The sequence below is a fragment of the Aulostomus chinensis genome, chromosome 11 (genome assembly GCF_037954235.1).
Source record: "Aulostomus chinensis isolate RoL2024-O1b breed Wild chromosome 11, RoL_Achi_v1.0, whole genome shotgun sequence".
In the NCBI taxonomy this organism is placed as follows: domain Eukaryota; kingdom Metazoa; phylum Chordata; class Actinopteri; order Syngnathiformes; family Aulostomidae; genus Aulostomus; species Aulostomus chinensis.
Window position 1 is genome coordinate 29,338,673 of NC_141330.1, and position 72,089 is coordinate 29,410,761.

A 72,089-nucleotide genomic window follows, 5' to 3' on the forward strand; every position below is an offset into this window, starting at 1 on the left:
ATGCAACACCAGTAGATATGTGCTGGCAGCACATAGGGGCAGTTGAATCAAACCTCAGGCTTCCTCTCCTCCTTTCTTTATTCGCTTGCATCTAAATACAACCCATGTAACCAGTATGTGCTATGATCATTTGTGTGATGGCCATTATTTTCTGCCCACTCTGGAAAAGTTCAGCTGTCCCAGCTGATCACTTTTTATCCAAACGCACACTGCCTCTGTCTCAGCAGCCAATTGCATCACCGCTGTCTTTTTGACAATGTCTCTTTCTGCCCAGTCTTGGTTTGCAGCTGTCATGCAGTCGTCTCTCAAAGTGCATCAGCTCAGCCTTTGATATTTGGAGTGTCAAATTTATCATTGAAGGTATGATGCATGCGGTACTGGAATTCTCGTCATAAAGCCCATGGTATTTCTCCAACTTTGGGTCTGAACATTGGCAGCTTCACAAGTAGAAGTGATGTGAAATGGTGAAACATCTCAACCTGTTGCTGGTTTATTCTGTCCAGACGTTCAGGCCATCCATCGTTCATCCATCCATTCCTCCATCCACCCATCCATCATCCCTCCATCCCTCCATGTTCTCCCTCTCCTCCTGTTCAGGGTGGTGGGGGTGGAGCCTATCCCAGCAGCCTTCCCCCTGGACAGGTCACCAGTCCATCAGGGCCAACACATAGAGACAGACAACCATTGGCTCTCCCAGCCACGCCTACGGTCAATTTAGAGTCTGGATTAACCTGGTCCCTCTTGATGTCTTTGGACTGTGGAGGAAGCTGGAGTACCAGAGAGAACCCAGCAGGAACAGGGAGAACATGGAGACTCACCCAGAAAGACCCCGTGCTGCAGCCGGGGCTCCACCCACAACCTTCTTGCTGGGGGCCACAGTGAGGACCACTGCTCCACCAGGCTGCCCCCTCTACTCTCGCAACTCAATTTCAGAGCCTCAACTGAGGAGATATTGTCCTAAGCCTACCAGTGGTTCTCAAACTGTGGTATGCATACCTCATTGGTATTTTAGCTCCCACTAGTGGTACATGGAGAAATCTTAGTTATTTATCTTTAATTATATATATATATATATATACACATATATATATATACACATATATACTGTATATATATATATATATATATATATACACACATACATATATTTATATATACATATATATGTATATATATATATATATATATATATATATATATATATATGTGTGTGTGTGTGTGTGTGTGTGTGTGTGTGTGTGTATATATACTGTATATATGTATATTATGGGGCTGCACGGTGGTGCAGTGGTCAGCACTGTGGCCTCACATCAAGAAGGTTCCGGGTTCGAGTCCCGGCTCGGGCGCTGGGTCTTTCTGGGTGAGTCTCCATGTTCTCCCTGTTCCTGCGTGGGTTCTCTCTGGTACTCCAGCTTCCTCCACAGTCCAAAGACATCAATTTGGGGACGAGGCTGATTGATTCTCTAAATTGACCGTAGGTATGAATGTGAGTGTGAATGGTTGTTGGTCTCTGTGTGTTGGCCCTGTGATGGACTGGGGACCAGTCCAGGGTGAACCCCGCCTCTCGCCTGTAGATGCTGGGATAGGCTCCACCCCCCGCGACCCTTAATAGTGAGGAATAAGCGGAAGATGACGATGGATGGATGGATATATATATGGATATATATATATATATATATATATATATATATATATATATGGATATATATATCCATATATATCCATATATATATGGATATATATATATATATATATGGATATATATATATGGATATATATATGGAATAGACATATTAGAGACATTAAAACAAATAATACTATCCAAACTACATGTGCCTGTCTTGTAAGATACTACGTGGTTGCTTTGTCTCACGTAGCCTCATAGAGACAGACAACCATTGGCTCTCCCAGCACCTCCCTCCTTCAATGAGCTCCACCCAACAATTCTCCATCAGCAGCACATCCTGCAACAGCAGCCACCAGAACCTTCCTTTACCAGCAGGAAGGTGGAGCAGATCCAGGATCAGTGGGGACGGAGAGAGAGCAGGAGAGAAGGACAGAGACAAAGACAGAGAATGGAGGAAGACAGAGAGACAGAAGGAAAGAGAGGGACAGCGATAAAGAGAGAGAGAAAGGAAGAGAGACTGATGGACACAGACAAAGACAGAGAATGGAGGAGGACAGAGAGACAAAAGGAAAGAGAGGGACAGAGATAAAGAGGGAGAGAGGGGAGGCGAGACTGATGGACAGAGACAAAGACAGAGAATGGAGGAAGACAGAGAGACAGAAGGAAAGAGAGGGACAGCGATAAAGAGAGAGAGAAAGGAAGAGAGACTGATGGACAGAGACAAAGACAGAGAATGGAGGAGGACAGAGAGACAGAAGGAAAGAGAGGGACAGAGATAAAGAGAGAGACAAAGGAGGTGAGACTGATGGACAGATGGGGACGTGAGCAGGTGGAGCTATGGGTGGCAGCTGGAGCCTCTTCAGGTCTGGAGCCTCCTCCAGCAGCACCAGGATCTGGGATGAGGGGAGAAGAAGAGGAGTTAGTAACACGTCTGAGGACAGGAGGAGGAGGGAGAAGCCCAGTGCATCATGGGAGATCCCAGCAGTCTGAGCCTGTAGCAGCAGATCTAAGGGCCAGCCTAAGCAGTCCTGACTATAAGCCTGATCAACAAGGAGGTCTTAAGTCTGCTCTTAAACCTAGAGAGGGGGTCTGGGTCCTGGACTGAAACTGGGAGACGGTTCCACAGGAGGGGAGCCTGACAGCTGAAGGCTCTGGCTCCATTCTACTGTTAGAACTCTAGGAACCAGCAGGAACCCTGCATCCTGGGAGTGAAGGGTTCTAGCTGGATCATAGGGGACTAGGAGCTCTGTCAGGGATGAAGGAGCCTGATAGCTGAAGGCTCTGGCTCCATTCTACTGTGAGAACTCTATGAACCAGCAGGAACCCTGCATCCTGGGAGTGAAGGGTTCTAGCTGGATCATAGGGGACTAGGAGCTCTGTCAGGGATGAAGGAGCCTGATTAGATAGATAGATACTTTATTAATCCCCAAGGGGGAATTCCATTCCACACTCAATTGTCTGACAGCTCTCACAAACAGTCACAATTATTACAGGTTGATCGTAATCATGGTACTCTTCAGAATTAACAACAGCACATATACATTTGTTGTGTCTGTACGCTAAACTTGAGCAGTCTGTTGTCCCAATGGAGGCAAGTGAGAGTGAGGCCTTCAGCCAGACTACAAGGTCGGCGCTGCCACCCCAAGGGAGGTGGAGAGGGCAGAGGCAGGGGTCAGGAACACACGGAGAGAGGGGGGATTGTATGCGCCATTTGCGTCACCAAGGCAGAAGGAGTTCTCCTGGAGGATAAACAGTGGGGCGGCCGACCGTCAGCAGCCGATAAGGAAGCTGTGTTTGGGTTTGGGCAGAGGAGCACACATTCCAATCTGTCTTCTCTTTCAGTCCAATCCAAATTGTAAAGTTAAATTTCTGGTCTTCAACATCACTCTCTCGTCACAGAGCGGCCAACTGCTCTGAGATGGTTTCCATCCTGCGTTTCAGTTCAAGAGTCTGTTGTTGCCCCGCTTTGCCAGCCTCAATAATTGCGTTGTAAATGACGGTCAGTTGTGGAGATCCAGATCTGGTGGCAGCCGTCGTCCTGCCAATTTTGCGGTATGTGAGGGCACCTCCAAGTCTGAGGAGGAGAAGCCTCACAACCATGAACCCAAATAAGTAGAGGTCCTCGATGTCCTCCACGGAGAGAGGCGTCAATCACGCAACACGCCATCTCCCCCAGGAATCGAAGACATAGCCCGCAGGGTCGGTTCCATGCGGAAAGGCAGGCTCCTTCGATCCTGATTTCCTTGTCGAAAATATGGTGTCAATAGTGTTGAGAGACCAGCTGATCAATTCCATGATTAGTTTTAGGTAGAGAGCTCACAGTTGCGCTGGATAGAAGTTGAGACAAAGAATGATAGTCAGACAGAAAGAAGAGGAGGAGTGAGGAGGAGTGCGACTGCTCTCGCCGAGTCCCAAGGAGATAACATTGTTGAGGACTTTGATGGTACAAGAAGAATTTTAAATTCTATTCTGACTTTGACAGGGAGCCATGCAGGGAAGCAGTCCAGGACAGACCTGGTCTTTGCTACCAGTTCTAGTCAACACGTGGCAGCAGCGTTCTGGACCAGCTGGAGAGTCTTTAGGGACCTGTTAGTCCAGCCTGGTAGGAGAGAGGTGCAGTAATCCAGCCTGGAAGTGACAAAAGCAGGGACTAGTTTTTCTGCATCTTCTTGAGCCAGGATGTGTCTGATCTTAGTGATGTTACGTAGATGGAAGAAGGCGTCCTGGAGATTTGTTGAATGTGGGAGTTAAAGGGTCCTGGTCAAAGAGAAATCCTAGGTTCCTTACGGTGGTGCTGGGGGCCAGGGTGGTGCCATCCACAGCACAGACTCTTGTGTCACGGTTTCAGTGGAACCATCATTAACTACTACTAACTGAGATGACCTAGTAAATATGACCTGAACCAGTTTAGTGTGGTTCCTTTTATACCAGTGACAGGTTCAAGTCTCTGTAGAAGGATATGGTGGTCAGTGGTATCAAAGCTGCACTGAGATCTAATCAGACCAGCACAGAGACCAGTCCCTCATCTGGTACCAGTAGGAGGTCACTGGTACCTTTGACTAGTTCTTTTTCTGTGCTAGGATGAACCTGGAACCTGACTGAATCCTCCAATCAGCTGTTGCTGTGGAGAAGTCACAGAGCTGTTTAGTAACTGCTTTCTCCAGAACCTTGGAGAGAAAAGGAAGATGTGATGTTGGTCTGTAGTTGGTAGAACTTCTGGATCCAGGCTTGTTTTTGAGGAGGGTTTAATTCCTGCTACTTTAAAGGACTGAGGGACGGAACCAGATACCAGTGCCACATTGATCATATCTAAGAGGGAGGGGCTAACGAGGGGAGAGAGTCTTGGAGCAGCTTAGTTGGGATGGGGTCCAGGAGACAGGTGGAGGTTTAGAGGAGGACATTATTGAACTGAGCTCATGAAGGCTGATGGGAGAAAAACTATCCAAGTGTGTGTCTCGTCCTCCAGCTGCCGCTAAAGTTCTGGGTTCTAGGTGCCACCCACCCTCTTTTATAACCTTATTGCTGTTATTACTACATCATAAAATGTTATGGTGAAACATACAAATATATGTATATTCCAATATTTAATGTTTATTATTAATTTTTTCTATTTGTTTTTATGAGTAAAATCTGTACAGATATTTTCCCATTTAGGGTCCATACATCAAATATTATTAATAACACTATTGAAATCAGGCACGAGATACAAAATGAAAAGAACACAAACACACCTTTAGTTTACGCAACATTGCAACACTTTAACATTGTTATTAATTTTTAGCAATCTTACTAAAAAATTGAGTTCCCATGACCCTTAGACAGGAAACTGGCGGTACTTCTTTTTCTGAGAGGAAACACTTCACATTGTATTCATCTGTTCACTGACATCAGCAACCAGCTCACTAGCAACATTGAAAGTAATCATTTGGTCATGAAATGAATATTGTGCCAGAAACATAGTTTTCAGTTGCGTGTCATCTGCATACCAATGAACATTAATGGAGTGTTTCTTATTATGTGACAAAGTGGAAGCTGATACAGAGGGAAGAAGACTGGTCCAAGCATTGATCCAATGCTGCAGCTACACAGTATTTCTACACAGTGGACATACTGCTGTAGTGACATAGACCAAGTAAGTAAAGTGCAAAGCCAGAAGGGACTGTCCCAGATGCTTTTCAGCTGGGACAAGTGGAACATCAGGTGAATCCTCATGGTCCTGGGCATCATCAGTATCAACTTCACCGTGACAGGGTTTAAAACAGAAACAACCTCAAATGGACCGATGTAACGTGGAGCCAACTTTCTGGACGCAGTCTTCAGTGGACAGTTCCTGCTTGACAGCCAAACCTGCTGTCCAGGGTTGGAGGTAGATTCAAGGAGTCTGTGGCTGTCAGCTATAATCCAGTTGGTTTCCACTGAACAGAGCAGGCCTCCTTCCAGATTCTTTTACAGCATCAAAGATTGGCTTGGATTAAAGAAACCGCAATGTTTGACTGCTGGACAGTTAAGACAATTAAATCATAGTCATACGTGTCACTAACTCCTCTTCTCCCCTCATCCCAGATCCTGGTGCTGCTGGAGGAGGCTCCAGACCTGAAGAGGCTCCAGCTGCCACCCGTAGCTCCACCTGCTCACGTTCCCGTCTGTCCATCAGTCTTTTCCCTTCTCTCTCTCTTTATCTCTGTCCCTCTCTTTCCTTCTGTCTTCCTCCATTCTCTGTCTTTGTCTCTGCCCCGCTCTCCTGCTCTCTTTCCCCCCAACCGGTCCAAGCAGAAGCCCGTCCCCATTGATCCTGGATCTGCTCAACGTTCCTGCCTGTTAAAAGGAAGGTTTTCGTCGCCGCTGTTGCAGGATGTGCTTGCTGATGGAGAATTGTTGGGTGGAGGTTCATTGAAGGAGTGAGGTACTGGACCTGCTCCACCTGTAAAGTGTCATGAGATAACTTTTGTTGTGATTTTGCGCTATAGAAATAAAATTGACTTGACTTGACTTGACACGGAAAAGATGAGGCTGATACCCCAAAGCACACCTAAAAGGCAACATACCAATCGCTGTACTTGAGAGGGAATTGTGTGCACACTCAACCCAAAGAAGATGGTCACTCCTCAGGGAGGGGTTCTTGGCTGCCACACATCTCAGGGCCCTCTCCAGATCCTGGTTGGCCTGCTCTGCCTGTCTATTCGTGTGGGATGGATGCCAGAGAACAAACTAACAGAGGCACCAAGAGCGAGGCAGAAAGCTTTCCACACCTGTGAGATGAATTTGGGTCCACAATCTCAGGCGATGTCTGATGGTATGCCATGGAGCTGGCACACGTGGACCACCAACAGGTCAGTGATCTTCTTGGCGGAGGGGAGATTCTGGAAGGTCCTACTTGGATAATAGGGGAGTATTGCCTGATTTTTGAGGACTTTGTAGGGTAGAAGAAAAATTTTGAATTCTATTCTGAATTTGACAGGGAGCCAATGTGGAGAAGCCAGTACAGGAGAGACATGGTCTTTTCTACTAGTTCTTGTCAACACTCAGGCAGCAGCCTTTGTGGACCAGCTGGAGAGTCTTTTGGGACTTATTATTCCCGCCTGATAGGAGAGACTGACTTTGAGTAACTGGTCTACAATGGTGAGTATTACTGTGTTACCTCAGGAGGGAGGAAGACCGGTGACGAAGTCCAAGGCAATGTGGAACCAAGGAGGAGTGGGGACAGGACGAGGACAAAGGAGACCGGCAGGAGGAACGTTTAAGGTTTTCCCCCAGGTGCACACCTGACAGGCTGCCATGAACTCCTTTATGACACTCTCCATAACAGACACCAAAAATGTTGATGGAGAAGCTTGAGGGTTTGAGAAGCTCCGGGATGGCAGGCAAATCTTCTTGGCAGTTTGCTCTTGTGTTCCTCTATTAGTGCTGAGTAGTCGGCTTCTCTGGTTCTACCAAGGGCTTTCTTCTAGGTTCTAAGGCCATCCTGCCAGACTCCATGTGACTCCTCCAGTTTGGAGCAGCGCCATCTTCTCTCCAGTTTCTGGTTTCTTGTTGAAGCTGTCAGGTTCCAGAACCGTACCAAGGTGCTTGTTTCCTTGGATTCATAGTTTTCTGTTTTAGTGGGCCAGTAGAGTCCAGAGTTGTTGCTAAGGTGCCTGCTGCTCTATGGATAAAAGGATCAGTTTGGGAGGGACTAAGGTGGACAACAGCATCCTCTGTTACAGTGGGACATGACACTGAATTTAGCACCAATGGAACCACTTCCTTAAATCCAGGTGTGGCCTGATCAGACAAACATCTGGAAACTACAGTTTTTCTGAGTGGAGTGTAGTTGATCAGTCCAAATTCCAAAGTGATTGATTGGTGGTCTGATAAAAGCGTTCTGTGGAAACACAACCAGATGTTCAGCTTCAGTTCCACATGTTAGGAGGAGGTGGAGGTGTGGTTGTGACAGTGAGGGGGTTCATGGACAGACGGATGGACACCAGTTGAGTCTAGGAGAGAGAGAAAGGCAGTACCAGACTGTGGTTATCAACATCCTCATGAATACTGAAGTCTCCTCCAATCATGACTTGATCTGATTTAGAACTAAACTGATAGAAACTCTGAGAATTCAGATCAGAATCCAGAGTCAGGACCAGGAGGACGGTCCTCAATCATCAATCAGAGAGGCTGGAGAGTTTCCAGGCTGGAGGAGACAAACTGAGAATCAGGCTTTCAGATGAATGGAAACTTCTTCTGGTTTGGGATTTATTCCTAAACTGGTGTCAACAATGGCAGCAGCGCCACCTCCTGGGCCAGAGCCGGAAGGAATGTGAGTGTTCCTGTGACTGGAGGAGTGGATTCATTCAGACTAGCATCCTCGTCACCAGCCAGGCTTCAGTGAGACTCAGCAGGTCAACACAACTGTCAGGTATCACTTCATTCACTGGTTAAATTTTTGGCATCAGAGGTCCAATATTTAAAAGTCCTTATCTAATTCTGATATTCTGTTGAGTTAATTTAGTGGTTGAGTTAACTTTGATCAGGTATTTCTGATTGACTCCTCTACAGTAGAACTGGAGTGAATAAACTGACGTGGTGGGGGCACAGACACAGTCTCTATGTAGTTTTGGGTGGGTAACTGCCCCCTAGTGGACGAGCAGAGAAGCGTGTAGGATGGCAGCTTTGCTTCCTGGTCTGAACTCTGGGTTCTCAGGGTTCTGGTTCTATTATAAACTGGGCCATATTTCTAGAAATGAGTGCCGTCCCTCCTAATCAGACCAGGTCTCCCCCAGAAAGTTTTCCAATTATCCATGAAGCCCACTTGGTTTGCTGGACGCCACCTCGACAGCCAGCGGTTGAACGACGACATGTGGCTAAACATGTGGTCACTGGTCCGATTAGGCAGGGGTCCAGAGACACTATGGAGTCTGACATCGTCTTCTCAAATGTACACACCGATTCCATATTAATTTTTGTGACCTCCGTCTGGCGTAGTCGGAGGTCATTACTGCCGACGTGGATAACCATTTTACCATATTTACGTTTACTTTTAGCCAGCAGTTTTACAAGAGTTTACAAGAAAGAAAGACTGTCACTTCATGTCAGATGGTCTTTTAAACTTCAGCCAAATAAAGCAATTAGCCCTGTAGTTTGGGCAGGAAATTAGTCAATGAAATAAGGAATTAGCAGGGATGATCACACTTAAGCGAGCGCAATGAAGCAAAGCACTACATTCAACAACACACAGAAACAGGAAGTGAGGTCACACGCTTACCGCAACGCAGGTAGAGGAGGAGCAAGAAGTACTCGAGGAGAGGAGAGAGGAGATCCACCTTTGTCCCCCAGGCCGTCCTCCTCCTGAACTTTTGGACTCCCTGCGCTCTGGCCCCTAGTACCACTCACAAGATTGCCACTTGTCATACGCTGAGTGTACATCTGTACTTCCTGCATATGCTGCAACTATATTTACTGTATACTCTATTCATGCTATGCTTCATCCTGTACATACCACAAAATTTTCAAAGTACTTCTCATTCATTTATGAAATTATGCTACTTACCTTCTGTACTATTACTTCTTCAGCCCTACTACCTCGACTGCACTACTACTTCTATCATGCACTTTACACGGCAACTGTTGCTGCCCTTGGGAGGGTTAGACTTCCTTGCACTTCCTTACCTAATGTATGTTGTTGTGTTGTTGTTGTGTAACCAACTGTACCACTCTCCGCTCCTTTAATTGCCTACCATGGGGATAAAAAATAGTTTTCTGGGTATGAATCTGAATCTTCTACTGGTCCTCTCGAGAGAGGTGATCCAACAAGGGGCGTGACTTCCAATCTGATCTCTCTTCTCAGGCTTCTTTCCAATCTTGGGCCTTTTAACCTGAATTGATCCAAATCTGATTCTCTATCGTTCAAGCACGATTTCATTGATCTATATCATTTGATCATATTCATTCAGTGATTTGTTTCTATAGAGGCTGTGTCAACTCCTGGCCACTGGTCCTCCCTTGCCAATGCAGCTTCCATGCACCAAACCAGCTTTGGTCTCAGGCAGCAATATGGCATTAACATTTAGTTTGTAATCATTGTTTTAACTTCAGATCCTCAGAGTCCCTTTCTAATTTTAAGAGACATTTGAAGACTCAACTGTTCAGGGAATACCTAGGCACGTAAACCTGAGCTTCCACCTCTTTGTCCTCAGGGTAGAACGAGTCAGGGGGTCTAAGACCGGCTCTTAGTCAAAACTCAGCACTGACAATGTTGAATATTGAATGTGATGAAAGTTGAAAGATATTGTAGATGTTGAATTGCTGGTTGTGGTCAGCTGTGGTTGCATTATATTAAAAAAGGCACTTATTCTGCCATTAGGCAAGGCAGTTTTCTTTGTAGCCTGTTTCCACCACCAGTTTGTCTCCAGGCTTCATGGCATCATAACAACATCCTCTGCCCTCAGAGCCTCACATCGACTGAGGAGAAACTCCATAGAAAACCTTTCACAGGGAAAAATGGGAGAAACCTCGGGGTGAGGAGGGGAGGAGGATCCCTCACCAGGAGGGGCAGACGTGCAGGAGATGTTGGTACAGACAAGAAAACAGTTTATAACACAGAATGGAGGAAACATGGAAATGTTAATAACAGTTGAAGAAGGAAGCTTCTGGAAGGGGAGGCAGGGAGAGCAAGCCAGCTTGATGGGGGACTGGATGATAGACTGGTTCATGGGAGGGGAGGCAGGGAGAGCAAGCCAGCTTGATGGGGGACTGGATGGTAGACTGGTTCATGGGAGGGGAGGCAGGGAGAGCAAGCCAGCTTGATGGGGGACTGGATGGTAGACTGGTTCATGGAAGGGGAGGCAGAGAGAGCAAGCCAGCTTGATGGGGGACTGGATGGTAGACTGGTTCATGGGAGGGGAGCGCAGGCCGGCGTAATAGTAGGGGATAAAGGGGGGGGGCGATGCAGGCGGCAGTTGGAGCAGAGAGATGGAGCTCTGGTGGATCTGAGGAAACACAGAGAGACTGAGAGACACCAAGGCCAAACTACAAAGTGCAACAAGTAATTAAAGCTGCAGGCAGCGTTGTGAGGGCCTGAGCTCTGGCCTGAATCCCAGGGTGTCCTGGTCCAGTGTGGAGGCCTTGTAGTTGAGGAGTTAGAAGCCTGAGTCTGATCAGAGAGTGAGAGCAGAGCTGAGAGCTGGCCCTTTAAGAACCCCTCCCCCACTGCTCTGTCTTTGATCTGTGCTAGAGTGAGAGCAGAGCTGAGAGCTGGCCCTTTAAGAACCCCTCCCCCACTGCTCTGTCTTTGATCTGTGCTAGAGTGAGAGCAGAGCTGAGAGCTGTCCCTTTAAGAACCCCTCCCCACTGCTCTGTCTCTGATCAGAGAGTGAGAGCAGAGCTGAGAGCTGGCCCTTTAAGAACCTCTCCCCACTGCTCTGTCTTTGATCTGTGCTAGAGTGAGAGCAGAGCTGAGAGCTGGCCCTTTAAGAACCCCTCCCCCACTGCTCTGTCTCTGATCTGTGCTAGAGTGGAGAGAGAGGAGGAGCACCAGGACTGGAGTGGGACAAGAGGAAGAAGTCGGCATACGCTGGTCAAGAGGGACACAGAACACCATGTTTTTGGAGGGGTTTTTGTCAGGAATGCAGTGGTGTGGTTGCTAGAGCTGTGGGATGGATGGTGTAGACGTGAGAAGCGTTTGTTTGACAGTATGTACCTGAGAGGACACCGTCTCCCCATAGACTTCCATTGGAAGGTGAAACGTGTCTTCCCTACTTTGATGGCTTATAAAATCCAAACCCAGTAATTCACATAAAAACTTTTAATAACTTTTAATCAGCACAGTTGGGAGAGAAATGTGTGAAAGTTTGGAAGCGATAGCATTAATGCCCTAGGAGGAGATAGATTTTGTTGGGGGAGTAAAAAAAGTCCTCATTTTGACAGTTTTGTCCAATTTGTGGACATTCTGTTGTAGACAGGTGAGGGGTCAGAGTGTAGGAATTGTTGATGAGACGAGTCCAACGATGTTGGTCCCATGTTTGTGGGACATTCGTGGGAGGAGTTATAGCGCTCCAAATTATCTAAAATTTATCTTTTAGTTGCGTGGCTCCCTAGGTGGCGCTATAGAATTTTGTGGTGTTTTTTTTGTGATTAGTGAATGTTTAGCCAGACCGGACAAGTGTGGCGAATTTCAGTGAATTTCATGCATGTTCAGGGGGTGAAATTAGATGATGCTCATATTGCGCGCTCATTGACAGCAAGAACAGTCCAGGACCAGGTTTTGAATGGTGTGGATGTGAAAACCGGCTCCAGGCCGTCTGGCCCAGCTGCCTCATGGGTGTTGGGGGGCTGGGACACTGTTTAGTGGGTGTTTTTAGTGCTGCTAATGTGTTGCTCTGCCGAGCAAACATGATAGGGTCTTGACCCTAATCATAATGAGAGGAGAGGAGAGGAGAGGAGGGGAGGGGAGGGGAGGGCTCCATGTAACCTGAACTGTCCCCCAGCAGTCTTAGCCTATAGAAGCATAGCTATCAATGGTTCAGAGCACCTGCAGCCCATCAAACTTGAAACACTTTGATCGACTTACCACGGGTTTTCCCTCCAGCCTAAAGTGTTGCTTGTGTCGTACGTTGCTTTGGACAAAAGCATCTGCCAAATGAAACTGTACAATTGCAGCTCATTGCTGACCTCTTGCAAGGAAATGTATAGTTTTGTTCCTCATGTATTTTGCACCTTATCTTTACTTTGTTCATGGTATGATGAGAATCTCCTCATTGATTTAATCTCTGTACATTTCATTTCTTCTCAGGTTAATTAGTTCTCACTGTTACCTGTTTGGTCGTCTCCACTCTGACTTTGCAGGTTTCCATCAGTAACATCATCTGCCCAGGTTATTGCTGAAACTTCAGCCTTTGCAGGTTATAAAAATGTGTAGTATTCATAACCCTTTGTGTACTTATATTCTTCTTTGTTCTTGCAATTTAGCAGGAAGCAGTAGTGGTCCCCTACAAGCAAGTACTGCTTCTTTTAGGGGGCTGTGACACATTTTCACATGTACTAAACATCATCATTTTCAATAAATCTCTCCTGATGAAATAGTATTATTTCCTTTCTGCTATCATTTGCTTTAGTATGATCGGCAGTTGCATGTGATACTGACTTGCAACTACACTCTAGCGGAAAGGACCAACCTCTCACCTGGACAGGTGTGTGACCTTCTCGACCTTTGCCTCAACACCACCTACTTCCAATACAACAACGGTTTCTACAGGTAAAAACACAGCTGTACCATGGGATATCCAGTATCTCCCACTGTAGCAAGCCTGTACATGGGAGAGATGCAGAGTGTAGCCTTGAGAACATTCAGAGGCCACCCCCCAAGACATTGGTTCAGATACGTAGACGACACCTGGGTCACCATTAGAAAGGGTGAAGTTAGGCCTTTCACTGAACACCTGAACTCGATGGACAGGAACATCACATTCACGAGGGAGGATGTCAAAGACAACTGTCTGGCTTTTCTAGACTGTGCAGTGGACATTGACATCAATAGGGAACTTAACATTGGGGTCTACAGGAAACCCATCCACACGGATCAGTATATCCTGTTTGACTCACAGCACCCACTCCAGCACAAACTAGGAATGATCCAAACTCTCAAACACAGAGCACAGAATTTCCCTTCTAAAACAGATGGGAAGAGAAGGGAACACAACCACATCCACTCAGCTCTCCAAACTTGTGGCTCTCCAAACCGGGCTTTCATTAAAACTGCCAAGAAGCCCAGGGAGGATAAGAAAGATGAAGCCCAGAAGAAGAGGAGCATTGTCATCCCATATGTGGCAGGAGTTTCAGAGAAACTCAGAAGGATATTTAACACACATCAGATCCCCGTGCACTGAGGCCCAGCAACACCCTGAGGCAAAAGCTTGGCCATCCTACAGAGAAGGTTCCAAGGCACAAACTGAGTCATGTTGTTTCTGTAGTCCAGTGTAAGGAGGAGTGCTCTTATCTGTACAGGGGAGACAAAACAACCACTGAACAAACGCATGGCGCCACACAGGAGAGCCACAACTACAGGCCAGGACTCAACAGTCCACCTCCACCTCAAGGAGAAGGGGCACTGCTTTGAAGAGCACAAGGTGTGCATTCTAGCCAGGGAGGACAGATGCCATTCATGTCAAACTAGAACGTCCATCTTTGAACAGAGGAGGGGCCTCAGACACCACCTGTCACCCACCTACAATGCCGTCCTTAGATCCTCTCCAGGAGGTGCAGTCAGCATTCACACCTTCACTCAGGTGATCTGAACGACCCCCTCAAGAGGGCTGGGAGGGTAACGACCCGAAACTGAGGCCAGCGACTCACATCACCACCTAATGAGCCTATTGTTCTGGCCTGATGACCACTTGTTTTTGCCACCACACCCCTGGGTGGATGTATACCTGATACTTCCCAATTTAGAACTGAAGACGCTTCTTGGTTGAGAGGTGAAACGTCTTCACTTACAAGAGGTTGAGTCCAGCTACCTAAATTGATTATTTTTGAGAAGGATTTGCAACTAGGAGTTTAAGATCTGGCTTCCTTATTGCACATGATAAAAAGATAGAAAAAATGATACCTATCAAATACACCACATGAAGACTAGCCCCCGTCATCATGCACGGAAGACAACAGCTCTTCTCACATGGACATCAACCTATTCCAGGAATATGACAGGAAAGCCTTGCATACCATGTACCCAGGAAAGAGAGGATGTCAGGTGTAACAACAGCAGTCCTCTGAATGTCCGTATCAAGTGCAGAGGTGCAGAACCAATTCACCTTCTGGTCATAACGGCTGACCCACAACTTTTTTTTTTTTTCCCCTGTCCTGTTCAGCAGCATCCATGTTCCTGGTGCCTCGTTGTACTGAAGCAGTTTTACTCTGCAGAGGAGGAACCTGATAAACTCCTCCTATCACCATTTATGTTTAACTTTATTAGGAATGGTGTTGGTTCATTGATGAAGCTACCGGACTGAGGACAGGAGAGAGAACAGGGACAGGATAAGGAAGACAGGGAGGGGGGGGACAAAAACAACAACAACAACAGCAGAAAAACAAACAAAAAGCAACAACAACAGAGAGGAAAAAAAAAGGAAAAAAACATTGGTTGCAGAATTTCCGGTGCAGGGTTACCATTTGGTTTAATATAATTTTTAGATAAATGTCTGAGTGTGTGATGATGGGTCAGTTGTGCGCTGCATGAGAGTATGTGTGTGTACGCGTGTGTATGTGTGTGTGCTACGGTTTGTCTTGGATGTTGTGCGTAGCTGGCTGTAGCTGATGTGGGGGGGCCAGGACATTGCACCCCCAGTCCAGGATAGTAGGTAGGTCAGGACCAGGCCACCAGAGCACCCAGAAACCCCCAGGACACGGGGAGCCCCAGGCCACCCCTCCCCCCAGGAAACAGCCACAGGCCCAACCCATGCCAGGACCCGTAGGAAAGCATCGGAGGAGCAACCCCCACCCGGAAGCAACCCATAGAGAGAGAGGGCAGAGAGGACCCCGGTCCCGTCGGGCACCCCACCCCACCCCCACAGCCCAGGGGCATAGGGCCCCTCTGGCCCGAGACCCGACCAGAGCCCTCCAAGAGGCCTGCCAGCGGCAAGGCCGACACCCACCCACACCCCACACCCAGGCGGGGCAATCACAGCCCATCACAACGACCAGGCCCACCGCCCCCGTACAGGGTTACCGCCCCCAACCCTCGATCCCCATCCCCTCCACCCATCCCCTGTTCTCCCCCTCCCCCCAGAGCAGGCGGGCTTCAGGCTATAGGGCACCACCAGCCAGCCAGCCAGGACCCAACACTCCCCCGAGAGGCCCAGCCCGCCTGCCGGGGTGATCCGAAGGCACGCACGCCCAGGACCGCCACCCCCGGACAAAACAATCATACCCTCATCTTCCTCCATACAGGGGCTGAGTACTCCATAGATGCTGATACGGTCCAGGGCACCTCAGACTGAGTGAAACCGCCAGCAAGTGATCCACCGCAAAACAGCAAGGCCAAGACCAACCTCAGCCCAACCACCACGCCGGGAGGAGGACCACCCCCCCCCCCCCAAGAGCATCGGCCAGGCCCCCATGCCTGCAATGGTGCAGTTAGCAAAGGAGGCAGCACTGGACCCACTCCCTGCCCCACTTGCCCCCCATCCCAACATGAAGCAGGGTGCGTGTTGTGCGTGGGAATGTAGATGTGATGATGTGGATGACCCACAGCTTCTGCTACAGTCCCCTGTGTGTAGTTTTCCTCTCGAACAAGCCCTGAAGACAAGGGATCCAACTTGTTGATCCAGCTCAGTACAACCTAATTCGAAAGATATGCAGCTGTACACTATTTATGCCCAATGTATGTATTCATATTATTTCTCCAAACTTGTGTTGTTCCTTTGTCTTCTTCCTGCTTGACCATTTGGTCTGTAATTGTACTGTGACCTTCGTCATTGTTGTCGTCTTTGCTTCTCAAGTTGGTCCAGGTCACGGGGGCAGCCACTTCCACCAGCTCTTCTGGGGGAATCCCGGCCAGCCGAGAGATATAATCCCTCCAGCGTGTCCTGGGTCGGCCCCAAGGCCTCCTCCCGGCCGGACATGCCTGGAAAACCTCCTGAGGCAGGCGTCCAGGAGGCGTCCTCACCAGATGCCAAAACCAGCTCAACTGACTCCTCTACTCTCTACTGAAACCCTACTCTGAGTCCCTCCCGACTAGGAATAATAGTCTCCAGACACCCAGACCAGTTCGAGACTTTGGACTGCTCACTTCACTTTGTTTTGTGACTTTATTTGCATTGCAGTGAGCTTTCACCGTTCATGATGGACAGGACACATTCCTTTATCTAAGTGATTGGTGTCGATCTGTAGTGTGATTGAGATTTGGTTTTGGTTCGTGTCAAGACTTGACATTGCCACTGCAAGACTGCAGATATGACTGTTCTATAGGTGATGTTTCACCAGGGTGAACAAATGTCATGGCTACGTCATCATATGTTGAAATCTCTAGGCTGCTCCCAGTACCAGCAGTCCAACACTACCTCCATCAACTGTTGCAGGAGGTCTTGGCACACTGTGCTAATGCTGCTGTTACAGACGTGTGAATAAATCCTGTCCGACGCTGAATAATCCCATCTACTGTTGTTCTATTAGTCATTGCACTCTGTTTAGCCTTTGTATTACTGCACACGGTTACCATGAGAAATAGCTTGTTTGCCTGCAGTTGTCACCTGATGGAACCATCTATTGATGAACCAACTATTGAGTTAGCATGTAGCTTAAACGAATTAAAGTTTGTTTTTGTTTTTTTAATTCAGACTACTTTGGATAACAGTAGTAGGAGGGACAAACAAATCAGATGAGACCAGGTTCAAAAACCTGGGAGGAAAAACCAGAGGACTTCCAAATAAAGAAGGCCCCCAATATCCATTCATGTCTCCAAAACTGGTGATGTTCCTGACACCTTCATACAAGAAGATGGTTGGTTGAGATGTATTTGAATCTTTTCAAAGGATGATTGGGCAAAGTTGGCACATTGAACCCATCCCTCTTAGAGATGAGGGTTATCAAAGATGACATTTAGCATTGTGAAGTTCAGCCTCTTGCACTCATATTGATCTTGTAAAAGAGTGAAATGTTCTGCATTTGGACTCTGTTTTCTGCCAGATTTTATATCTTGGCCGTTTTCAAACTACCAAGATTTGATCTGTTATCTATGATTATGATGATGATGATGATTATTATTATATTTTACTTGATCAGATCTTGCTATCTCTGCAAGAATCTGTTAACTAAAGTGGCCCTGCCCACAGGGAGTGGCTAGTCCCTCCCATGGGCCAAAAATGCCCAATAGATCTTCTTCAGCTTGACAGCATCCCTCAATGCTGTTGTCCTGGGGTTACAGCCATGACAGGCACCGACCACCTTACGGCCACAGCACCGATCAGCCACCTCTACAATGGAGGCACGGAACATGGCCCACTCTGACTCAATGTCTGCTGCCTCCCTCAGAACATGTTCAAAGCTCTCCTGGATGTGGGAGTTTAAACTCCTTCTGACCGGAGACCCGCCAGACATTCCCAGCAGACACTCATAACTCTTTTGGGCCTGCCAGGCCTGGCCAGTGTCTTTCACTCTTTTCACTTCTCTTCTTCATGCCCAAGACATAAGACTGCAAGTCCAACAACACAACCACGAAGTCCATCATCAAACTGTGACCCAGGGATTCCTGGTGTTTACTTTGAAATGGGGTCATGAGTGGTTCAAACGTTAATTATGTAGAGGCCCATCAATTCCACTTCCTCTCTGCTCCCAGTCCCCATCACATCCATCTAAACTACTCCTCCTCTTCCTCCTCCACTTCCTCCTCCTCAGTAGCTCCAACAACTCACCAAGTTCAAACTCCTCCTCACTGCCCAACCAAATCCCATCCTGCCTCACTGACCTGCTCCCCAGTCCGCCTACGTCTGGAACTTTCTCCCCAAACATGGACTCGTCCAGGTTCAGGTCCTGATCAAACCCACCCTCAGAACAGCTGCTGTGTGGGACCATGTATGATACTGCAGAGGCTTTGTGTTTTATTATAGTTTTAACTTCTGTAATGTGTGTCGGAGTACCAAGAAAAGCGCTCTATAGAATACTATGATTACTAAGGGAGGCGTGACTTCATCATACCACATGACCTGTTAGGAGATGAGAAGTTCCAGTTCATGACTCTGATACTGACCCTGACCCCAACCATGGCCTAACTCTGACCCTAAACCCAATTCTTGACCTTCAAACAGCCCTTTGAAGATGTGAGGACCGGCTGAAATGTCCTGACTTTGAAACATATTATGTCCCTCTCTGTGTAGAAAGTACAAGAGCGCACACAGAAACACACACAGAAACACACACAGAAACACACACAGAAACACACACAGAAACACACTAGGGCTGCAATCAACCAAAGAACTTCTTGGTCGACTGAAGCCCTCAAATTTGGACTAAAAATCGACTCATTTTATACATGAAAACTCTACTGTGTCAACTACCAGCACAAAACCTGCTGAGGAACATTGAGACAATTGTTTCTGTCAGGTTGTAAGAACTGAGCGACGCCATCGTTGGTCCTGACAGAGCCAGACTGAACACAGGAGCTCAGCATCACCGCTGAGACACAAATAGACTTTACCTTAAAACTTTACTCTCAAACACAAAAGGCAAGTCCACGGTAAGAATTTTTACAATTAAAACAAAACAATTATTAGACTAAAACATTGAAATGTCAATTCTGATGTGTTCATGTACTCAAAACTGACAGGCAACCTAAGGTGGACACGTTAGCTCACCGTTTCTAGGTGACACGCCGTGTTTGTAGTGGAGCTGTGACATGAAAACTGGTGTTGGCAAACTTTGCATTTGACTTTTTTCCATGATCTGTTTTCATGAAATGCTGCCACGCTGCAGACGTCTTTGACGTGGGGGACGAGGACTGACTTGGAATGAAACCCTCAACACTAAATAGACATTCATCAAACCACCAGACGTGGGCCTTCTAGTCCTCTTCAGTCTGTCTGTCTCTAGCGGGTCGGGCTAGTCCAAAATAGCAAAACAACGAGGTGTTCAAAGATAGATTGTTATCTGTGAAACAGGGGTTCTTTGAAAACACCCCCATCAGCACTTGGTACTTTCCTCCTGATGAAATTAACATGGCAAAAAGTCAACCAATCAGAATTTTGGTCGAGCCAGAACGCATCGACTAATAAATCGACCAGTCGACTGGGAGATTACAGCCCTAAAACACACATACACACAAACAGACACACACACCAAAACAGACATACACACACACACACTGAGTAAACAACAGGTGTGCTAAGATGGATGGCATTACTGCTGTGGTTGGAAGGTTGTTGTTGGTCTCTATCTGATATCGGGATTTTGTCTAACAGCTTTACCTTCTACTTCAGCAAATATTCTTTATTATTTACCACTGGTAGGACTTTTACAGAAGTAGGATTTTTGGCTACACTGCCCACCTCTGAATCAGGGTTTTATATTTGTGGGACGGGTGTCTGATGGCGGCGTCAGGCATGCTTAGCCAGGTCCGAGCTCCTCTGTGTGTCCTCCTGTCTGCTTATGTAATCAGGCTTCTGCTGCCAAACCGACTGGGCCTGAAGCGTGCGATTGTCTCCTCACTGGTCCGGTGTGCTTCAGTTGTTGGTGTTCAGCTACGTGACCGCCGAAACAAATACGTCCACGTAACCAGTGTACAAGCAGCTACTGAATGTGTGTCATCGGTCTGATGAAACCCACAATCATAATCATGCATTGCTGTGACTAGTGAATAGCAGCATGGAATAACAACATGCAAATTACCTTCTGAATGGATTCAATGAAGTCACATGATTTGAAGTTCTGCAGGATGACGAGCCACCTTTTGTTTTCATTTGTCTTCCCTCAGGGCAAACAGCATGATGCAAAAATGACAGGAGGAAATTCCAATCATAGTGAACATTCACAGGTCCGTTAAGCTTCTGTTCATGAGACAGCGACGTGTCAGAAAATGTTTTGTTTTTTTTCTCTCTGTGCAGAATAATGATCCTACCCTTCCTACCAAAGTTACCTCTCACATGACCTGAGATGAGATCAAAAACAAATAAACGGTTTTAAAGGTGTAGGTGTGGGAACTATAATTACCTCTGTGACTCAGCTGCCAGTCATGGGTTCAACTGTGCTTGAGTTTTCCAGTTTTAAAAGCCATGCTGCTGTGCCCATGAGAATTAACATTTTTGAGGTTACCTCATGTTCTGGTCAAGAGGAACCTTGTCAGAGTCAGACTACTTTGACTCTATAAGCCCCTCAGAACCAGTGACACATCCTATCTTATTTCTCTCTCCACTTTGGTGTAATGAAGCGATTAATATGGTGCCTTTCCCGTCTGACCACTCAGCACATTCACAGCAACTCCTGGGAGGTTATTATAGGTCAACTTCCCTAGAACCAGGAGAGGACCCATGACCTTTTAAGGCATGTGTGACACCAGCAAAACATGGCCCTTGAGCTTCCCCTGTTACTTTGCTCTGGCCTGTACTTGATGACAAGGTCAAATTTGGTGAGATTAGCTCCCAGTCCACTTTGAGGATGGATGGCAAAGAAAGCTAGCATGGGCTTCCACTGTTGCTTCCAGTAGCTGCACTTGAGGCCTTTGAAGCTCTGTTCATACTTGTCCTTCCATGCCACCATCAAAATCTGTTCCAGCTTCCTGCGGGTCCTGGTGTGGCTCAGTTCAGCTGGCAGCCTAGCAGAGCCTTCCACAAATCTCCGGTGAGAGTTGGAAAGGCCTAAGAATGTCTGCAAACGCCAGTGAAGCAGGAGGCTATCCAGCAGTCACAGTATCATTAGTGCTGGGAGCAGGTTGCTGCCCCCTGGTTCATGGTTCCACCAGTAACTCTGAAAACCCTCTTTTGGGTTTTGTCTTCAGCTGAACACTCGACCCTGATGTGCCACACACAGCTGGGGAGACTCACTGGTGTCCCTGTCCCACTGCACCAGGCTGTCAGTCGATGAAAGATCAGTAGGCAACACGTCAGTATCCCAAGTCATCATTGCCATTGTTGTAGTAACATCCTCCGTCTGTTGTTCCTTTGAATTTGCAGAGTTCACTGGCCATGGCATGTCCCCTCCAGGTCTGAGGGCATCTCCTTGCAGTTTCCACAAACACACCACAACAGTCCTGGAACCCCTGCAGACAATGATACCCTGATGCATATTTAGGGCATCATTGTCTAGGCTCCTGGTTTACTGGCATCTGCACTGTGCTGCCAAACCAGTCCTGGCTGACCCAGGTCCCTCCACTCCTCCAGGGTCATCTGAAGGATCCTATGTGAAAGATGAGCAAACACACTGAAATATCAATCATGATTTAACCACACTGGGGAAAAAAAAAGCATTCCACAGTATGTTGGTATTTTTTTTACAAATTCCCTCAATATTTTAATGGATAGAAACACAGATGGCCTGTCCATGGCTGACAGGCCTGCTGTCCATCAGTGAACATTTTGGAACACAAACACCTAATGAGAACTTTGCCTGTAAGTGGAAAGGAAGGTGCGGCTCCTGCGCCTGTTTGTTTTATGTGCATGTTGTCCACAACTTTGACATCTCATGGTAAATGGTTTTGTTAATAGCTCCTTAAACATCAGTCAAGAAGTGGAGTAACCCCCTACTGGCCATAAGAAGAAAAGCAGGTGCATGGTCCTTATTCTTTGAGCCAGATGTTAGATTTCAGTCCATGCTGGTGGTTCTTAGAGAAGTACGTAGTGTCAGTAACAGTGTGGGATGGTTACTAAGGCCTGACATTTGTCTGTCTGTGCAGCCAACAACAGGCCAAAATGGTGTTTCCCACTGTTAGAGCTACAGAGAGAGTGGTTGCTGCCAAGTCAGTGAGACACCTATTTTTGATTTCATGGGGGTCCTGACATGAAGGCAAAAAAACCCCAAAACTGAACAAGTTCAGCAAGAAAAAGCAGTGCTTGATTGTGTGACAAGGAGGCTGCAGATGTGAGTCACCAGCATGTTCTAGTCAGCAGGGCTGAGCAGCGTGTGACAACACTGAACAGACTCAGGTTAACTGGGAGCTCTACGCATGACAGCAGCTATGGGCGACTGATCAATACACAGAATCTAACAATATTCTTAGAAACTATTCTCGAAGATTAGATGTTGGTATACCCTTTACTTCAGTATTGCAAATGCTGTAATCATGGTTAGCATGTCCAGTTTATTCAGGTCACTGTTGAACATCAAATGGGTTGTCATGTTTTGAAATTAATCACAGGTTTATTTGAGATGACACACAAATGTGACCAGTCCCAGTGGCATCAGCACTCAGGTGCTGATCACAGGTGCTGAAGGCAGCAGGGGCAGCAGGAATCTGCTGAAGGAGAAATGTGTTGCCACATGACGGCAGTGAGGGTTGTGACCTGCTGCTGCTGTCCCTGATGGGACACGCTCGCACTGTTGTGTAACTCTTCTCTCTGGAAACAGGATTTATCTTGAACCAATTAGGACAGTTCCCAGATCCAGCAATTGAGCACAGAACCTAGGCTGTCCCACCCTGTCCCCAAACCAAGCAGGTCCTGACCCAGCAGGGACCTGAACACATTCACACATTCAAACATTAATTTACTAATTCTGTTGTCAACCAAAACGTGACTATAATTTCCTGAAATCTAAAGGATTTAATTTCACTCCAGACTATCTATGTGAAGGAAATAATGTGTGAGTTGGATTTTCATAATAAAATGTTACACTGCAGTTACTGTTTTGCAGGTCTTTGTTGTATTCGTGCTTTTACTTTTGGAATCTTGGAGCCAAAGCTGGGGAGCAGAGGGAGGAACTGGCTCCAGAGAATGACATTAAAACTAGTTCTGGAGGTTGGCAGTAAATTTCCTCAACTATATGATGGACAAGCTCATAATCCTGTGAGGGGGTCCAGGAGAGCAGGATCAGCCCAGGGCCAGGACCGGGACCAGGATGTCTTTTTATCTGTGTCATTCACATGAGATTGACCACTGTACAGGCAGCTGTGTGTGCATCTGCAGCTGGGGCGTCCCGTGACTTGCCAGCATACTAGCAAGTAGCTGGCATGTGAGCTAGGAGCCAGCATGACAGCTAGTACCCAGGTTTGTTGTTATGTCAGTAAGTCAGGGCAGGGGTGCTCCCACGTTGCTGACCAGGCATGAGAGAATGCAAGATTTGAACACATGACTGGGAAGCTAACATTAAGTTTGCTTTTGAACAGAAATGGGAACATATGTTAGCACCCTCTGTTCAACTCAAATCAGCAACAAGACAACAGTTGTTCAAGTCTAACTGTAACATATTTAAAGACACAATCCCACTGGTGTTTAATTCATTGTCATGTCCTGTTATAACAGACGAGCCTGCTGTCAACTTTAGCTCCGCTTTCATTGATCATTTATCAATAGAGACACACTGAGAATAACTCTGGACTCTATTGCGCCATTACAAAAGAAAACTATGAAACAAAGGAAACCAGCACCATGGTACAGTTCTGAAACCTGACAGCTGGAACAAACAGCTCAGTGCCTGGAGAGGATGTGGTGCTGCTCCAGACCGGAAGAGTCAGGTGGGATCTGGCAAGAGAGCCTTAAAACTCAGACTACAGCAGCCGATAACTGAGCATTAATAGAGGAGAACCACACAACCAGAACAAGCCCAGGTTCCTTTTCAGCACTGGAGCCACACTGGCAGAGAACCACAGCTCTATTGCTCAGCTGACACCAGGTTAACCATAGTGACACCTGTAGGCCAGATTCAAACCTGGATCATCTCTGTCCTTTTCTGTCCCTTTCTCCTTCCATCTTTGTCTCTGTCCCTGTCCTCCATCTTTCTGTCCCTCTCTTTTCTGTCTCTGTCTCTTCTCCATCTTTGACTCTGTCCTCATCCTCTGTCTCTCTAGCAGGTCACCACATCCATCCACATTGAGCCTGGATCTGCTCCACTGGAAAAGGAAAGGATTTCATCTCTGCTGTCTCAGAAGTGTGTGTGTGTGTGTGTGTGTGTGTGTGTGTGTGTGTGTGTGTGTGTGTGTGTGTGTGTGTGTGTTTGGGGGGGGGAGGCCTGACTGACAGCTGCTGAGTCTTTGGGCCCATCATTGGAGTCACAGCTTCAGGTCAGCTGACTGGTCAGGTGAGGAGTGATCCAGATGAAATTGTCCAGAGGTTTCAGGACCTTGACTGTGTCCCATTGAAGGTTCAGCTCTCATTTGGCTGTGAGCTGATGAGGTGTGTCCCTGTGTCAACTTGCTCTTAGGTTGCATATTTGTTTGTGTTTGAGTTTTAATATAAGAGCTGAAACTATTGCTTACGTATGTTGGAGCAAGTGTGTGCAGAGTTCAGCTGCACTGTGTCCCAGCGGACCGAGGCCACCCTGCGTCTTTGACATGGGAGGAGCTGGGTGGACCCGTTTGTTGAAGTGTATGGTGTTCCAGTGAAACCTCCTGGGTTGTGTCACAACCCTGGTTCATCTGCAGGATACGTCACAGTAAGATTAGCTGCTGCCCTGTTACTCTACCCCCCCCCCCTGTTATGCAACCAATGCGAGTCAGCTGTGAAGGTATATCTGCTGGATCACGGCAGAGTGTGAAGCAAGCAGCTGCGGAGGTGATCATCCCACTCCTCCGCAGGATGTACAGCACTTGCATTGACTGATGTGGAGTCTGAGCTTTGTTGACCAGTTCTGCACCTTCTATCTACGTGTGTGTGAAGGAATTGACTTGATAGAGAGGAGAATTTCCCTTACATTTGCACCATCATGCAGTGGGAAGCTTGCTTGTTCTCATATTCCCATCATCGCCTTCCATGACACCGCCACAGCCGACTGTAACAGGTTGGGTCAGATGGTCTGAGATGTCATTTGAAACACTTAATTTTAAACGGTAAACTTCAAATAACTTCAGACTTCCAGCATCTCACTCAAAGGTTCCACATTTGTACTCCACAGTTCCTTGAGTTCCTCCAATCAAACTCAGTTGTCAGTCCAACTCACCCAAATCCAACAGATAAACGTCCAGTATCTCAGATCCAAGGAAAATTATGTTAAAAAAACGACATATTTCTCAGCAACTCAAATATCTCAACAGGTATCTAGTCTCCAGGTCTGCTGGAGACTAGTCCTTCTGCAAGACTTCTGGAGTAAAATCATTTTAATAAAATCAAAAAGGTGAATTTACAACTCATAAGAGATGAAGTTATTCATAGGATTCACCACACTGGTGAGAAATGACTCAGACTGATGCATCTGAACACCACTGACCTGCAATCTGGCACTGCCCACTTGTCACACACTTTTGTATCTCAGTCAGAAACCAGTCATCCCACATCACACTGCATCCTAGGTGATTACAAACTACCACGTTGTTGTTGTTGTTGTTGTTAGCCTTGCCTTTTGGCTAAGCTCCCCCTTCACCACAACAGACTGGTTTAGCACCTGCAACACTGGGGATGCCGCCCCAATACGCCTGTCAATCTCCCGCTCCATCCTACCCTCACTCATGAACAAGACCCCAAGATACTTAAACTCCTTCATCTGAGGAAGGACCCCCCCCCCCCCCCGACCTGGAGTGAGCAAACCACCTTTTTCCGGCTGAGGACCATGGCCTCAGACTTGGAGGTGCTGATTCTCATCCCTGCCACTTCACACTTGTCTGCAAACTGTCCCAGCAAGAGCTGGAGGTCGTGGTTTGATGAAGCTAGAGGACAACATCATCCACAAAAAGCAGAGACAACATCCTCCCGCCACTAAACTGGACCCCCTCCACCACCCGGCTGTGCCAAGAAATTCTGCCCATAAAAGTTTTGAATAGAACCGGTGACAAAGGGCACCCTTGGCAGAGCCCAACCCTCATCGAGAACAAGTCCAACTTACTGCCGGCAATGTGGACCAGACTCTCACTCCTCTGGTAGAAAGACTGAACGGCCCTTTGTAAGGGGCCATCCACCCCATACTCTCGGAGTACCCCCCACAGGGTGCTCCTGGGATCACGGTCATAAACTTTCTGCAGATCCACAAAACACATGTGGACTGGTTGGGCAAACTCCCATGCCCCCTCCAGCACCCTAGCAAGGGTGAAGAGCTGATCCATGGTTCCACAGCCGGGACACCAACCCCACTGCTCCTCCTCGATCTGAGGTTCAAATATCGCACTGACCCTCCTCTCCACTACCCTGGCACAGACCTGTCCAGGGAGGCTGAGGAGTGTGATCCCCCAATAGTTGGAACACCCCCTCTCAAATATGGGGACCACCACCCCGGTCTTCCACTCCAAAGGCACTGCCCCCAGTGTCCACCCAGTTTGGCAGAGGCGTGTCAACAACGACAGCCCAACAACATCCAGAGCCTTGAGATACCCAGGGCGGATCTCATCCACCCCCAGAGCACTGTCGCCCCGGAGTTGTTTCACTGTCTCGGCGACTTCTGCCCCAGAGATTAGACGATCCCTCTCCAAGTCTCCCCCCAACTCTGTTTCCTGGTGGGATTGAGGAGTTCCTCAAAGTATTCCTTCCACCGTCCAGTTATCTCCCCAGTTGACGTCAGCAGCCTCCCACCCCCACTGATGACAGTGTGGGTAAGTTGGCCCCCTGAAGCAAAGGAGGGTTTGCAAGAACCTCTTTGGAGCCGATCAACTGTCATCCTCCATGGCCTCACTGAACTCCTCCTATGCCTGAGTCTTTACTGACTGCCACGGCTGCACACCACTTGGCCCCTTCGGGACCACTTGGCTGCCTATGGAGAACCAAAGACCTACCATGCCCTGTAGGTCCCCTTCTTCAGCCTGACAGCTCTCCTCACCTGTATGGACCACCAGTGGGTTCGGGAATTATCGCTGCGACTAGCACCAGCAGCTTTGAGGCCACAGTTCACAACAGCTACCTCGACAATGGCAGAGTGGAATAGGGTCCATTTGAACTCCATGTCCCCCACTGCCCCCAGGATGCAGTCAAAGCTCAGCCATAGGCAGGAGTTGAAGACCATCCTGACAGGTCCTTCCACCAGGTGCTACCAGCTGACACTCATGACTTATTTGGGCCAACTAGGTCTGTAAGCATCTTCCCCGGCACCTGATCCAACTCACCACCAGATGGTGATCAGTTGACAACTCAGCTCCTCTCTTCACCAGAGTGTCCAGCTGCAGGTCAGATGATACAACTATTAAATCGATCATAGACCTACGACTTAGGATGTCCTGGTGCCACGTGCACCAATGGACATCCTGGAACTCCCTCAGAAGTCCAAATAACAGAACACCATTCAGGTTCAGGTGGGACCTGGCGTTCCTCCAAATCACGCCCCTCAAGGTGACACTGTTATTGCCCACGTGAGTATTGAATTCCCCCAGAAGGACAATTAAGTCCCCAGGTGGGGTGCCATCCAGCACCCATCCTTGGGTCCCCAAAAAAGGGTGGGTACTCTGAACTCCTTTTCAGCGCATAAGCACAGAATACATTCAGGACCCGTTCCCTGACCCAAAAGTGCAGAGAAGCAACCCTTTTGTCCACGGGGTGAACCCCAAAATACAGGCTGAGAGTCTGGGGGCTGTCAGAAAGCTCACCCCAGCCCTATCCGTCTCTCATCTAGAGCAACTTTAGCAAAGGAGAGAGTCTAGGCCCTCTCAAGGACTCAAGTTCAAGAACTGCAGCTATATGTCGAGGTGAGACAGACTATATCTTGTCATCTATTCACCTCAAACTTTTCCACCAACTCCGGCTCCTTCCCCATCACAGAGGTGACATTCCATGTCTCAAAAGCCAACTTCCATACCCGGGAGTCAGATCGCTAAGGCCCCCCCCCCCCCCTCGGTCTGCTGTCTGACCCACAGTGCACTGGGCCCTTATGGTTCCTCCTGCATATGTTGGGCCCAAAAAGAGATGAGCCCATGTACTATGTCAGGCTGGGGCGAAAGCCCAGCCACCAGGAGCTCAAGCAAGGGCCACTACCCCAGACTTGGATCCAGGGTGGCACCCCGACAACCCTGTAGACTGGAACCATACTCTTTCAATGAATTTAGACCCAACAATACTCCATGAACAAGCACATCCTGCAAAAACAGCCATAAAAACCTGCCTTTACCAGGCAGGAACATCGAGCAGATCCAGGCTCAATGGGGACAGACGTCTGTGGAGAGCAGGAGAGCAGGACAGAGACAATGGCAGAGAATGGAGGAAGACGGAGAGACAGAAGGAAAGAGAGGGACAGAGATAAAGACAGAGAAAGGAGGAGAGACTGATGGACAGACAGGGACGTGAGCAGGTGGAGCTACGTGTGGCAGCTGGAGCCTCTTCAGGTCTGCTGCCTCCTCCAGCAGCACCAGGATCTGGGATGAGGGGAGAGGAAGAGGAGTTAGTAACACGTATGAGGACAGGAGGAGGAAAGAGAAGCCCAGTGCATCATGGGAGATCCCAGCAGTCTGAGCCTGTAGCAGCAGATCTAAGGGCCAGCCTAAGCAGTCCTGACTATAAGCCTGATCAACAAGGAAGGTCTTAAGTCTGCTCTTAAACATAGAGAGGGGGTCTGGGTCCTGGACTGAAATTGGGAGACGGTTCCATAGGGGGGGAGCCTGATAGCTGAAGGCTCTGGCTCCATTCTACTGTTAGAACCTTAGGAACCAGCAGGAACCCTGCATCCTGGGAGTGAAGGGTTCTAGCTGGATCATAGGGGACTAGGAGCTCTGTCAGGGATGAAGGAGCCTGACTGTTGAGGACTTTGATGGTAGAAGGAGAATTTTAAATTCTATTCTGAATCTGACAGGGAGCCATGCAGAGAAGCAGTCCAGGAGAGACCTGGTCTCTGCAACCAGTTCTAGTCAACACGTGGGCAGCAGTGTTCTGGACCAGCTGGAGAGTCTTTAGGGACCTGTTAGTCCAGCCTGGTAGGAGGGAGGTGCAGTAATCCAGCCTGGAAGTGACAAAAGCAGGGACTAGTTTTTCTGCATCTTCTTGAGCCAGGATGTGTCTGATCTTAGCGATGTTACGTAGATGGAAGAAGGCGTCCTGGAGATTTGTTGAATGTGGGAGTTGAAGGGTCCTGGTCAAAGAGAACTCCTAGGTTCCTTACGGTGGTGCTGGGGGCCAGGGTGGTGCCATCCAGGGTACCTGTCTCATCAGATCAGGTGGTCCTCAGGTGTTTGGGGCCCAGCACAAGAACTTCAGTTTATCAGAGTTTAATAAAGGAAATGATGGTCCTCCATGTTTCCTGTCCTTCAGACAGGCCTCCAGTTCAGTCAGCTGGTTTGTTCCATGTGGATCATTGATGAGTTCAGCTGAGTGTCGTCTGCATAGCAGTGAACATTAATGGAGTGTTTCCGGATCATGTGACCTAGAGGAAGCAGGTATAGGGTGAAGAGGACTGGTCCAAGCACAGACCCTAGTGGAACACCAGAACTGACTGTAGTGGTCTCAGAGGAACCATCATTAACTAGTGCCAACAGAGATGACCTAGTAAATATGACCCAAACCAGTTCAGTGTGGTTCCGTCCTGGGTGAGGGATCCTCCTCCCCTCCTCACCCTGAGGTTTCTCAGATTTTTCCCTGTTAAAGGTTTTCTATGGAGTTCTTCCTCAGTCGATGTGAGGGTCTGAGGGCAGAGGATGTTGTTATGATGCCATGAAGCCTGGAAACTGTTTGTGAAAACGGGCTCTACAAATAAAATTGCCTTGCCTTGTCTTCCTTTAGTACCAGTGACAGGTTCCAGTCTCTGTAGAAGGATATGGTGGTCAATGGTATCAAAGCTGCACTGAGATCTAATCAGACCAGCACAGAGACCAGTCCCTCATCTGGTACCAGTAGGAGGTCACTGGTACCTTTGACTAGTTCTGTTTCTGTGCTAGGATGAACCTGGAACCTGACTGAATCCTCCAATCAGCTGTTGCTGTGGAGAAGTCACAGAGCTGTTTAGCAGCTGCTTTCTCCAGAACCTTGGAGGGAAAAGGAAGATGTGATGTTGGTCTGTAGTTGGTAGAACTTCTGGATTCAGGCTTGTTTTTGAGGAGGGTTTAATTCCTGCTACTTTAAAGGACTGAGGGACAGAACCAGATACCAGTTCCACATTGATCATATCTAAGAGGGAGGGGCTAACGAGGGGAGAGAGTCTTGAAGCAGCTTAGTTGGGATGGGTTGGGTTAGAGCAATGCTCTGGTCTTAGTGTTTGCAAAGAGTTGAAACAGGAAAAAGACTAGAGACTGTGGTCAGTGTACAGCAGCCAACACTGTTTGTTCTTTCTTGTCTTAAGAATTTTAGACTTTGTCCCTTCAGTCGTAAAAACAGTCAAAGAAAGAGCACCTGGCGTGAGTCAGGGAGGGATGCTCTCACCCAGAGCAGCTCAGTGCTACATGAGGGCTGTTATGTGTCTCTCATGATGACAGTGTTTACACACTCACAACACTCTCCCTTACTCTTACTCAACTCCTTCGTGGAGTTGCGTTATTCAGTCTAGTCTCTCTCTCTCTCTCACACACACACACACACACACACACACGCACACACACGCACACACAAACACACACGCACACACACACACACACACACACACACACACACACACACACTTAAATGCTCACTAATGCACAACACATCTTGATCCAGCTAGGCTGACGTAAAAAGGAAGTAGGGAAATGCGGTGAGTCATAGCTGGTTGGAAGACACTTTCTTTGGCATACAGCCTTGTCAGGATCCAGTCAGCCAGCTGCCTAGACAGGGAACCACATCTGCCTTGGGGTTGGGGGGGGGTTATTTCTTCTGTGTATTAATCTTTCAGCATTGACCATTTTAAACATTTGAAAGCACTGTTTATATGGAATTATTTATCCCACTTACTGGGATAATTACATTCTGTCGATGTTTAAAATTATCCAGCAGTATTTCATATGATCATAGACTTATCTTACATTTGGGGATCTTTGGGCTCTGTGGTCTTGAAAACTGAAGCACTCATCCCTTTGGTACCAAGTCGATCACTGTCCATCATCCAGAAGATACAGACCGTCACTGATGTAGAGCCCAGTTTGGTCCAGCTGGTCGGTTTGGGCCTGTCTCAAAAAAGCATAAAAAATGGCAACTGGACTAACCTTGTGCGAGTAGAAGACGTTTCGCCTCTCATCCAAGAGGCTTCTTCAGGTCTGAATACTAATATCAGCTATATATCTACCAGGAGGGTGGTGGCAAAAAAACGAAGAACAACTGGTCGTACGACCCGAAACCAATGACTCGTCAGGTGTTAGTGAGAGTCGTTGGCCTGGCTGGGCTGTCGTTACCTCTCCCAGCCCTCTCGGGAGGGTCGTTGGGGTCACCTGGCTGCAGATGAGAACGACGGCTGCTCCTCCTTGGGAGGGATCTAAGCACAGCATTGTAAGTGGGAGACAAGTGATGTCTGAGACCTCCTCCTCTATTCAAAGATGGCCGTTCTAGTTTGACATGAATGGCTTCCTTCACACCTCTCTCAAACCACCTGTCTTCTCTGGCTAGAACGCGTACCTTGTGGTCATCAAAGGAGTGCCCTTTCTCCTTGAGATGGAGGTGGACCGCTGAGTCCTGGCCTGTGGTGGTGGCCCTTCTGTGTCGTGCCACACGTTTGTGTAGTGGCTGTTTAGTTTCCCCAATGTACAAGTCAGAGCATTCCTCATTGCACTGCACTGCGTACACTACGTTGCTTTGTTTCTCCCTCAGAATTTTGTACTTGGGATGCACAAGCTTCTGCCTCAGAGTTGCTGGGCTTGAAATGTACTGGGATCTGGTGGGTGTTAAAGATCCTCCTGAGTTTCTCTGAGACTCCTGCCACATAGGGGATGACAGTATTGTTTCTCTTCCTGTGGCCCTCGTCTTTCTTATCTCCCCTGGGCTTTCTAGCTGTTTTGATAAAAGCCCAGTTCGGATAACCACAGGTTTGAAGAGCAGAGTGAATATGTTTGTGTTCCCTTTGTTTCCCATTCGCCTCAGATGGGATGTTCTGCACTCTGTGTTTTAGAGTACGGATGACCCCCAGTTTGTGTTCCAGCGGGTGGTGTGAATCAAACAGGAGGTACTGATCCGTGTGGGTGGGTTTCCTGTAGACACCAATGTTGAGTTCCCCATTAGTTTCAATGCTTACTATGCAATCTAGAAATGCCAGGCAGTTGTCTTTGACATCCTCTCTTGTAAACTGGATGTTTTCATCCACCGAGTTAAGGTGTTTTGTGAAAGGTTCCACTTCACCCTTCCTGATGGTGACCCAGGTGTCATCCACATATCTGAACCAGTGCCTCGGTGAGTGGCCACTGAAGGTCCTCAGTGCCACACTCTCCATCTCCTCCATATACAGGTTAGCTACAATAGGAGACACGGGTGATCCCATGGCACAGCTGTGTTTTTGTCTGTAGAAACCATTGTTGTACTGGACGTAAGTGGTGCTGAGGCAAAGGTCAAGGAGGTCACACACCTGTTCAGGGGAGAGGTTGGTCCTTTCCGACAGAGTGTTGTCAAGCAGCAGTTTCCTCTTTACTGTCTGCACTGCGTCTCCAGTAGGGATGCAAGTAAAGAGCGATGTTACGTGATATGAAACCATAGTTTCCTCAGGGTCTAGGCTGATTTGCCTGATCTTGTTGGCAAAGTCCGTAGAGTTCTTTATGTGGTAGGGGGTGCTCCCCCCCAAAGGAGAAAGGATGGTCGCAAGATACTTAGCAATGTTGTATGTCACAGAGTTGATGCTGCTTACAATAGATCTTAGTGGGGCGCCCTCCTTATGAATTTTTGGCAGCCCATAAATGCAAGGGACAGCATCGCCTGGATAGAGCTTGTAGTACAGGGCTCGGTCGATGACATGACTTTTCTCCAGCTTTTGCAGGCTGCTGACCACTTTGAGTTTGTAGGTACCTGTGGGGTCTGTGGGTTCCACAAGGAGGGAGGTTCTACATTTGCTCTACTTGGACAGAGGCCTCACAGTATGTCTATTGTGATTTGGTGCTGTGCAAATAAAAATGGCTTGACTTGGTGTTTTCTCAAACATGGAAAGTTCTCATCAGATAGTTGTTTCCATTCATGATTTTTTTCTCCAACTTTCTTTCAAATAAATATTAAATATAACACCTTCTGATCAATCCCTATGAATTTCTTTGAACCAATTATGCAACAAAAAAACCCCACTTGTTTTTCAACTCCACCCCCTCCAAGAACAGGTAATTCTGGTGGTTGCACAGGTACAGATACAGGTCATGGTACACTTGCTCATCCCTAATAATTATTATGAGCAAGTGTTCCCAAATTGTCTGTTTGGTTACCAGCTCTGTTGTATTTTGGCAAGTTACGAATGGAAAAGAGTTTGTGGAAGAATAGAAGGAACAAGACTGGAAACAGAAGTTACTCAACAACCTCACACATATCTATATGTACAAACACATTCCACAACACACACACACACACATTCACATATTCAAACATACGCACTCATACTCAGACACAAGCACATACTCATTGTTCAGAAACACACATACTCACACACACACATATATATATACTGTATATATATTTATGGATTTGTTCCTCATTGTCACCATGGATCCTGAGCATATGAGACAAACTGGTTTTGAACTGGTATATTACCGGTATTTGCTCCCCTTGCTACTTATGCACTGGGTTCTGCTGCATTACATGATCAGCATTATGAGCCGATTATCATATTATGAACTTTTATTACATTTAAGTTATTACATTACGAGTTGCTACAAGTGCCTCGATGAGCATGCTGATTTTTTTAATATAAAAAACAACGTTTTCGTTCAAAGAAGACCGAGCCAGCGCCACTGTTAATTTTGTAAGTGCATATTTAGTCATTGATCTGGATTTAATTGTGATCTTGATCAGTAGCTTCAGGAGGATTTCTGGTTGAATCTTGAAGTAGTGCTGGGAAGCAGTACCCCTCCCCCCCTTTTATCTCCTACTGTTACAGCGGCCTGCGCTCCCCTTCCATGAACCAGTCAACCATCCAGTCCCCCATCAAGCTGGCTTGCTATCCCTGCGCTCCCCTTCCATGAACCAGTCTACCATCCAGTCCCCCATCAAGCTGGCTCGCTCTCCCTGCCTCCCCTCCCATGAACCAGTCTACCATCCAGTCCCCCATCAAGCTGGCTTGCTCTCCCTGCCTCCCCTTCCATGAACCAGTCTGCCATCCAGTCCCCCATCAAGCTGGCTTGCTCTCCCTGCCTCCCCTCCCATGAACCAGTCTACCATCCAGTCCCCCATCAAGCTGGCTTGCTCTCCCTGCCTCCCCTTCCATGAACCAGTCTGCCATCCAGTCCCCCATCAAGCTGGCTCGCTCTCCCTGCCTCCCCTCCCATGAACCAGTCTACCATCCAGTCCCCCATCAAGCTGGCTCGCTCTCCCTGCCTCCCCTTCCATGAACCAGTCTGCCATCCAGTCCCCCATCAAGCTGGCTCGCTCTCCCTGCCTCCCCTCCCATGAACCAGTCTACCATCCAGTCCCCCATCGAGCTGGCTTGCTCTCCCTGCCTCCCCTCCCAATAACCAGTCTACCATCCAGTCCCCCATCAAGCTGCTTTGCTCTCCCTGCCTCCCCTTCCATGAACCAGTCTGCCATCCAGTCCCCCATCAAGCTGGCTTGCTCTCCCTGCCTCCCCTTCCAGAAGCTTCCTTCTTCAGCTGTTATTAACATTTCCATGTTTCCTCCATTCTGTGTTATAAACTGTTTTCTTGTCTGTACCAACATCTCCTGCACGTCTGTCCCTCCTGGTGAGGGATCCTCCTCCCCTCCTCACCCTGAGGTTTCTCCCATTTTTCCCTGTTAAAGGTTTTCTATGGAGTTTCTCCTCAGTCGATGTGAGGCTCTGAGGGCAGAGGATGTTGTTATGATGCCATGAAGCCTGGAGACAAACTGGTGGGGAAAACAGGCTACAAAGAAAACTGCCTTGCCTTGCCCTTTGAAAATCAAAAATGCAAAAATCAAATATCTTAATTTTCTTCCTTAATATGCAGACATACCAGTTTTTACTGCATCACAACAAATTAAAATGCTCTTTGCTTTGAAAACACTAAATATTAGTATTTTCTCTTATTTAGACTTCATTAAAAAGTGCTTTGCTGTGAACAAAGAGGACGACTCCCTTCCTGATGGAAGGAGAACAAACCTGTGGTGCTCAGGGCTGCAGTCTCATCAGGATCTAGAAGGTCTGAGCTCAGGGAGCTGCAGCACTGAGCCTCCAGCAGCTTCATGACCTTCTATCGTGCGAGCAGTGCTGGCCAAGGCTACGCTTTGGTTTCATCCACCGCCGTCTCACCGCTGCCTTGTCTTTTACATGGAGGACAAAATAAGTCCACACAACCGATGTGTTTGATTGAGGAGCGTCCGCTACTTGTTCCACCTCGTCCTCCTCCATTTAGAAACAATTGTTTGGCTTCTTCTTCTTCTTCTTCTTCTTCTTCTTCTTCTTCTTCTTCTTCTTCGTGTGGGAGAGAGTTTTGCCTTCTTTTCCCTTTTTTCTATCTTTTTTCCTCTTTATTCTTTTGGTGGTGGTTTATGTAGGTGTTTGTGGTTGCACTCGTATAGTTTGGAGTAAACTTTTTCTTTGTGTTGATGTGTTTTTCCCTGCCAGCCTGTGGCTGGGCACTGGTGAGGAACTGTCATGGCGACTGACAGCTTGTCAAAGCTGTCATAGAGTAACTGCGTCAAGGTGGGCACTGGTTCTATGTACAGCGTGGAGGAGGTGGCGTTGGCTGTGGGGGAGCTGGTCAGGCATAGCGCCGTAAAGTCCGCCGCCCGGATGAAAAAGGTGGTGGTGCGTTTTTTGGAAAAGGTGGAGCAGGCGAACAGGCTGGTGGAGACGGGGATCACGGTGAACGGGCTGTTCGAACTGGTGCTGCTGCTGACGCAGCCCTCGACCCGGATCACCCTGTCGAACTGCCGCCGTTCATAAGTGATAGTTTTCTCATCAATGAGCTGGCCCACCATGGGAAGGTGGTGTCTCCCATGAGGAAGGTGCTTTCTGGGTGTCAGTCACCCGCTTCATGGTGCGGGTGGACAGGTTCGACTACCCCCTGTTCATCACCTCCTCCCTGTTAAGATGCTTCGGCTGCGGGGAGGAGGGACACCTGGTCAGAGCTTGTCTGAACCAGGCCGGCTCGGTCGAGGCGGGGCCTGCCCCACAGGGCCTGAAGCCGGGGGCGGCAGCTGAGGACCGTCGCTGACAAACCTGTACCTGCAGTACGGCGTCGGACTCCCGCCACCTCACAGCTGAACAGAGTGGAAAGAGAGAGACAGGTGGAGCGGAGCGAGCACAGGGAGGTGAGTGAAGAGGGGGGGAGTGAGACGAGGAATATAGGTGACACAGGTGAAGTGGTGGGGGAGACAGGTGAGGTAGTGGAGCTGTCAGGTGAAAGGGAGGGTAATGAGGTAGGAGAGGTGGAGGGGGAGACAGGTGAGGCTGTGGAGGAGACAGGTGAGTCAGGCGAGATGGTGAGTGAGAAGAGTGAGACATGTAAAGTTGGTGAAACAGGTGAGATGGCAGTGTGTGACTATTAGTGGATTTCGTCTGGGACAATAAACACTGGGTCCAAAAGGGGGTTTTATCTTTGCCGAGAGAGGAGGGGGGACAGGGCCTCATCCACGTAGCCAGCAGAACTGCCACCTTCAGAGTACAGTTTGTTCAAAGGTGTCTAACAGGTCCGGCAGGTCTGATGTGGAGAGAACTGGCCAGCTGCATGTTCAGACGGGTGAGTAACCTGGGACTGGATGCTGCTCTGTTTTTAATTGATTTTACATTTGTACATTTTAATGGGATACCTCCTTTTTATAAAAGTGTTCTTATGTCATGGGCCCTTTTTAAGAGCAGTTCAGGTAAGAGCTCTAATTCTCTGTTTGGGCTTTTAAATCAACCCCTTATCCATGGTGCCAGACTAGACATCTCCCGAGAGGCCATGCCGGGCTTGACCACAGTGCTGATCTGCACCAGGATTCTCCAGTTTAATCAGGTGGTGGATGCAGCTGGACCGGCGCTGAAAAATGCAGAGGTGTTGGGGATGCTCCTGGGGGATCCACCAGAAACATGAAGAGAGTCCTTGAGCTGTGGAAAAGGAGGCTCACAGAAGCAGAAAAACTTCTCTTGGCAAGGTATGGCAGAGGGACAGAGCCAAACCAAGGAGATCCTTTCCCTGAACTCCACCTGAATCCCCAGCTTGGTGAAGCCTCCAGCCCACTACTGGAGAAGGCCAGAGCAACAACCCTCCACACAGAGAACAAAAAGACCCTCTACTACAATTGCATGAAGGTGATCTGCAGGAGAGAACTGGACAAGAGGGCAATGTGCGCATGGAGTGACAGGCTCAGTGGAGATGGAGCAGCTCCATGCTGGAAAGTCCCCGCCCCCCCCAAACAAACCAGACGGCAGACCTCCAGTGGAGGATACTACACGGTGCCATTGCCTGCAATGCCATGGTCTCTGTCTTTAACCCTGCTGTGTCAAGCGCCTGCCCGTTTTGTGGTCACCCTGAAACAAATTTTCATGTTTTTATCGAGTGTGAGAGACTGTCGGGTTTCCTCACTCTTTTAGCTCAGGTTTTTAACTGATTTAATGGTCAGTTTTCAGAGAAGACGTTCATTTACGGTGTTACAGGAAAGAAAATTAGGGAAAAGAAATGGCAGCTCCTCAACTTTGTTTCTGGCACAGCAAAGCTGGCCATATACGTGTCCAGGAGAAACAGAGTTGAGGAGCGGCCAGGTCAGGACGCGGCCTCAGTGTGGCGCTGCAACGTGAGGTGCAGACTGAGGCTGGAGTTTGGTTTTGATAAAATGTCCGGAGACCTGCAAACTTTTATTGAGACCTGGTGCCATAATGGTATTTTATGCGCTTTTAAAGACAAAAACATTTTACACTTTACTGAATTTTTTAAAAATTAAATTATTGTAGAAAAATAATGTGTTTTAACTGTGTTGTTTTTAAATAGTACTTTTAAGTTTGAGGCAAGGCAGTTTTCTTTGTGGCCTGTTTCCACCACCAGTTTGTCTCCAGGCTTCATGGCATCATAACAACATCCTCTGCCCTCAGAGCCTCACATCGACTGAGGAGAAACTCCATAGAAAACCTTTAACAGGGAAAAATGGGAGAAACCTCAGGGTGAGGAGGGGAGGAGGATCCCTCACCAGGAGGGACAGACGTGCAGGAGATGTTGGTACAGAGAAGAAAACAGTTTATAACACAGAATGGAGGAAACATGGAAATGTTAGTAACAGTTGAAGAAGGAAGCTTCTGGTAGGGGAGGCAGGGAGAGCAAGCCAGCTTGATGGGGGACTGGATGGTAGACTGGTTCATGGAAGGGGAGGCAGGGAGAGCAAGCCAGCTTGATGGGGGACTGGATGGTAGACTGGTTCATGGAAGGAGAGGCAGGGAGAGCAAGCCAGCTTGATGGGGGACTGGATGGTAGACTGGTTCATGGGAGGGGAGGCAGGGAGAGCGAGCCAGCTTGATGGGGGACTGGATGGTAGACTGGTTCATGGAAGGGGAGGCAGGGAGAGCAAGCCAGCTTGATGGGGGACTGGATGGTAGACTGGTTCATGGGAGGGGAGGCAGGGAGAGCGAGCCAGCTTGATGGGGGACTGGATGGTAGACTGGTTCATGGAAGGGGAGCGCAGGCCGGTGTAACAGTAGGGAATAAGAGGGGGGGGGGCGATGCAGGCGGCGGTTGGGGCTCTGGTGGATCTGTGGAAACACAGAGAGACTGCGAGACACCAAGGCCAAACTACAAAGTGCAACAAGTAGTGGTAGTGACAGTTCCAAAAATGAGAGGAGGGGAGAGGAGAGGAGAGGAGAGGAGAGGAGGGAAGGGCTCCATGTAACCTGATGTGTCCCCCAGCAGTCTAAGCCTGTAGCAGCATAGCTATCAATGGTTCAGAGCTACCTGAACCAGTCCTGACTGAAGGCTCTGTCATAAAGGAAAGTCTTAAGCCTGGACTTAAACGTAGTTAAAGTGTCTGCCTCTCTGACCCATGGAGAGATGCTGGTTCCACAGTAGAGGAACTGGTACCTGAAGGCTCTACCTCCCAGTCTGTTTTTATTGATACTGGGAGTCACTAACAGACCTGCATTCTGGGAGCGGAGTGCTCTGGTGGGACAGGAGGGACGAATCAGTTCTTTCAGAGAGGACGGAGCTTCATCATTGAGAGCCTGATGAGTCAGCAGAAGGATTTTGAAGTGGATTCTAGATCCTACAGGAAGGAGAGAAGCTAAAGTGGAGAGATGTGTTCTCTCTTCTTAACTCCTGTCAGAACCCTGGCTGCAGCGTTCTGGACCAGCTGGAGACTCTTTAGAGAGTATTTAGGACATCCTGACAGGAGAGAGTTGCAGTAGTCCAGCTGAGAAGTGATAAATGCATGCACCAGTTTTTCAGCATCACTCTGGGAAAGGATGTTCCTAATCTTAGTGATACTGCAGCTGGAAGAAGGCGGTCCTGGTCACATGATTTATGTGGGAGCTGAAGGAAAGGTCCTGGTCAAAAATGATTCCAAGATTCCTTGCAGTTATCCTCTGGGTCAGGGTGATGCCATCTAGAGTAGTGATCTGATTAGAGAGGTGTCCCTGAGGGGTTTAGGTCCAAAAATGATGACCTCAGTTTGATCTGAATTTCGCAGTAAGAAGTTAGAGGACATCCAGGATTTCATGTCTTTCAGGCAGTCTTGCAGATTAGTAAACTGGCTTGTGTCGTCTGGCTCCATCGACCAGTAAAGTTGTGTGTCATCCTCATAACAGTGGAAGTTGATTGAGTGCTTCTGGATTATGTCACCTAATGGGAGCATGTAAAGAGGGAAGAGAATCGGTCCTAAAACTGAACCCTGTGGTACACCATATGTGACTCTGCTGTACTCTGAATGGTCCTTATTAACATTAACAAACTGAAACCTGTCTGATAAGTAGGACTTAACCCATTTTAGGGCAGGTCCTTAATCCCAATGTCATGGTCTAGTCTCTGTAGCAGGATGCTGTGGTCAATGGTGTCAAATGCAGCACTGAGGTCCAAAAGGACAGAGACAAGACCTCTGTCTGAAGCTATAAGAAGATCATTAGAGACTCTGACCAGTGCTGTTTCAGTGCTATGGTGTCCCTGAATCCAGACTGGAAGGCTTCAAAGAGCTCGTTGCTGTGCAGATGTTCATGTAGCTGCTCCAGGACAACCTTCTCAAGGATCTTGGAGATGTAGGGGAGGTTGGATATCAGCCTATAGTTGGCTAATACATCTGGGTCAAGAGAAGGTTATTAAGTAAAGGGTTGATGACAGCCACCTTAAAGGCCTGTGGCTCATAACCTGTGACTAAGGAAAGATTAATTTGATTTAATATAGAAGTGTTGACTAGAGGGAAGGCATCCTTAAGGAGGCTTGTTGGGATGGGATCCAGCAGACAAGTGGCTGACTTGGAGGAAGTGACTGCAGAAGTTAAGTCTGACAGGTCGATGGGGAGAAGCTGTCCAAGTGAGCACCAAGTCTGGGAGGTGCTTCTATGGGGACTGTAGTCTGTCCTCCATTACTGGCAATCTTTGTTCTAATATTCACAATCTTTTCAGTAAAGAAAGAAAGGAAGTCGTTACTGCTGAGAGTTGGGGGATGCATGGCTCAACAGCACTATGGTTCTTGGTGAGCCTGCCCACAGTGTTGAAGAGGAACCTGGGGTTGTTCTTATTCTTTTCTATTAGGGACGAGTAGTAAGCGCTTCTAGCATTACGGAGTGTTCTTTTTATATATCAATAAACTCTCCTTCCAGGCTTGGTGGACTTCCTCGTGCTGGCTGGAATGTGTCTTCCTTTCCAGTTGTCTGGTCTTCTGTTTTAAGGCACGCAGCTCTGGGCTGTACCAGGGAACTATTCTTTTCTGGTTGATAACCTTCTACTTCAGGGGACTGTACAGTTGTCTCCAAAAAAGTTGAGTTAAAAAATCTTCTTCCTCCTTTCCTTCTTCTTCTCTGGTGTTGCTACAGAGTTCTTCTTCTTCGTCTTCTTGTAATGTGTGTATGCAGTAGGCGAGAGGGTCAAAATTTATCAGTGTAGTGGTGCATGGCGACACTTTGCATTGTTGTTTTTTTATATTAATTTTTATATTGTGCATCTTTAATTTTATTTCATCATTTTTTATTTTGCTGAATATTGTAACACCCCTGATTATTATGGCATATTAGTCACACAAATACAAAACAAAGCTGGATTCTTGTTGATTTAAAACCTCCTCCATGTCAGCTCGAAGTTCAGTCAGCCTCTTCATATGCTATGGTTCAATGCCTCAGCCCAAAATCTCAATATTTCCTGAGATAAAGTCCCATTATTTTTCATTAAGTTAATGTTGCGTAACCCTGACCTTCAGCACAGACCACTCTTTGCCCATAGATATACTTGCATACATCTTGTGATGAACACTGAACATTTGTGGGTCTTGTGGGTCGAGCAATGCTCAGCTGACACAGCTGAGTTTGAATCTGGAGTGACAAGGCTACGAGAGAACCTCTGGGTCATTAAGGAGTGAAGTCTAGAGCTAGGGTCCTGCAAGTGTGTGTGTGTGTGTGTGTGTGTGTGTGTGTGTGTGTGTGTGTGTGTGTGTGCTCTCTGGGAACAGAGCCATGGAGCCAGACACCAGGAAGCAAACATCCTTCTCTGTCTGAGCTTTGGTGGGACACTGGACCACCCAGCTGGACCCCACTGTGACTCGTCTCTAACCAGGACATTACTTAATAAGCAGGAATTTTATTATTTTTGATTTTAAATCTCTTTGATATTTACTATTTGATCGAAGTGCAGATAGAGCAGGATTTTTTCTCATTGAAAACACAAGACTGGTTTCGACAGATAACATTTGACAGGTAACGGACATTACTGGGCAGGACTGTACAGATTCTTAGAGGATTTTATGATTAAATGAGAGAAACACTGCGCAAGTACCAATCTTTCTATTTTATCAACTTCCTACAAATGTGCGTGTGAAGCAGTGTCATCTGTTTGATCACAAGTCTGTATGAAATTTGTAGAAAGAAGACTATAAAAAGAGGATTGTTTCTTGCATGTTTCAGGAGTTCACTGCTCTCTGCTGAGAGGCCAATCCTCCTGCCACAAATGTTAAACCTTTTAGGTCATGTTTTCTCCTCACATATATTAATATGCATTCATGCATCGGCAGTTCTTTTTATTCGACAGCCACTGATTAAACACATCCATTTTTATATTTGTCCCTTGAGAAAATGAAACATGAAGAGATACAGAATTGTGAATGTTGTTCCAATGCCATGTTCCACGAGGGATGGGCACAAATCTTAATATGGCATTTATGATTTAATTAACTCTCACCTTATCGTGGTGGAGGAGTTTGAGTGCCCTAGTGACCCAAGGAGCGATACTGTCGGGGGCATTTCGCCCCTGATAGGGTCACCCAAGGCAGACTGGTCCTAGACGAAGGGCCACACAAAGAGCAGTGCTGCGTTCCGATCGCCCTGCAGTTCCCTGCAAAGTGGACTGCGCACGGTAGACAGCCATCTTAACTGCTCCAAACCGCAGGGAACACTTCAAAGGGAACTGAGCACGGTACAGGGAACAACTGAACAACTGTTGTACACTTCACCGGAAGTTGGCAAGCAAGATCCCCCATGATGCATTGCGGTGTCCGTGCGGCGCGGAAAGTAAAAAAAAATCGCCAGCAGTGGCAGACGTGTGTCCGAGCCTGGAAAATAATGGTGAATAATAAAAATGAATTCATTTACGTGTGTAAGTACAGTCGCGAGCTACGTCACCTGCACAACAATTCCACAAGAATGTTGATAAAATTTTAGCATCAACATTTATTTCGTGCCACTCCAATCGTAATTTTCGGCATATCATTATTAATTTTAATTACATACCAGGTATAAATGAACAAGTATTGGCTTATTACACTGTCCAGCATCACAACATAAGAACCTGCTTAACAATAGTTTTTAAGAATGACCATACAAATCGTACATTTCTCAAATCACGTTTAATCAACAAGAACATTTATGACATTTAGTTGTTACATGATGTGATGTTCCAGTAAGTGCATTACAATAAAAAGTAAAATGAAAGGTCATGTATATTTTGTGAACGCAGTTTTATTTTGTAGCGCATGTAATGTTTTATTTTGGTGAAAACCAAAGGAAGTGAGGAATGCGCTGATGACGTTGCAGGGTGTTCCAAATGGAGGAACTTTGACGACGCAGGGTATTCCCTGAGCAGGGAGCAGGGAGCAGAAAGTAAGGTGCTGATCGGAACGCAGCCCAGTTCAACAGGCCCTTGATGGACGAAACAGCGAGGAGTTTGGTTACCCAGTCCGGAGGGGCACCAGGGCCCTGCCCTGGAACCAGGCTTGGGGTAGGGGCTGGATGGCGAGCGCCTGGTGGACAAGCCTGGGTTCATGGGGCCTGGCCGGGCCTAGCCCCAACGGGAGACATGAACTCATCCTCCCATGGACCCACCACCAGTGGGAGAAACCAGAAGGGTCCAGTGCTTTGTGGCTCGGGCGGCAGTTCAAGGCGGGGGCCTTGGCTGTCGGATCCCCAGGCATGGAAGCTGGCTTTTGGGACATGGAATGTCACCTCTCTGGCGGGGACGGAGCTGGAGGTGATGGAAGAGGTTGAGCGTTACCAGCTAGATATAGTCAGCCTCACCTCTACACATAGCTCCGGGTCCGGAACCCAAGTCCTCGAAAGGGGTTGGACACTCTCTTTCACTGGAGTTGCTCCGGGGGGGGGGGGGGGGGGGATTTTTGATCACCCCCAGGCTTTCTGCCTCTACTTTGGGGTTTACCCCTGTGGACGAAAGGGTTGCTTCCCTGCTCCTTCCTGACTGTGGTCTGTGCTTATGCGCCAAACACCACTTCGGAGTACCCACCCTTTTTGGAGTCCTTGGGAAGGGTACTGGATGGTGTCCTGACTGGGGACTCCATTGTCCTACTTGGGGACTTCAATGCTCATGTGGGCAATGACAACGTGACCTGAAAGGGCGTGATTGGGAGGAACGGCAGGCCCGACCTGAACTCCAGTGGTGCGCAGTTTTTGGACTTCTGTGCAAGTCGCAGTTTGTCCATAACTACCACCATGTTTGAGCATAAGGGTGTCCACCAGTGCATGTGGCACCAGGACATCCTAGGATGAAGGTCTTTGATTGATTTTACAGTCATATCATCTGACCTGCGACCGCATGTTCTGGACACTCAGGTGAAGAGAGGAGCTGAGCTGTCACCTGATCACCATCTGGTGGTGAGTTGGATCAGGTGGCAGGGGAAGATGCCGTGCAGACCCGGCAGGCCCAAACGAGCAGTGAGGGTTTGTTGGGAACGCTTGGTGGAAGAACCTGTCAAGTTGACCTTCAACTCCAACCTCCGGCAGAGCTTTGACCACATCCCAGGGGTGGTGGGGGACATTGAGTCCGAATGGGCCATGTTCCACTCTGCCATTGTCGAGGAAAATAATTAGTTTGATTACCTGTTACTGAAAAAAGTAACGGGGTTTATTTTAACGCTGTTATTCCCATCACTGTCTGTTCATCAGCCACAGAGGCTCGCACTGATACACAGAGACTCGTGTTTAGGACAAGTTTTGGTTTCCTCCTCCAGTAGAGGACAAGTTATTTATTTATTTAGAGTTATTAAGTAAGAAAAGATCCAGTAATGTAGCGCAATTTGGGGGAAACTATGAGTAATTTTTTTTCTGTAATTATGAAAATAGAATTTTTTCTTTTAAGAAAAGTTGATTTTCATGTTTTTATATGCTGGCATGTACAGTTCGTGGACAGAAAATTTGAAATCAGCAAAAATAAGCATTCATAAGTCACACACAAAAAAAAAAAAGAAATGCGCCAAGACAAATAGAATCGGTGCATTTCTAATGACAACTGTGGGGGACCATAACTTTAGTGAGAGGAACAACAGCAGTGGGCTAAAGGTCTGATTGACAAAACTCTGAGGAAAGGGAACCTACAAAGCTGCGACAAGTCCAGACAGAGAGGCGTCACATTGCTGTCTACCCCATTTAAGGTGTTCTGCTGGGCTGCACTGGCCTGGTGGGTAACACCAGACTGAGGCTGGCGGTTGCACCCTGGATGTTGAGGCAGGCAAGAGGGTCATCTTTAAAATAATGAAAACAGAAACAATGAAGTGGACTCCTTCGTTTCCTCAGAATGGGCCAGAATCGTATTCTGTAAGTCACCTGAACTGGAGCCCACCTGGAAGGAGGAGTCCAAAATCTATCTGCCAAAGAACTGTGACCTCAGAGTTGAAACTAACTTTACAAGGCACGACATGATGGAAGAGATCAGCACAGCCTTCTGTCCCACAGGAGCCCAAGAGGACAAACTACGTCTTTCATTTTTTTGACATTTAAGGAGAAAAAGACCACAGCTGTGAGTGGGTAAAAGGAAAACAGCATGGAGGTGAGAGAAAACGTGCTGGAGCAGAGCCTAATTACAGTGCCATCAAACTATTGAAGATTGGAGAGCTGCTGTTTATTCATTTCATGTTTGTTTTGTCTTCCTTAAGGGATTTTCTGAGGTAGTTAATATGTAATGTTTCATATCTTTTGTTTGCCTCTGGACATGTGACAAGGAGTTTTGACAGAGAAGAGCAGGCTCACTGCGGCAAGCTCAGCCCTGCGGTGTAGGTGTGTTATAATTCAGCATATCTACAAAGGCATGATTGCACACAGGCTTTCTGTATCTGTTGAAAATGAACCCCTAACCACATTGGAATTAACTTTGAGACACAGTATACTGAAAATAGTTTTTCCATATGAAAACTGTCTTAAAACATGAGATCTAAGTATTTTGAGGCCCATAATTGTGCATATTTAGCCTAGTTTTCTATTTGATGTCTGCATTTACATTTTAATATATTTTTCTACAACCCAGCAGTCTTCCCATAATTCCAGGGTTTCTGATATCCAATCATGTCTTCCATGCAAATCCCAATGACATATTTCATCTGCAGGATGGATGGTAGACGGATCCTCCATAAACCTTTGATCTTTGCTTTTTGTTCAAGTTGTTCAGCAGATCTCCAACCACAGATCTTCCAGTTACTTGTTCCATTTGGTTGCATTTAGTCAATTTTAACCTGTGTTTGTATTCCTTTTATTTCTATTTATTTCTCTTAACTATGATATGATTCAGATTGTGCAAGGGAACAAAACTCATTGTCCCCAATATCCAGCTCCTTCTGTTATTTGTATATTAGGGTAACAAGGTCAGTATGACTTACTTCATTGCAGCAGCCATTTAAAGGCCTTGCATAACATCTGCAACATCTTGTGGACAATTCAACTATTCAACCAGCATTATTTACGGCCCATCGAATCCATCATACATTTCTCAAAAGGAACATGTGTCTTCCTCCAGTTTGGCTCCTCCACCAGAGGTCTAGGAGTCTGAGGGTCCTGCAGTATCTCAGCTGTTCCTGAGACGGAGCTCTTGTGGACTGGAACCTCAGGTGTTGCTGCCTCAAGGGCATCTTGGCCCAGCCTGCTCATAGGGTCCTACCCAGTGGCCAAGGGTCTGGCCTGCTCCCGGGGTCCTGTCTGGTGGTCTACACCCCGACCTTTATCCATCTGACCCTGGTCCTGTGCTGCCATGAGTGGAGCCTCTGTGGTGTCTCCAGTCCAGTCCTCTCCAGCCCCTAGTAGTGTTCTTAATATCAGACACTTCTTCTACCTGGAGGTCGTTCCTGCCCTGCAGAGGCTCGTCCCTCCATGATGGTTCCTCCTCCTCCTTCTCTGCAGCATCAGACTCCGACTGCCTGAGGTTTTCACTAAGCAGTTCATCTTGGGGGCCATCTTCCTGATGTAGTCCTGGATCTTGGTGGTCTGGTCGTAGCCTGTGGCTCTCACCCTCACCAGTCCTCAGCCTCCCTCGCTCCTCTTAAGTGTCCAGTCTCAGGGTGCTCATATATATACATAAAAGGGTATGTATGTGCCCCTCTTTCAGGTGAGCAAGACTAAAACTCCCACAGCTCTACCAACCACACTACTGCTTTCCTGACAAAAACCCCTCCAAAAACATGGTATTCTGTGTGCCTCTGGACCAGCGTATGCCGACTTCTTCCTCTTGTCCCACTCCAGTCCTGGTGCTCCTCCTCTCTCTCCACTCTAGCACAGATCAGAGAGAGCAGTGGGGGAGGGGTTCTTAAAGGGCCAGCTCTCAGCTCTGCTCTCACTCTAGCACAGATCAAAGACAGAGCAGTGGGGGAGGGGTTCTTAAAGGGCCAGCTCTCAGCTCTGCTCTCACTCTAGCACAGATCAAAGACAGAGCAGTGGGGGAGGGGTTCTTAAAGGGCCAGCTCTCAGCTCTGCTCTCACTCTAGCACAGATCAGAGACAGAGCAGTGGGGGAGGGGTTCTTAAAGGGCCAGCTCTCATCTCTGCTCTCACTCTAGCACAGATCAGAGACAGAGTAGTGGGGGAGGGGTTCTTAAAGGGCCAGCTCTCAGCTCTGCTCTCACTCTAGCACAGATCAGAGAGAGAGCAGTGGGGGAGGGGTTCTTAAAGGGCCAGCTCTCAGCTCTGCTCTCACTCTAGCACAGATCAAAGACAGAGCAGTGGGGGAGGGGTTCTTAAAGGGCCAGCTCTCAGCTCTGCTCTCACTCTAGCACAGATCAAAGACAGAGCAGTGGGGGAGGGGTTCTTAAAGGGCCAGCTCTCAGCTCTGCTCTCACTCTAGCACAGATCAAAGACAGAGCAGTGGGGGAGGGGTTCTTAAAGGGCCAGCTCTCAGCTCTGCTCTCCACTCTAGCACAGATCAGAGACAGAGCAGTGGGGGAGGGGTTCTTAAAGGGCCAGCTCTCAGCTCTGCTCTCACTCTAGCACAGATCAAAGACAGAGCAGTGGGGGAGGGGTTCTTAAAGGGCCAGCTCTCAGCTCTGCTCTCACTCTAGCACAGATCAGAGACAGAGCAGTGGGGGGAGGGGTTCTTAAAGGGCCAGCTCTCAGCTCTGCTCTCACTCTCTGATCAGACTCAGGCTTCTAACTCCTCAACTACAAGGCCTCCACACTAGACCAGGACACCCTGGGGTTCAGGCCAGGGCTCAGGCCCTCACAACGCTGCTTGCAGCTTTAATTTATAGCTTTTATAGTCTTTGCTGGTTTCAAGAAATATAATGCCTTGTGCATGTCACATTGTGGTTCTTGCTTGTAATTAATTTATTTAAGAATATTTTTCAACATATTAAGAAAACAGATTACATATATGTCATTAGAATACAGAAAAATGCTAAATTGTTGTTAGTTCAAATACACTAATTCTGAGGTATTTTTGGGTTCATTGATGTTATTGACACCCAGGGGTTGACGATATTTTTACTTGTTTTGGAAAATCAGCATGAAGATCAGCCTGGAATACACATAGAAAGATGAGGATGACATTACAAATGATAATGCCAAACAGGCAGAACACTGTGACACAATGCAGTCGGACTTATACAAAATGTGTGACAGTCACAGTAACAAGATGGAGTATTTGGAGGGACAGTCCAGGCGCAACAACTTGGTGATAGATGGAACCGCTGAATCATCAGGAGAGACCTGGGCAGACTCAGAGGGGAAGGTGAGGAAAGTCCTGACTGAAAAGCTGCAGTGACACAATCAGAATCAGAAAAGACTTCATTGCCAAGTATGATTTTATACATACGAGGAACTTGTTGTGGTGCTGTTGGTGCATGCTGTCCAGAAATCTAAACTAAACAAAATTCTTAAAGTGCAGAAACATATGAAAATATAAATATATACAGTCTGTTATGATGAATAAAGCAGCAGTGCAGTCAGCAGTAATAAATACCACAGACAAATGTGCACATGAAAAGGTGCCACTGAACAAGTAGTCCAAGTTGAGCGTTAATGTAACGCATCGAGTTCAGGTTCTGTTGATGTGACAGGCAGACAGAGACAGAGGCTGAAGTGGAGTGTACAGAGTGAAAAGACATGGAGATGGAGAGGGATCATCGCACAGGGAAACCTGACAGTGGAAGACCAAGGCCGATTGTGGTGAAATTCCTCCGATAAAAGGACAAATCAACCATTCTCCAGCACACTAAATCATTGAAAGGAACCAAGATCTACATAAACGAAGAATTCAAAGACTGTGTGGAGAAAAAAAGGAAGGAGCTGATCCTGGAGCTGAAGCGGCGCGCGACAGAGGGGAAAGTTGATTATCCGTCTCTGGACCAGCACACCTGTCACCCAGAAATGCATAATCAACACGCACATCCCAGTCAGGTATGCTGACTTCACCCAGAGGAACATTTTTAACCAACCAGGTAAAATATCTGCACTCTGACAACATATACAGCTCACATTTTCTCCAGACCAAATGACATGAGGACCTTGAAGTACAGACTTTTCATCACAGTACCTATCATTTACATGATATGGAAAATGACATTGATCCCAAAAATAACTTTTTCCACAGCATAAATAACTGTCTCTGAGATACCGATGATCAATTTAATAATTCAATCAAGACTGATCATAAACTTTCAATAATCCACTTCAAGGCCAGAAGCCTGTATGCATTCTTAGAAAAGAATAATCCTTGGATTTCAAAAGCTACAAAATGCATGGAAAAAGAAAAATACACTGTATCGAGAATTTATAAAACAAAGAACTGAAGAAGCAGGAAATAAATATAATAAATATAATAATAAGTTAACCAATATTATGATGACATGTAAAGAAGACTACTATACAAAAATATTAGAAAACAATAAAGACGATATTAATTGCATATGGAATGTATTAAATCGTGTGAAGGCTGCACGGTGGTGCAGTGGTCCTCCCTGTGGCCCCCCATCAAGAAGGTTGTGGGTGGAGCCCCGGCTGCAGCACGGGGTCTTTCTGGGTGAGTCTCCATGTTCTCCCTGTTCCTGCGTGGGTTCTCTCTCTCTCTCCAGCTTCCTCCCACAGTCCAAAGACATCAATTTGGGGACGAGGCTGATTGATTCTCTAAATTGACCGTAGGTGTGAATGTGAATGTGAATGGTTGTTCGTCTCTGTGTGCTGGCCCTGTGATGGACTGGTGACCTGTCCAGGGTGAACCCCGCCTCTCGCCCGTAGATGCTGGGATAGGCTCCACCCCCCCGTGACCCTTAATAGAAAGGAATAAGTGGAAGATGGTGATGGATGGACGATGGAAATAGTGTGATTAGATACCCTGAGATATATCAGTTACCCTTAGCACATTACAGTAAATGATGAGAATATAAATACTATGGAGGAGTTTAATAGTTATTTAGCAAATATTGGTCCCACATTAGGAGGGAAAATACCTCTGTCAGAGACAACATATCATGACACACTTACAGAAAGAAATACCACCTCAATGTGCCTCAAACCTGTTCTTGAGACAGAAATTATAGAAATTGTAAATAATTGCAAACACAAAACTTCAACCAATTTTGATGGCATTGACATGAAAATAGTTCAAATGTTAATAGAGGGTATCTCCAGACCACCATCACACATCTGCAACTTGTCATTCCAAAAATGTCACAAATTACAGGCCAATCTTGCTGCTCCCACAATTCTCAAAAATTCTAGAAAAACTCTTCAATGATAGGTTCTGCAAATTCTAACATAAAAACAAATTACTGATAACAAATATGGATTCAGACCCAACTGGTCAACATCATTAGCCTTAACAGACCTCATTAAAGAAATCACCAAATCCATAGACAATGAGAAATTTGGGACATTTATAGACCTCAAAAGGCCTTTGGTAGAATAAGTCATAATATATTAATTAAAGCTGCAAGCAGCGTTGTTAGGGCCTGAGCCCCCGCACGACCCCGCCCGCACCCGCGGCCGTGTGCCAAACGCCGGCCCCAATCCAACATTGTAATCGGCAAATCCCTAGACTTGTAGTTGAGGAGTTAGAAGCCTGAGTCTGATCAGAGAGTGAGAGCAGAGCTGAGAGCTGGCCCTTTAAGAACCCCTCCCCCACTGCTCTGTCTCTGATCTGTGCTAGAGTGAGAGCAGAGCTGAGAGCTGGCCCTTTAAGAACCCCTCCCCCACTGCTCTGTCTTTGATCTGTCCTAGAGTGAGAGCAGAGCTGAGAGCTGGCCCTTTAAGAACCCCTCCCCCACTGCTCTGTCTCTGATCTGTGCTAGAGTGAGAGCAGAGCTGAGAGCTGGCCCTTTAAGAACCCCTCCCCCACTGCTCTGTCTCTGATCTGTGCTAGAGTGAGAGCAGAGCTGAGAGCTGGCCCTTTAAGAACCCCTCCCCCACTGCTCTGTGTTTGATCTGTACTAGAGTGAGAGCAGAGCTGAGAGCTGGCCCTTTAAGAACCCCTCCCCCACTGCTCTGTCTTTGATCTGTGCTAGAGTGAGAGCAGAGCTGAGAGCTGGCCCTTTAAGAACCCCTCCCCCACTGCTCTGTCTTTGATCTGTGCTAGAGTGAGAGCAGAGCTGAGAGCTGGCCCTTTAAGAACCCCTCCCCCACTGCTCTGTCTTTGATCTGTGCTAGAGTGAGAGCAGAGCTGGGAGCTGGCCCTTTAAGAACCCCTCCTCCACTGCTCTGTCTCTGATCTGTGCTAGAGTGAGAGCAGAGCTGAGAGCTGGCCCTTTAAGAACCCCTCCCCCACTGCTCTGTCTCTGATCTGTGCTAGAGTGAGAGCAGAGCTGAGAGCTCTCCCTTTAATAACCCCTCCCCCACTGCTCCGTCTTTGATCTGTGCTAGAGTGAGAGCAGAGCTGAGAGCTGGCCCTTTAAGAACCCCTCCCCACTGCTTTGTCTCTGATCTGTGCTAGAGTGAGAGCAGAGCTGAGAGCTGGCCCTTTAAGAACCCCTCCCCACTGCTCTGTCTCTGATCTGTGCTAGAGTGAGAGCAGAGCTGAGAGCTGGCCCTTTAAGAACCCCTCCCCCACTGCTCTGTCTTTGATCTGTGCTAGAGTGAGAGCAGAGCTGAGAGCTGGCCCTTTTAGAACCCCTCCCCCACTGCTCTGTCTTTGATCTGTGCTAGAGTGAGAGCAGAGATGAGAGCTGGCCCTTTAAGAACCCCTCCCCCACTGCTCTGTCTCTGATCTGTGCTAGAGTGGAGAGCAGAGCTGAGAGCTGGCCCTTTAAGAACCCCTCCCCCACTGCTCTGTCTCTGATCTGTGCTAGAGTGAGAGCAGAGCTGAGAGCTGGCCCTTTAAGAACCCCTCCCCCACTGCTCTGTGTTTGATCTGTACTAGAGTGAGAGCAGAGCTGAGAGCTGGCCCTTTAAGAACCCCTCCCCCACTGCTCTGTCTTTGATCTGTGCTAGAGTGAGAGCAGAGCTGAGAGCTGGCCCTTTAAGAACCCCTCCCCCACTGCTCTGTCTTTGATCTGTGCTAGAGTGAGAGCAGAGCTGAGAGCTGGCCCTTTAAGAACCCCTCCCCCACTGCTCTGTCTTTGATCTGTGCTAGAGTGAGAGCAGAGCTGGGAGCTGGCCCTTTAAGAACCCCTCCTCCACTGCTCTGTCTCTGATCTGTGCTAGAGTGAGAGCAGAGCTGAGAGCTGGCCCTTTAAGAACCCCTCCCCCACTGCTCTGTCTCTGATCTGTGCTAGAGTGAGAGCAGAGCTGAGAGCTCTCCCTTTAATAACCCCTCCCCCACTGCTCCGTCTCTGATCTGTGCTAGAGTGAGAGCAGAGCTGAGAGCTGGCCCTTTAAGAACCCCTCCCCCACTGCTCTGTCTTTGATCTGTGCTAGAGTGAGAGCAGAGCTGAGAGCTGGCCCTTTTAGAACCCCTCCCCACTGCTCTGTCTCTGATCTGTGCTAGAGTGGAGAGAGAGGAGGAGCACCAGGACTGGAGTAGGACAAGAGGAAGAAGTCGGCATACGCTGGTCAAGAGGGACACAGAACACCATGTTCTTGGAGGGGTTTTTGTCAGGAATACAGTGGTGTGTTTTTAAAAGCTGTGGGATGGATGGTGTAGACGTGAGAAGCGTTTGTTTGACAGTATGTACCCTGAGAGGACACCGTCTGCCCATAGACTTCCATTGGAAGGTGAAACGTGTCTCCTCCATTTTGACGGCTTATAAAATCCAAACTGTTTACGCTATATAAAAACTTTTAACAACTTTTAATCAGCAGAGTTAGGAGAGTCATGTAATAAGTTTTGGAAGCGATACCATGAACGCCCTAGGAGGAGATACCATTTGTTCAGGGCGCAAAATTGTCCAAAATTGGACATTCGTGTCCAAATTGTGGACATCCTCTTAGACACACCCTCAGGGGTGTGAGTGTATGATTTGTCCGTCTTGATGAGACTGTCCATGGCAGGGCCAACACATAGACAGACAACCATTGGCTCTCCCAGCCACACCTACGGTCAATTTAGAGTCTGGATTAACCTGGTCCCCTCTTGATGTCTTTGGACTGTGGAGGAAGCTGGAGTACCAGAGAGAACCCAGCAGGAACAGGGAGAACATGGAGACTCACCCAGAAAGACCCCGTGCTGCAGCCGGGGCTCCACCCACAACCTTCTTGATGGGGGCCTCAGTGAGGACCACTGCACTGCTGTGGAAAAGAAAAGTATATTCTGAATAATAAATCACTCCATATTCTGTACAATTCATTAATATTAGCATATTTAAATTACTGAAATTATGAGAGAAATCTGATGAAACACATACAAAAGCTCTTTACGACCACTGTGCAATCTTCAAAATTGAGCCATTAGGTATTATCCATAACGTACACTTTCAAGAACACATTAACCAATTATTTAAACAGTCTAAAACAGAAGTTTCTTGACTTAGTAGAATTTAAACCTGCACAAATGGCATTTAAAGCGGGGCATGAATTGTTAGCCGGAGTGGCAGCTGCTGGGACAGGGATGGTGCCCGCCAGAACCCTCGGCGCCAAGACAGGAGTGGCACCCGCCAGGACCCTCGGCACCGGGACAAGAGTGGCGCCCACCAGGACCCTCGGCAAAGCAGGAGTAGCGCCAGCCAGGACCCTCGGCGGCGGAACAGGTGTAGCAGCCATTGGGACAAGGATGGTGCCCGCCAGGACCCTCGGCGACGGGACAGCAGTGGCGCCCGCCAGGACCCTCAGCGAAGCAGGAGTAGCACCAGCCAGGACCCTTGGCGCCGAGACAAGAGTGGCGCCCACCAGGACCCTCGGCAAAGCAGGAGTAGCGCCAGCCAGGATCCTCAGCGGCGGAACAGGTGTAGCAGCCATTGGGACAAGGATGGTGCCCGCCAGGACCCTCGGCGGCGGGACAGCAGTGGCGCCCGCCAGGACCCTCAGCGAAGCAGGAGTAGCACCAGCCAGAACCCTTGGCGCGGAGACAGGAGTGGCGCCCGCCAGGACCCTCAGCGAAGCAGGAGTAGCGCCAGCCAGGACCCTCGGCGCAGAGACAGGAGTGGCGGCCAGCAGGACCCTTGGCGGTGGAAAAGGTGGAGCAGCTGCTGGGATTGGGGTGATGCCGAACAGACCCTCGGCGCTGGGACAGGAGTGGCACCCGCCAGGACCCTGACGCTGAGACAGGAGTGGCGCCCGCCAGGACCCTCAGCGAAGCAGGAGTAGCGCCAGGCAGGAGCCTCGGCGCCGAGACAGGAGTGGCACCCAGCAGGACCCTTGGCAGTGGAACAGGTGTAGCAGCCGCTGGGATTGGGGTGATGCCCGCCAGAACCCTCAGCGCCAGGACAGGAGTAGCGCCAGCCAGGACCCTAGGTGCCGAGACAGGAGTGGCGCCCGCCAGGACCCTTGGCGGCAGAACAGGTGTAGCAGCCGCTGGGATTGGGGTGATGCCCGCCAGGACCCTCGGGACCGGGACAGGGTGGGGCCCCCCAGGACCCTTGGCGAAGCAGGATTAGCAACAGCCAGGACCCACGACGCCAAGACAGGAGTGGCGTCCACCGGGACCCCGACGCCAAGACAGGAGTGGCGTCCGTGGATGGCAGTTGTGAAGGTGGGGTGAGGGCTAAATCTGACCGCCATGGAGCACGAGGGCGGCCAGCCTTTCTATTGCCCTTAGGCTGGGAGCTCCTTGGTCTCCCGGATGGAGGCCGAGCTGACCCCAGGGCTCGCTGCACTGAGCGAGGGCCCCCCCAGGCCAGCCGGGTGCCTGTGAAGTCCTCCACACTCCGTGACTCTCTCTCTTCAGTGAGTCGTGCCATGTAGGCAAAATATTGGAGGAGGTTCATCCGACGTGGGAGGGGAGCAGTCTGCTGGGTCTTTGTGGTTGGTCCATTCTGTTACGTGTGGAGGAGGGGGGAAGTAGACCCAAGAGCAGACAGAGAGGGACGGTGCACAAAAGAGGTTTATTGATACTGGAGGTTTGAGATGGGGAGGCTCTGGTGACTTTGTGGCATACAAACACTCGTAAAACATATATATATGTACATATATATATATATGTACATATATATATGTACATATATATATGTACATATATATATATATGTACATATATATGTACAGTATGTACATATACTGTATATATATGTACATATATATGTACATATATATATGTACATATATATGTACATATATATATATGTACATATATATATATATATATATGTATATATATATATATATATATATATATATATATATATATATACAGTATATGTACATACTGTATATATGTTGCATCACTCTGAAATGTCCTCTCTTTCAGCACTGCTCTTGGGCCCTGAGTCTACGGTGACTCGCCTGCATGTGCGAGGTGATATTTCTCTGTGTCACGCTGAAGTCCTCACATGTGAGCCGCAGATGCTCGTCATGTGTGTCCACAGAGACAGAGGTACATCTCCAGTTCTGACAGGCTCCCTGTGTCACGAGATCCACAGCGGACCGTCACCACCTGTGTTAGCAATCAGATTCCTTTTTGGCCTGAGGGAGAAACACCACCTCTCTGGTGGATTCCAGAGAGGATCAAGTACTTCCTCCTTACACATACACTCACACCTCCACACACACACACACACACACACACACACACACACACACACACACACACACACACACACACACACACCCCTCTCTCTCTCTCTCTCTCTCTCTCTCTCTCTCTCTCTCTCACACACACACACATGCACACACACGCACACCTCCGCCCCACACACACCTCCTGACAGGTGGTCCTCAGGTACTACAGGGGCCGATGTGCTGGTGGACTGTGGCGATGACTTTTTGGCTTTGGTGAACCATAGGAAGCCAGTGCTTCTCTCAGTGCTTCTCTGGTGGAGGGGATGTTGTCTGGGCCGGAGGTTCGATTCTCCACCTCAGAGTGGCCCTGAAGCAGAGCTTTGCCTCATGAATGTGATGTCACTGATGTGTGAGGAAACGTTATTCCTGGATATTGGAGAACTTCCAAACCGACCACAACTTACACTTCTGTTGTGACGATTGTAGAAGTTGATGCATGGTTTCTCACCACCGAGGGGTACACTGGAACAGGATGGGACCTGGACCTGGATCTGGATAGATGGTCAACACACAAAGAGGCCAACCTGGAGGAAGACAGGGGGGGCATGAGATCTGGCACTATGTGGGCTATGTGGCCCCATGGCCCAGGTCTGGGATGAACATGTTGTGAACATGTAAATAAGGAGGTGATATTTTTGATGAGTTACACACCAGAAACCGCTCCGGCTCAGATCCATGATGCTGGTTAGCTTAGCACCATGAATGGTAGTAGATGGGAAGTGTTAGCATGAGCCAGCTCAGGTCCAGGATGCTGGTTTGCTCAAGTTCCCATGGAGCTTTGGAGGTGCTGCGTCAAATCACTGCGCCCAGTCAGGAAAGAAGTTCTTTTTTCAGCCAATGATTAAATCCACCCTGGCTCTGCGAACGCCAGCGAAGACTGTTCAGCAGCCAAGAGTCTTTGATGATGGTTGAGGACGTGGGACCTGACTGAAACCGGCTGAGCCTGAAACCTAAACAAGGCACTAAAGCCCTTCTTGTTTTGATGGAGTTCAAGTGAAGGAAGTGATGGATGCTGGAGTGGAACTGAACATCTGTCACACCACTTCAGCCCATTTTTCATCAACTAGTGAGGCTAGAAACAGGAATAATGTGATGTTTAATGTTATGGTGGTTGGGTGTTGTGCCAGATTAATTTTGGACTCCTCAGAGAGGTCCAGTCCAGCTCACGTTTGGGTATAAAAGGGTAAATTCAGGTTGAAATCCCAGGTTCCTGCTCAGAGGGGGGATGTGTCGACTCGGTCTGGTGGTCGAGTGGTTCGAGTGCATGTCGCAAAAGCAGCTGACCCCGGTTTGAACCTTGGCCAGAGGTCCTTTACTGCATGTCCCACCCCCGACTCTCCTTTGTTTCGTTTTTATGACAGGTGGTCTGATACATTTGTCAAATGTTGAATATGGAATGATAATAACAATAAAAACTCCAACCAGAACCAAGCTCACAGGTTGCCCTCTTCAACTAAGCTCTGGTCTACTGTTTAACTGTTAGTTCAGGTTGGTTAGCTGGTTCAGTTGGACCGGGACCAGTCCTGAGCAGGGAGGGCCTCTGTCAGGCAGTTAAGCCTGATACTGTGGAACAGCACCTGCAATCATGGGCTGATTTCCTGCTTTGCCATTGTTCAGGTCACGGTGAGTGAGCAGTTTCACAGAGTTCTGTTGAGAATGAAAGCCCTGCTGTTATCAAGGAAGTACATCGTGAAGTTGCTTCATTTGACAGAAAGTAACCAGCAGGGTGACGAGCTTCAGGTGTGTGTTGCTTCCTGGTGATTTATTTCCTGTTGAAACAACATACTCTGACTTTAATGTTACAAAATCATTCCCAAGTGACGACAGGTCTGAAACCAGGTGTGCAGACAGGCGGAAACCATGTGGGAACGTCAACTGGAGTCAAATTTCCTTTGTACTGGAAGAGAATGAGGTCACATACACATTATATTATACTTATTCACTATATTATAGTACATAGACAGTAATCCCACAAAAACCCACATGACATGTTCCTGGGCCTCTGCAGTTCCTTGTGATGCCTCCTGATGGCCACTTGAGGGCCAAAATATGTGTGTGTCATAGATATACGCAATATTCAAGATTCCATCTGTTGTTTGTTTTAAAGGACATTAATCTTAGTACTGCATTAACTCTACCCTCCTGTACCTACTGATACTTGGGTCTTGAAGGGTTGGTGGTTCTTCAAGAAGATTTTTTTTATCCTTTTTTGCAAAAAATACTGTATGGTAGGTGTCTGAACACATAAGACTAGACTTAAACTAAAGTTGGAGTACAATCCAGAACTTGTGTATACAAGTATAATATAGTGTGTATGTAAGTATTATATGGTGAGTATGTGAGTATAATATACTGTGTATGTGAGTATAATATAATGTGTATGTAAGTATAATATAGTGAGTATGTGAGTATAATATAGTGAGTATGTGAGTATAATATACTGCGTATGTGAGTATAATATAGTGAGTATGTGAGTATAATATAGTGGGTATGAGAGTATAATATAGGGAGTATGTGAGTATAATATACTGCATATTTGAGTATAATATAGTGAGTATGTGAGTATAATATAGTGAGTATGTGAGTATAATATACTGCATATGTGAGTATAATATAGTGAGTATATGAGTATAATATAGGGAGTATGTGAGTATAATATAGGGAGTATGTGAGTATAATATACTGCATATGTGAGTATAATATAGTGAGTATGTTAGTATAATATAGTGAGTATGTGAGTATAATATACTGCGTATGTGAGTATAATTTAATGTGTATGTGAGTATAATATACTGCATATGTCAGTATAATATAATGTGTTTTTTGTGTATAGTATACTGCGTATGTGAGTATAATATAGTGTGTATGTTAGTATAATATACTGCCTATATGAGTATAATATACTGTGTATGTGAGTAAAATATAATGTGTATGTGAGTATAATATAGTGAGTTTTTGAGTATAATATACTGCGTATGTGAGTATAATATAATGTGTATGTGAGTATAATATAGTGAGTATGTTAGTATAACATAGTGAGTATGTGAGTATAATACACTGCGTATTTGAGTATAATATAGTGAGTATGTTAGAGTAATATAGTGAGTATGTGAGTATAATATAATGGGTATGTGAGTATAAAATAATGTGTATGTGAGTATAATATCATGTGTATGTGAGTATAATATCATGTGTATGTGAGTATAATATAATGCATATGTGAGTATAATATAATGTGTTTTTTGAGTATAGTATACTGCATATGTGAGTATAATATAGTGTGTATGTTAGTATAATATACTGCCTATATGAGTATAATATACTGTGTATGTGAGTATAATATAATGTGTATGTGAGTATAATATAGTGAGTATGTGAGTATAACATAGTGAGTATGTGAGTATAATACACTGCGTATTTGAGTATAATATAGTGAGTATGTTAGAATAATATAGTGAGTATGTGAGTATAATATAATGGGTATGTGAGTATAAAATAGTGTGTATGTGAGTATAATATAGTGAGTATGTGAGTATAATATCATGTGTATGTGAGTATAATTTAGTGAGTATGTGAGTATAATATACTGCGTGTGTGAGTATAATATAGTGTGTATGTGAGTATAATATAATGTGTATGTGAGTATAATTTAGTGAGTATGTGAGTATAATATAGTGAGTATTTGAGTATAATATAGTGAGTATGTGAGTATAATATCATGTGTATGAGAGTATAATTTAGTGAGTATGTGAGTATAATATAACGCGAGTGTGAGTATAATTTAGTGAGTATGTGAATATAATATACTGCGTATGTGAGTATAATATAGTGAATATGTGAGTATAATATAATGTGTATGTGAGTATAATATAATATGTATTGGAGTATAATATAGTAAGTATTTGAGTATAATATAGTGAGTATGTGAGTATAATATAATGGGTATGTGAGTATAACATCACGTGTATGGAAGTACAATATAGTGAGTATGTGAGTATAACATACTGCGTATGTGAGTATAATATAGTGTGTATCTGAGTATTATATAGTGAGTATGTGAGTATAATATAATGTGTATGTGAGTACAATTTCGTGAGTATGTGAGTATAATATAGTGAGTATGTGAGTATAATCTAATGTGTATGTGAGTATAATATAATGAGTATGTGAGTATAATATAGTTTTTATGTGTGTACAATTCAGTGAGTATGTGAGTATAATTTAGTGAATATGTGAGTATAATATAATGTTTATGTGAGTACAATTTAGTGAGTATGTGAGTATGATATAGTGAGTATGTGAGTATGGTATAATGTGTATGTGACTATAATATAGTGAGAATGTGAGTATAATATAGTGAGTATGTGAGTATAATATAATGTGTATGTGAGTATAATATGGTGAGTTTTTGAGTATAATATACTGCGTATGTGAGTATAATATAATGTGTATGTGAGTATAAAATAGTGAGTATGTGAGTATAATATAGTGAGTATGTGAGTATAATATACTGCGTATTTGAGTATAATATAGTGAGTATGTTAGAGTAATATAGTGAGTATGTGAGTATAATATAATGGGTATGTGAGTATAAAATAGTGTGTATGTGAGTATAATATACTGTGTATGTGAGTATAATATACTGAGTATGTGAGTATAATATTGTTAGTATGTGAGTATAATATAGTGTGTATGTGAGTATAATATACTACCGATATGAGTATAATATACTGCGTATGTGAGTATAATATAATGTGTATGTGAGTATAAAATAGTGAGTATGTGAGTATAATATAGTGAGTATGTGAGTATAATATACTGCGTATTTGAGTATAATATAGTGAGTATGTTAGAGTAATATAGTGAGTATGTGAGTATAATATAATGGGTATGTGAGTATAAAATAGTTTGTATGTGAGTATAATATACTGTGTATGTGAGTATAATATACTGAGTATGTGAGTATAATATAGTGAGTATGTGAGTATAATATAGTGTTTATGTGAGTATAATACAGTGAGTATTTAAGTATAATATAGTGAGTATGTGAGTATAATATCATGTGTATGTGAGTATAATTTAGTGAGTATGTGAGTATAATATAGTGAGTTTTTGAGTATAATATACTGCGTATGTGAGTATAATATAATGTGAATGTGAGTATAATATAGTGAGTATGTGAGTATAACATAGTGAGCATGTGAGTATAATACACTGCGTATTTGAGTATAATATAGTGAGTATGTTAGAGTAATATAGTGAGTATGTGAGTATAATATAATGGGTATGTGAGTATAAAATAGTGTGTATGTGAGTATAATATAGTGAGTATGTGAGTATAATATCATGTGTATGTGAGTATAATTTCGTGAGTATGTGAGTATAATATAGTGAGTATTTGAGTATAATACAGTGAGTATGTGAGTATAATATCATGTGTATGTGAGTATAATTTAGTGAGTATGTGAGTATAATATAATGTGTATGTGAGTATAATATCATGTGTATGTGAGTATAATTTAGTGAGTATGTGAGTATAATATAATATGTATGTGAGTATAATTTAGTGAGTATGTGAATATAATATACTGCATATGTGAGTATAATATACTGTGTATGTGAGTATAATATAATGTGTATGTGAGTATAATATCGTGAGTTTTTGAGTATAATATATTGCGTTTGTGAGTATAATATAATGTGTATGTGAGTATAATATAGTGAGTATGTGAGTAGAACATAGTGAGTATGTGAGTATAATACACTGCGTATTTGAGTATAATATAGTGAGTATGTTAGAGTAATATAGTGAGTATGTGAGTATAATATAATGGGTATGTGAGTATAAAATAGTGTGCATGTGAGTATAATATAGTGAGTATGTGAGTATAATATCATGTGTATGTGAGTATAATTTAGTGAGTATGTGAGTATAATATAGTGCGTATGTGAGTATAATATAATGTGTATGTGACTATAATTTAGTGAGTATGTGAGTATAATATACTGCGTATGTGAGTATAATATAGTGTGTATGTGAGTATAATTTAGTGAGTATGTGAGTATAATATACTGCGTACGTGAGTATAACATAGTGTGTATGTGAGTATAATATAATGTGTATGTGAGTATAATTTAGTGAGTATGTGAGTATAATATAGTGAGTATTTGAATATAATATAGTGAGTATGTGAGTATAATACCATGTGTATGAGAGTATAATTTAGTGAGTATGTGAGTATAATATAACGTGTATGTGAGTATAATTTAGTGAGTATGTGAATATAATATACTGCGTATGTGAGTATAATATAGTGAATATTTGAGTATAATATAATGTGTATGTGAGTATAATATAATATGTAATGGAGTATAATATAGTAAGTATTTGAGTATAATATAGTGAGTATGTGAGTATAATATAATGGGTATGTGAGTATAATATAGTGTGTATGTGAGTATAATATATTGCGTATGTGAGTATAACATCACGTGTATGTAAGTATAATATAGTGAGTATGTGAGTATAACATACTGCGTATGTGAGTATAATATAATGTGTATCTGAGTATTATATAGTGAGTATGTGAGTATAATATAATGTGTATGTGAGTACAATTTAGTGAGTATGTGAGTATAATATAGTGAGTATGTGAGTATTATCTAATGTGTATGTGAGTATAATATAATGAGTATGTGAGTATAATATAGTGTTTATGTGAGTACAATTTAGTGAGTATGTGAGTATGATATAGTGAGTATGTGAGTATGGTATAATGGGTATGTGAGTATAAAATAATGAGTATGTGAGTATAATATAGTGAGTATGTGAGTATAATATAATGGGTATGTGAGTATAATATTGTTAGTATGTGAGTATAATATAGTGTGTATGTGAGTATAATATACTACCTATATGAGTATAATATACTGTGTATGTGAGTATTATATGATTTGTATGTGAGTATAATATAGTGAGTTTTTGAGTATAATATACTGCGTATGTGAGTATAATATAATGTGTATGTGAGTATAATCTAGTGAGTATGTGAGTATAATATAGTGAGTATGTGAGTATAATATACTGCGTATTTGAGTATAATATACTGAGTATGTTAGAGTAATATAGTGAGTATGTGAGTATAATATCATGGGTATGTGAGTATAAAATAGTGTGTATGTGAGTATAAAATCATGTGTATGTGAGTATAATATACTGTGTATGTGAGTATAATATACTGAGTATGTGAGTATAATATAGTGAGTATGTGAGTATAATATAGTGTGTATGTGAGTATAATACAGTGAGTATTTGAGTATAATATAGTGAGTATGTGAGTATAATATCGTGTATGTGAGTATAATTTAGTGAGTATGTGAGGATAATATACTGCGTATGTGAGTATAATATAGTGTGTATGTGAGTATAATATAGTGAGTATTTTAATATAATATAGTGAGTATGAGTATAATATAATGTGTATGTGAGTATAATATAGTGAGTATGTGAGTATAATATCATGTGTATGTGAGTATAATTTAGTGAGTATGTGAGTATAATATCATGTGTATGTGAGTATAATATCATGTGTATGTGAGTATAATTTAGTGAGTATGTGAGTATAATATAATGTGTATGTGAGTATAATTTAGTGAGTATGTGAATATAATATACTGCATATGTGAGTATAATATAGTGAATATGTGAGTATAATATAATGTGTATGTGAGTATAATATAATATGTATTGGAGTATAATATAGTAAGTATTTGAGTATAATATAGTGAGTATGTGAGTATAATATAATGGGTATGTGAGTATAAAATAGTGAGTATGTGAGTATAACATAATGCGTATGTGAGTATAATATAATGTGTATGTGAGTATAATATAGTGAGTTTTTGAGTATAATATACTGCGTATGTGAGTATAATATAATGTGTATGTGAGTATAATCTAGTGAGTATGTGAGTATAATATAGTGAGTATGTGAGTATAATATACTGCGTATTTGAGTATAATATACTGAGTATGTTAGAGTAATATAGTGAGTATGTGAGTATAATATCATGGGTATGTGAGTATAAAATAGTGTGTATGTGAGTATAAAATCATGTGTATGTGAGTATAATTTAGTGAGTATGTGAATATAATATACTGCATATGTGAGTATAATATAGTGAATATGTGAGTATAATATAATGTGTATGTGAGTATAATATAATATGTATTGGAGTATAATATAGTAAGTATTTGAGTATAATATAGTGAGTATGTGAGTATAATATAATGGGTATGTGAGTATAAAATAGTGAGTATGTGAGTATAACATAATGCGTATGTGAGTATAATATAATGTGTATGTGAGTATAATATAGTGAGTATGTGAGTATAACATAATGGGTATGTGAGTATAATATTGTGAGTATGTGAGTATAATATAGTGTGTATGTCAGTATAATATATTGCATATGTAAGTATAACATCACGTGTATGTACGTATAATATAGTGAATATGTGAGTATAACATACTGCGTATGTGAGTATAATATAGTGTGTATCTGAGTATTATATAGTGAGTATGTGAGTATAATATAATGTGTATGTGAGTACAATTTAGTGAGTATGTGAGTATAATCTAATGTGTATGTGAGTATAATATAATGAGTATGTGAGTATAACATAGTGTTTATGTGAGTATAATTTAGTGAGTACGAATATGATATAGTGAGTATGTGAGTATAATATATTGTTTATGTGAGTATAATATAGTGAGTATGTGAGTATAATACAGTGTGTATGTGAGTGTAATATAGTGATTATGTGAGTATAATATACTGTGTATGTGTGTATAATTTAGTGAGTATGTGAGTATGATATAGTGAGCATGTGAGTATAATATATTGTGTATGTGAGTATAATGTCATGTGTATTTGAGTATAATGTAATAAGTATTTGAGTATAGTATAGTGTGTATGCTACTATAATATAATGTGTATATCAGTATAATATAGTGAGTATGTGAGTATAATATACTGCGTATTTGAGTATAATATAGTGAGTATGTTAGAGTAATATAGTGAGTATGTGAGTATAATATAATGGGTATGTGAGTATAATATAGTGTGTATGTGAGTATAATATACTGTGTATGTGAGTATAATATACTGAGTATGTGAGTATAATATAGTGAGTATGTGAGTATAATATAGTGTGTATGTGAGTATAATACAGTGAGTATTTAAGTATAATATAGTGAGTATGTGAGTATAATATCATGTGTATGTGAGTATAATTTAGTGAGTATGTGAGTATAATATATTACGTATGTGAGTATAATATAGTGTGTATGTGAGTATAATATAGTGAGTATTTGAATATAATATAGTGAGTATGTGAGTGTAATATAGTGAGTATTTGAGTATAATATAGTGAGTATGTGAGTATAATATCATGTGTATGTGAGTATAATTTAGTTAGTATGTGAGTATAATATAATGTGTATGTGAGTATAATATCATGTGTATGTGAGTATAATTTAGTGAGTATGTGAGTATAATATAATGTGTATGTGAGTATAATTTAGTGAGTATGTGAATATAATATACTGCATATGTGAGTATAATATACTGTGTATGTGAGTATAATATAATGTGTATGTGAGTATAATATAGTGAGTTTTTGAGTATAATATACTGCGTATGTGAGTATAATATAATGTGTATGTGAGTATGATATAGTGAGTATGTGAGTATAACATAGTGAGCATGTGAGTATAATATATTGTGTATGTGAGTATAATGTCATGTGTATTTGAGTATAATGTAATAAGTATTTGAGTATAGTATAGTGTGTATGCTACTATAATATAATGTGTATATCAGTATAATATAGTGAGTATGTGAGTATAATATACTGCGTATTTGAGTATAATATAGTGAGTATGTTAGAGTAATATAGTGAGTATGTGAGTATAATATAATGGGTATGTGAGTATAAAATAGTGTGTATGTGAGTATAATATACTGTGTATGTGAGTATAATATCATGTGTATGTGAGTATAATATCATGTGTATGTGAGTATAATATAATGCATATGTGAGTATAATATAATGTGTTTTTTGAGTATAGTATACTGCATATGTGAGTATAATATAGTGTGTATGTTAGTATAATATACTGCCTATATGAGTATAATATACTGTGTATGTGAGTATAATATAATGTGTATGTGAGTATAATATAGTGAGTATGTGAGTATAACATAGTGAGTATGTGAGTATAATACACTGCGTATTTGAGTATAATATAGTGAGTATGTTAGAATAATATAGTGAGTATGTGAGTATAATATAATGGGTATGTGAGTATAAAATAGTGTGTATGTGAGTATAATATAGTGAGTATGTGAGTATAATATCATGTGTATGTGAGTATAATTTAGTGAGTATGTGAGTATAATATACTGCGTGTGTGAGTATAATATAGTGTGTATGTGAGTATAATATAATGTGTATGTGAGTATAATTTAGTGAGTATGTGAGTATAATATAGTGAGTATTTGAGTATAATATAGTGAGTATGTGAGTATAATATCATGTGTATGAGAGTATAATTTAGTGAGTATGTGAGTATAATATAACGCGAGTGTGAGTATAATTTAGTGAGTATGTGAATATAATATACTGCGTATGTGAGTATAATATAGTGAATATGTGAGTATAATATAATGTGTATGTGAGTATAATATAATATGTATTGGAGTATAATATAGTAAGTATTTGAGTATAATATAGTGAGTATGTGAGTATAATATAATGGGTATGTGAGTATAACATCACGTGTATGGAAGTACAATATAGTGAGTATGTGAGTATAACATACTGCGTATGTGAGTATAATATAGTGTGTATCTGAGTATTATATAGTGAGTATGTGAGTATAATATAATGTGTATGTGAGTACAATTTCGTGAGTATGTGAGTATAATATAGTGAGTATGTGAGTATAATCTAATGTGTATGTGAGTATAATATAATGAGTATGTGAGTATAATATAGTTTTTATGTGTGTACAATTCAGTGAGTATGTGAGTATAATTTAGTGAATATGTGAGTATAATATAATGTTTATGTGAGTACAATTTAGTGAGTATGTGAGTATGATATAGTGAGTATGTGAGTATGGTATAATGTGTATGTGACTATAATATAGTGAGAATGTGAGTATAATATAGTGAGTATGTGAGTATAATATAATGTGTATGTGAGTATAATATGGTGAGTTTTTGAGTATAATATACTGCGTATGTGAGTATAATATAATGTGTATGTGAGTATAAAATAGTGAGTATGTGAGTATAATATAGTGAGTATGTGAGTATAATATACTGCGTATTTGAGTATAATATAGTGAGTATGTTAGAGTAATATAGTGAGTATGTGAGTATAATATAATGGGTATGTGAGTATAAAATAGTGTGTATGTGAGTATAATATACTGTGTATGTGAGTATAATATACTGAGTATGTGAGTATAATATTGTTAGTATGTGAGTATAATATAGTGTGTATGTGAGTATAATATACTACCGATATGAGTATAATATACTGCGTATGTGAGTATAATATAATGTGTATGTGAGTATAAAATAGTGAGTATGTGAGTATAATATAGTGAGTATGTGAGTATAATATACTGCGTATTTGAGTATAATATAGTGAGTATGTTAGAGTAATATAGTGAGTATGTGAGTATAATATAATGGGTATGTGAGTATAAAATAGTTTGTATGTGAGTATAATATACTGTGTATGTGAGTATAATATACTGAGTATGTGAGTATAATATAGTGAGTATGTGAGTATAATATAGTGTTTATGTGAGTATAATACAGTGAGTATTTAAGTATAATATAGTGAGTATGTGAGTATAATATCATGTGTATGTGAGTATAATTTAGTGAGTATGTGAGTATAATATAGTGAGTTTTTGAGTATAATATACTGCGTATGTGAGTATAATATAATGTGAATGTGAGTATAATATAGTGAGTATGTGAGTATAACATAGTGAGCATGTGAGTATAATACACTGCGTATTTGAGTATAATATAGTGAGTATGTTAGAGTAATATAGTGAGTATGTGAGTATAATATAATGGGTATGTGAGTATAAAATAGTGTGTATGTGAGTATAATATAGTGAGTATGTGAGTATAATATCATGTGTATGTGAGTATAATTTCGTGAGTATGTGAGTATAATATAGTGAGTATTTGAGTATAATACAGTGAGTATGTGAGTATAATATCATGTGTATGTGAGTATAATTTAGTGAGTATGTGAGTATAATATAATGTGTATGTGAGTATAATATCATGTGTATGTGAGTATAATTTAGTGAGTATGTGAGTATAATATAATATGTATGTGAGTATAATTTAGTGAGTATGTGAATATAATATACTGCATATGTGAGTATAATATACTGTGTATGTGAGTATAATATAATGTGTATGTGAGTATAATATCGTGAGTTTTTGAGTATAATATATTGCGTTTGTGAGTATAATATAATGTGTATGTGAGTATAATATAGTGAGTATGTGAGTAGAACATAGTGAGTATGTGAGTATAATACACTGCGTATTTGAGTATAATATAGTGAGTATGTTAGAGTAATATAGTGAGTATGTGAGTATAATATAATGGGTATGTGAGTATAAAATAGTGTGCATGTGAGTATAATATAGTGAGTATGTGAGTATAATATCATGTGTATGTGAGTATAATTTAGTGAGTATGTGAGTATAATATAGTGCGTATGTGAGTATAATATAATGTGTATGTGACTATAATTTAGTGAGTATGTGAGTATAATATACTGCGTATGTGAGTATAATATAGTGTGTATGTGAGTATAATTTAGTGAGTATGTGAGTATAATATACTGCGTACGTGAGTATAACATAGTGTGTATGTGAGTATAATATAATGTGTATGTGAGTATAATTTAGTGAGTATGTGAGTATAATATAGTGAGTATTTGAATATAATATAGTGAGTATGTGAGTATAATACCATGTGTATGAGAGTATAATTTAGTGAGTATGTGAGTATAATATAACGTGTATGTGAGTATAATTTAGTGAGTATGTGAATATAATATACTGCGTATGTGAGTATAATATAGTGAATATTTGAGTATAATATAATGTGTATGTGAGTATAATATAATATGTAATGGAGTATAATATAGTAAGTATTTGAGTATAATATAGTGAGTATGTGAGTATAATATAATGGGTATGTGAGTATAATATAGTGTGTATGTGAGTATAATATATTGCGTATGTGAGTATAACATCACGTGTATGTAAGTATAATATAGTGAGTATGTGAGTATAACATACTGCGTATGTGAGTATAATATAATGTGTATCTGAGTATTATATAGTGAGTATGTGAGTATAATATAATGTGTATGTGAGTACAATTTAGTGAGTATGTGACTATAATATAGTGAGTATGTGAGTATTATCTAATGTGTATGTGAGTATAATATAATGAGTATGTGAGTATAATATAGTGTTTATGTGAGTACAATTTAGTGAGTATGTGAGTATGATATAGTGAGTATGTGAGTATGGTATAATGGGTATGTGAGTATAAAATAATGAGTATGTGAGTATAATATAGTGAGTATGTGAGTATAATATAATGGGTATGTGAGTATAATATTGTTAGTATGTGAGTATAATATAGTGTGTATGTGAGTATAATATACTACCTATATGAGTATAATATACTGTGTATGTGAGTATTATATGATTTGTATGTGAGTATAATATAGTGAGTTTTTGAGTATAATATACTGCGTATGTGAGTATAATATAATGTGTATGTGAGTATAATCTAGTGAGTATGTGAGTATAATATAGTGAGTATGTGAGTATAATATACTGCGTATTTGAGTATAATATACTGAGTATGTTAGAGTAATATAGTGAGTATGTGAGTATAATATCATGGGTATGTGAGTATAAAATAGTGTGTATGTGAGTATAAAATCATGTGTATGTGAGTATAATATACTGTGTATGTGAGTATAATATACTGAGTATGTGAGTATAATATAGTGAGTATGTGAGTATAATATAGTGTGTATGTGAGTATAATACAGTGAGTATTTGAGTATAATATAGTGAGTATGTGAGTATAATATCGTGTATGTGAGTATAATTTAGTGAGTATGTGAGGATAATATACTGCGTATGTGAGTATAATATAGTGTGTATGTGAGTATAATATAGTGAGTATTTTAATATAATATAGTGAGTATGAGTATAATATAATGTGTATGTGAGTATAATATAGTGAGTATGTGAGTATAATATCATGTGTATGTGAGTATAATTTAGTGAGTATGTGAGTATAATATCATGTGTATGTGAGTATAATATCATGTGTATGTGAGTATAATTTAGTGAGTATGTGAGTATAATATAATGTGTATGTGAGTATAATTTAGTGAGTATGTGAATATAATATACTGCATATGTGAGTATAATATAGTGAATATGTGAGTATAATATAATGTGTATGTGAGTATAATATAATATGTATTGGAGTATAATATAGTAAGTATTTGAGTATAATATAGTGAGTATGTGAGTATAATATAATGGGTATGTGAGTATAAAATAGTGAGTATGTGAGTATAACATAATGCGTATGTGAGTATAATATAATGTGTATGTGAGTATAATATAGTGAGTTTTTGAGTATAATATACTGCGTATGTGAGTATAATATAATGTGTATGTGAGTATAATCTAGTGAGTATGTGAGTATAATATAGTGAGTATGTGAGTATAATATACTGCGTATTTGAGTATAATATACTGAGTATGTTAGAGTAATATAGTGAGTATGTGAGTATAATATCATGGGTATGTGAGTATAAAATAGTGTGTATGTGAGTATAAAATCATGTGTATGTGAGTATAATTTAGTGAGTATGTGAATATAATATACTGCATATGTGAGTATAATATAGTGAATATGTGAGTATAATATAATGTGTATGTGAGTATAATATAATATGTATTGGAGTATAATATAGTAAGTATTTGAGTATAATATAGTGAGTATGTGAGTATAATATAATGGGTATGTGAGTATAAAATAGTGAGTATGTGAGTATAACATAATGCGTATGTGAGTATAATATAATGTGTATGTGAGTATAATATAGTGAGTATGTGAGTATAACATAATGGGTATGTGAGTATAATATTGTGAGTATGTGAGTATAATATAGTGTGTATGTCAGTATAATATATTGCATATGTAAGTATAACATCACGTGTATGTACGTATAATATAGTGAATATGTGAGTATAACATACTGCGTATGTGAGTATAATATAGTGTGTATCTGAGTATTATATAGTGAGTATGTGAGTATAATATAATGTGTATGTGAGTACAATTTAGTGAGTATGTGAGTA

General features: G+C 44.0%; 1 pseudogene; it reads right to left on the minus strand.

Annotated features, from left to right (window-relative positions):
- Positions 1-31,881: 31,881 nt before the first annotated feature.
- LOC147253947 (uncharacterized) lies at positions 31,882-35,870 on the minus strand (annotated as a pseudogene).
- Positions 35,871-72,089: the final 36,219 nt, after the last annotated feature.